Here is a 72,089-nt window from a genome sequence, read left to right on the forward strand (position 1 = left end):
TTGGTGTCAACATACTTTATATACAACCAGAGATATGAAAAAATTGTGCTGTATATGTGTAATAAGAATTGTTATGTGTTCCACTGTCATTTATTTTTTAGAAAATTAATTTAAAAATTATCAATGAAAATAAAGTTTTAAAAAAAGAATATAAACAAATAAAAACAACCTGCCATGCATATCTCATTGGCAGGTGTCTAAACTTTGTTTTAAACAATCACCAACAAGTTTCCATCATGCTACTCTTCAACCATTCCAGCTTCGTGACCTTCACTCTGATGGGCATACCTGGCTTAGAGTCACAGCATTTGTGGCTATCTCTTCCTTTCTTCTCCATGTTTTTGGCTATCCTCATTGGCAACAGTGCTGTCCTCTTCCTTGTGATCACAGAGCCCACGCTTCACACACCAATGTACCTGTTCCTGGCCCTGCTGATGGTGACTGACCTCATATCTACCCTAACTCTGATGCCCAAGGTCCTGTGTCTCTTCTGGTTCAATGATAGAGACATAGCTTCCAGTGCCTGTTTTACCCAGATGTTCTTCATCCATGGAGCATCCGTAGTACGATCAGCCCTCCTTGTTGCAATGGCTTTTGACCATTTTGTGGCTGTGTGTGAGCCATTACACTACAACACAATTCTGAGCCATTCTCTAGTTGGACGCCTGGGACTGCTGGCTCTAGCCAAGGGAGTGATTCTTATCCTGCCCATGCCTCTTCTACTTCAAAGGTTAACTTTCTGCCACAGGGTCATTCCTCACACATACTGTGACCACATGGCTGTGGTGAAAATGGCCTGTAGCCACACTAGACCCAATCGAATTTATGGACTCTTTGTGATCTTGCTTGTGGTAGGACTTGATCTGCTGCTTATTGGCTTCTCTTATGCCCTGATTCTGCAGGCTGTAGCACGACTCAACTCTCGAGATGCCACCTTCAAAGCCCTCAACACCTGTTCAGCTCACCTCTTTGTCATCCTGGTCACTTATGTGCCTGCACTCTTTTCTTCTGTCACCCACCGTATTGGTCAAAATATCCCACCTCATGCCCATATTCTCCTCTCCAATCTCTACCTTCTCCTACCCTCGGTGCTCAACCCCATCATCTATGGTATGAAGATGAAGGAAATACGGGTCAAGGTAACCAAATGCCTGTGCAGAGGATCCAAATAGGATGCAGGTCCAAAACTAATCCTGCTAGTAAATGAACAATTAGGACAACTGACATTGCTTTTGTCCAACCATCTAAGACTCCACTGTATTTCCAAATGAGTGGAAAGGATGGTCCATGGAAGTCTGCTTTCTTTCCTCCCTCCCTTTCTTCATTTTCCTTCCTGGTGAAATACATATTCCAAAAGATTTTATTGCAAGGAAAAACATCCATCCAAATGCATAATTGAAAAGATTTCTGAGACTGGAAGTACATATTTAAAAGCATGTGTAATAAGGAAGCTACCTATATCCGAAATGATATTCCTTTACTTGAAGTGATCTAGAGTGATGTGCATCATGCAGAAAATCGAAACTTGTATTGTTGTGATGATGAATGCCTAATTGATATTTTGTTGTTTTTGATGTTGTTGTTAATATAGATTTATGATTATACATGGTAGTTAGGTTTATCTTGACAAACTCATACCTGCATAGAAACTGATTTCTGCTCTTGATCTCCCTTTTTCCCTCTGGTTCTCCCTCCCTTCTCTCCTTCTCCTTCCTCTACTCTATGAGACTTCCTTTTACTTGTCCATTAATTGTTGGCATGTTTTAAATCATTGTAATGAGTGACATTTCTATTGAATTATTTAAATATATAGTTATCACCAGATCAATTGCACAATGTAAAATAGCAAATGCAAGATTAGATGGTTAAACAGAAATGATCCCTTTCTTAGAAAATGTTAAACAAAATGGAAATACAATGCATAAAAAATGTTGAGAAAATTTATAGTCACAGTTTGAACATAATTTAAAATCAAGCATGTGATTATTGAATTTAAACTTATGAAAAAAGATCCTACATAACCCAACTCCCGACAAATCTGTTATTGTTCTTGAAATTCTTAAAAAGGCGATGATATGAAGGATAAGTGTAATGTAACCACTCTATCCCTAGCCATGGCCCTTGACTAGTCCTAACTTACTATTCACTTCAGTGGACTGAACAAACTATGCATTCTGAGAATCTCTCTAATTATTGTGAAGAAAAAGGGCTTTCTGTATTGGATAGTCCTTGCTCTTGGATTTCACCTAGTCCTGCCTCATATTTGGAATTAGAAGATGTCTACAAACAGAATAAAAATAAAACCCTCCTATTACTTGTATAAAAGAAGAGAAAAAACATTTACTCCAGCCTGTTCTGTTAATTTGCTCAGGAAAGAAATACCCCAAGTCATTCTTAACTAAGAAATTGATTTTTATGAAGTATACGTTAGGAAAACTTGGTATAGTGAGAAATGTGACAGAGTCAGATCATGAAGCTATGGTGGCTTCTTCATGACTTTTTAGTTTTTCCTGTTGAAGTTGAGAGAATGCAGCGGGATTTAAGCGTGACACTGACTTTTGGCCATTAGCATAATCAGCGTGACACTGTTCAAAACAGAGAATAAGTTACTAGATATTAACTTACTAATGGAGAATTATAGTATTAAAACTTTGGATGAACAGAAGAATATACTGGGCAATAAGAAACCCTAAGAAAAGTTCAGAGTAACAACTAAGATTGGAGTATTTATTTCCTAGAATAGGAGTTAATGGAAGGGAAGGGTCCTACTTTATATACCTCATCAGAAGTATCATCTGTTGAGGCAGTCCCGCTAGTTATGCTAGGTATTTTATAAATAATAGTTTAATGAATCATTCAAATATAATTCAAGTTGTGTAATAGTATGTTTTGCATATTAAGTTATAAAGGTGAGATTTTTTTATATAACCTTCCTATAGTCACACACACACAGTGTGTAGTTACACATGATTCAAATCCTGATCTATCTGATCATAGCTTCTTCCCATTTTGCTATGTCCATGTCGCCTGGTTGGAGATAACCAGGAAAGGCATGGAGCAAGGTTAAGTAGAACACTTGGTAGGGGTGGCTTCAATCTTAAAAATGTGGCAATAATTACATGAGTACCTCCAATCTAACATCACAAGTTAATTTAAGATGTACTTTTGTATAAACAGTTACAAACTGTGTGGAGAATTGAAAATATCTTCCATTACCAGTTATATTTAATGCATTGTCCCACCCCCACCCAATCTCCACTCTTCTGAGACATATTGTATCCCTACAAGTTAGTTTGGATGGAGTGCATCACCCAGTCTCCATTGTCATCTGGTTCCTGATTAGATTTGCCAAAGAAAACTATGTCAGTCTGGGTCCTCAAAGGAGATAATAGTAAACAAAATTAAATATATATAGTGGAAAACCCTATGTAAAAGAAAATGAGTGTGGAGAGAGAGAGAGAGAGAGAGAGAGAGAGAGAGAGAGAGAGAGAGAGAGGGGATTGATTCAGTGTGATTCACTGTATGCTGGAATATCTATATTGGGAAGTCATTATTAGCCTCTGCTGTTGGGTATTTAGTGGAAATCCATGTGGTTGGATCCAAATGCAGCTTTTTTCTTTGCCACCATTGATGCTCTGCACCAGTCCTACAGTGGCTGATAATGAAGACTGGCTAACATAAATTGACTAAGTTATTTTGTCAGTACATCTTTGGATTTGGATGAATTTTGGTATTCTGGTAGAATTATTATGTGATATAAAGTCATCAAATTTTGTGTCTATTCCTATTTGCCACCTCACATGCCATTCACCTAGATTTCCTGGTACTAATCCATCATTCCCTTTGTTTCCATGAACCCAACCTGATTGCTAGGCCACTAGACATTGCCCCAGCATTTTGTATCTCACCATAGATTATTTCTCCTTTCTTTTAAAGTAGATGGCTATTGCACTGCTCACAATTCCATTTATTTAAAATATTATCTTCTTCACCTGTCTCTTTGGACTATGCCTGAATGGCTATAATGCAGCCTCCATCCACTTTCTGCTTGCACCCACTTATCAAGTTGGACAATCTATGAACTGTACTATACATTTCCCCATTCCTTAGTTATTCAGGCCAACCCATGCATAGGTGCATGTACTGAAACACCACTGGTGCAACCCTCCCCCAACCCATGCATAGGTGCATGTACCACTGGTGCAACTCTGGTGACTAACTCGGCAACCTGGACTTCTTGTTCCTGTAATTTGCTTGTACTCTGTGGTCCTGCTCAGGCTCAAGTCCCACCTACCATGACAGGCTACTGATTTTTTAAATTCGTGCTTCTAACTTCATAATGTAGCAGGTCTGGAAGAACCCAGATCATTATAGAAAGCTAATGGACAGATGGTCATACCTTATCTGTTGCTGCCAAACAAATGATCCCAACTGGGCAAGGTGGCGCTAAGTGTAGTAACTGCCCTAAAGCCATGGGGCCTGGGAGGAGGAAGGCAAATGCTACTGATGTTCTTTGGCCACACTGTTGTTTCATCTGTTCTGTGTGGCCCCTGTCAGCTTTGCCTCCATTATGATCATCTGGGACTTCTAGAGCAGTCACGATCTGGGTGCTGGAGGATGACAGCAGCCAAGACCCATGTCATAAAGTGAAAGTGAAGTTAGATGAGGAAGTGCATATGCCTCTTTCCTTGAGGCAATATTTGAAGACAAAATATTTTAAGACTCCAGCATGGCTCTGGCTCTGGGATTGAGTTCAAAGCTACAAATGGTTAAGATAAGTAAACAACTAAAAGGAATTTGCAAAGCAGCAGTGCTGAAGACTAGCTGGAAAGCCAGACTGAGGGTGACAACTCCAAAGACATTAGTAAACTATATGATTGGACCTACACAACAAATTGGAACCGTACTTGAAGAATCCCTTAAATTAAAGGTTGTACCTATGATAGAATTAGAGTTGTAAAAACTGCAAGCCAGATTAAGTTTTTTGAAGAATTTCTGTTTGAGGATAAACTTTGTAATTGTGAAGTTCAAGACTGAATATGAAAATTAGAGTCCTGCCTTCTAGCTTTTGGGGGCTGTTGCTACTTTTCTTGGGAGTTGAGGTGCTTATCAAAATAAGGGACTTTACCACATGGCCCAAAAGACCTATATGCTATAAGAATACACATCACAAGAGCAAACGTGCTAATATCATGCGTGTTTCACTTTCCCTCTTCACAGGACCTAATGAAATGTTCACAGCATTTTAAATTATATGTTCTCCATATATTAAATTGATGGTTAAATTTTTTTAAGTCAGATAAAAGAAAATTATGAGTAAATATTCCTCTCCCTTCCACTCCTGTATTCCTTTAAGGCAATGGTCAGTAAATTTTTCCTGTAACATTTCAGATATATAATACTTTTGAATTTTCAGGTAATGGTATTAAAGTCACAATAAAGCAACACTATCACTGTAGTGCAAAAGCAATCATATATGATATATAAACAAATGGGTATGGCTATTTACAAAAATAGATGGTAGACTGAATTTAGCTCATAATCCATAATTTTTCAAGTTCTGCTCCACAGCTACATCATTGCTTTCAAAAACAAATAATTGGGATTAACCAAAATATCTATAATATAGGATAAAAAAAACCATGAAACAGTTTTTAAAAAGTAAATCTATATATACTATCATGGGTTGATATCAATAATATTAGAGTAAATAATATATTATAATATGTATAAGCATGCTATTTCCCTTTGGTGATAATAACACTTAGAGAATTTTGTTTACATAATAAATATGTCTGAATGGACATGTGTTTTACTGGTTTGAGTAACATACCCTTCCCATCAACCCAGAATGTGGGCTTGTTTGGAAATAAAGTCTTTGCAGATGTAATAAAGTTGGAATAAAATTATACTGGGTTATGGTGATGTAATTTAATGACTGGTGTCCTATGAGAAGAAGGATCTATGGACACAGGAAGGAGGACACAAGAGGATGATATGGAGAAGTACACCATGATGATATGGGGAAGACACCATGAGATGACTGACAGATGTTAGTGATGTGTTTCAAGGCAAGAAATGCTAAGGATTGACAGCAACCATCAGAAACAGAAGAGAGGCAGAGAAAGATCCTCCCCAAGAGCCTTCAGAGAGAGAGAGAGAGATCCTTCTGACAAATCTACTTTGGCCTTGTACCTCCAGAACAGTAAGAGAAAGAAAAGTCTACCCAGTTTGTGGCAGTTTGTTATACCAGCTCTGAGAAAGAAATACACATGATAAGATATTACCCCTCATTATCTGGGAGCATCTTTACCTTCTGCAAGTTATGTTTTGATGTTTACATTTTATGCTATAAATTTGATAATCAGGCAAAAATTGGTATGAGTGAAAAATTAAAGTGCACATATCCTTTTATGTGGTAGCTAAGTTCATATATTTATTTTTTAGTAATACTTATTTTGTGCAAAAAAAATGAATAAACAGTCAATATAGCAAAGTTCTCATGTATTTTTTTTAAAAAAACAAAAGTCTAGAAACAAACATCTGTCTATAAACAGGCAACTACCTCAGTGAATGCTGACAAATATGCAAAGGAAGAATATAAATATTTGAGAAATAATAAAATAGTCTTACTATCTTCATACAGAACAATCACTAAAAGCATTAAATAAACAAAAGCTTTCTAATAACATATTTGCCTTTGTGTAAATTGTACACCATAATTCAATTTTTCCCACAGATAGTATTTGTTTATTTTCACTGTATATCATGTTAAACAGAATACCTGTAAATACGAATCTTATCCTACATAAAATATGTATTTTTTTCTTAAGTTCACACTTAGTAAGTAGCTAAAAGTTAATTACTCAAATACCAAATTTAAAATGACCCAAATTGTTTCATCTATCCACATATGAATGCCCCAATCTGAGTTTTTAGGATTTGGGGTTTATGTTAAGATCTGATTATCTTAATGGTGACAGACCTTGTTGTTTTTATAACCTCCAAAATATTTTTTAAAAATATTTAAAAATTTATTTTGAAAAAAATTGTATTAAAAATAAAATATACTTTGTAAGAACATATAGAAACAATATTAATTCCCATTAATACTATATTGAAGCAGGTGGCCGACAATAAATAGAATGGGGTGGGAGAAGACCTGCTACCATATGAAATCTTTTCCACTTTTCATTTGTCAACCATTGCTTAAACATCCTCTAATTAAACTGTAGGTATGTTTCAGCAACCCAAAGCAGGAATTTCCTTAAAAACAGACTACCTTTGAGATAGCTCTGCCACAGTGTAATCGATATTAACAGTTCACCCCGTTCCTGGTCAACTCCTCCAAGGTCTGATAAAGTTTGGGTTGCTTCTGATGAGGTTTTCTTATATTGCAGTCAAAAAGACTTGGTTACTCTCCATCCTCTTCTGTTATTAACAAATTGAATTGATCTGAACAAATTCAATTTCTATCCTCTGTCCTACTCACATATTTAAAAGAACGAAGCTTGTAGTTTTCCTGTAGAACTATAAAATATAACTCTGGGGAATGCTTTGCCAAATACACATATGTCCTTAACAACAGTGCAAAAAAATAGATAGCAAAATAATAGTAGTAGTAGTAACATTCTTATTTAGTTCTCTGTGAAAAGTAAGACTCATGGAGAAGTAAACATTTGGAACTACGCATACCTGCAGAAGCTCTTTTTCTACCAGGGTTCTTTTAAATGTATTTTTAAAGAATATTTTCTAAAGCTACCTGAAATAACTGTAGTTGCAAAAACTTATTTTTCTTAATAAAAATAGATATTTTGACACTAAAAGTTGGAAAATTAAGAAAAAATATCTGTGGAGTGGGCTCAAAAGGTGAACCCTTTATTGATCCCAAAGGAAGTCACATTGATTGCTAAATTAGACAATTCTTATATACCACTTCATAATAATTTCCAATTCATAGTTACATAACTGTAACCCTTAACAGAATGTTCTCAGAGTTGTGTCTTTAAAGAAGATTCTTCTCAGATGCTGGATTTAGCATAGACAAGCAGAAGAAGTGACTCTAGGAGTATGCACAACTATGAATTTAGTTAAAATGAATATCAAAATTTTCATTTTAAGAGCTTCCTATTTATCCACTTTCCTCAGATGTTTCTCTGGAAATTGTGTTTTCTGTATACATTCCCTTGGTCTACAAGGAAGTGGCAAGTCAAGTTGCCCAGATGTAATGCTTCTTCAGTAGGGGCAATAAAATAGTGATTCTAAATTCAATTTCAAACTTTCCCTGTCCCTTCTCACTCCCTTCAGACAAACTTCTCCACTTCCCACCCTCCCCTTAACACACAAATACAAACACTCACCCCACCCATGTCTACACACACCTTGGCCTTGCCTTGGCAGACAGAATACTATTCATCAGTGATGGGCAAATTATTGTCTGCTCTTATGTTCTCTCCATATGGAAACATTCCACCCCATCTTACATGTATTTTGTGTGTGTTGGTGTTCAACATGCTTTTTACATATATTATCAGGTATAACTTGCTCAAGCATTATCAGGTATGGAAAGCAGGTGTCATTATTTTATTTCATAGGGCTTAATTGCCTTGCTTTGGAGTTACTGAGACCAAGAAATTGTCTTGCCCATAGCCCTCTGTCCAAATATAAACATCCTAACAGCTAATCTACTGGCATAACATGTTTCTATCTCTAGTCAATTCCCCCTTACACTGCATTCATTTAACATTTTTTTCCATGAACCCACAACTGCTGGATTATCAAACAAGTTTCTGCCTGTGGGCAATGGTTATAGGTTCCTTCCTCCAACAACTGTATTTAGTTACTTTATCCCGAAATTCCTTGGTTTTTACTCCATAAATAATTGGGTTGAGCATTGGAGGTACAAGGAAGTAAAGATTGCCAAGAATGGTGTGGACGTGGGGTGGAATACCTCTGCCAAAGCGGTGTGTAAGAAAAGAGAAGAGCGAAGGCGTGTAAGAAATAAGCATGACACTGATATGTGTGGTGCAGGTGTTGACTGCTTTGTGATGGGCTTCCTTAGAAGAGAGGCGCAGTATAGCTTGGATGATTAGCACATAAGATGAGGCTATCGCAGAGATGTCTAATCCAGCAACCAGCAGGGCTACCACCAAACCATATATCCGGTTGACTGTGGTGTCCACACATACCATCTTTACCACAGCCATGTGCTCACAATAGGTAGTGGGGATGACACGGTTGGCATGAAAGGGCTTATGCTGGAGGAGGATGGGCATGGGGAGAATGAAGAGGATGGCTCTCACCAAACTCACTAGGCCAATGACCCCAATGCGATTGTTGGAAAGGATGGTGGCATAGTGCAGGGGCTTGCAGATGGCCACATAGCGGTCAAAAGCCATGGTCATCAGGATGGCTGACTGCATGGCAGAGATGGAGTGGATGAAGAACAATTGGACCAGGCAGCCTTCATAGCTAATCTCACTCTGGCCAAACCAGAAGATGCACAGTACCTTAGGAATGGTGGTTGTCGACATGCCCAGGTCTGTGAGGGCCAATAAGCACAGGAGTAGGAACATGGGCTTATGCAGGGAGCGCTCTGTGGAAATGGTGAAGAGGATGGTGCAGTTTCCGAGCACAGTGATGAAGTACATGGAGGAGAAGGGAATAGATATCCATTTGTGTTTGTCTTCCATCCCAGGAATGCCTTGGAGAATGAAGAAAGAAGGGTGGCCTGTGACATTGCAAGTAGTCATGGCAGCACCCTGGTGAAGTACCTGAGGGGAGCAATAAAGACACTACCTGAACTTCAGTATTACAAAAGCAAGAGCTTCAAAGTGGAATACAAGGATTAGAATGTTAAGATGCTCAAAAATGATTCTGAAATTTTGACAGTATATGTCATGTAATATAAGACTATACTGTAATATTACAGCAATAATAATGTAGTACAACAGCATCAGTATCTAAAAGATTGTTTTATGATCAATGATTTATTAAGGCTAGACTGGTTAATTATTTGTTAATAAAACTTGGTTATTAAATGTATGTGAATATATGAAGAACTTAATCTATTTCTACAAAGAAATAGAGCTTAAAATATGCAAAACAAAAATGAACAGAAACACAAAACTAAATAAATAAAATTCCCCCCCTCAGGAAGTAAAAGATGAAACTTAGCAACACATTTTTAAAATTAATATAACTTCAAAGTTATGTTGAATCCTGTATTCAAACATTTAAAAATACACATTTTTAGTAAATATAGGATCAGAGGTAGTGGGGATATTTTTGATGAAGATTTTGTAGTGGTGATGAAGAATGAGGTACTCAACACTTGAGCTCAAGGAGCAGGCAATGGGAATGTGAACTTGAAGTCTACCCTTACCTGGAACTACTTACCTGAAAGTGAGGTAGTGAGAGAGTTGGCAGCTTGTCCAAGACACCTGTTGAAAATGTGCTTGGGTGAGCATGTACATATGTGTGCATGTGTGTTTTAGCAAACATTACGTTGGTTGTGGAGAGCAAACTCATGACCCTGCATCTCCTTACTTTCCTGCCCCCAGGATGCAAGTTGTGGTCCATTAAATAACCAAAGCAAAGGCCTCCAGGGTGCCCAGAATTGATTCTCCCCTGAAACATAAAGGCACCATTACTATTATGTGTGACATTGACTCTGAAGGTTGCCCTGAGTTCCCAAGAGATAAGGCTGATTGATCTTGGGGCTTCTGGGAATGGCGAATATTTGCAAGGTCTGGAGGGGCTTAGAGAGAGAGAGAAGGTACAGTTAAAGCTGAATAGAAAGATGAACAGATAAAGAAAGTAGTGTCTGTTTATGTGTGTGTGTATTTTCAGTCTTAAAAACCCTGCTATTTTCTAAAACATGAATGGACTTGGAGGACATATGCTAAGTGAAATAATCCAGAAGCAGAAAAAAGGATACTGCATGATCTCACTTATATGTAGAATCTTTTATTAAAAAATCAAAATATAGATATTGAAAATAAAATCATGATTATTAGGATCAAGGTAGGGAGTGGAAATGTGGAGGCATAGGTCAAAAGATACAAAGTTGCAAATAGGGATGAACAAGTAGGAAAGATCTAATGTGAATTCTGAGGACTGCAGTCAATAACCTTGTGCTGTATGAAACATTTGTTGAATGAGTAGATCATAGCTTCTGTTATGGCAGTGACAATGATGGGTAGCCCTATTTCACTATAATAACCACTTAAATATAGACATTAAAATTTACTTAAAAACTCAAAATCTAAATATGGCACTAGATGGAAGCCTAGTAAATTGAATTTGCCAAAGACTCTTATTCCCAAATGTGTAGTAGTGGGAATCAGGGAGGCAAGTAATTCCTGGCTGGAGTGATCATGCCAGTAAGGCATCAGAGATACAACCCTTGTTGAGGAATATCTTAGCCAAACAGTGTAGAAACCTCAAATTTTTCTGTCCCTAGTCTCGTCCTGATTTTCCCTCTCTATCCGTTTCCCCAGGCCAGTGGCTTTGTCCTAGACATTCTCCGGGGTGTCTTCTGCTATCCATTACTCCCCTCCCATCATTACATCATTTGTGGCTCCAAGCATTTCCCCATCTTCTGGGTCCTCATGTGGCTAGATATATTTTTCCCGTTTAGTTGAAAGCAAGAAAGTTATTAAGGTTTGTTTAAAAATCAGTTTTCCAGGCTGGGGTTTTGGCTCAGTGGTAGAGCACTTGCCTAGCACGTGTGCAGCCCTGGGTTCAATCCTCAGCACCACATATAAGTAAATAAAAGAAATATATTTTAAAAAATCTTGTTTAAAAAAATCTATTTTCCATGACCACTGAAAAATACATAAGACAAAACAAAACAATTCAAAAACTGTGAAAAGCTCAAGAGAAGTAGGACTCAGAAAACCAGCTTCTAAATCCTGATATAATATATGTTCTGACTACAGATAGGTCCTATAGATGGCTTTGATGAGAGATGAGTGACATCAAGAAGAAAATCAAGGGCAGAGAAATGAGTGGCAAATTATAAATAGACAAGCCTGGGTTCACTTGGTCATGGGCATATTAGCCACAACCTATATCTTTTCTCTGCAGAAAGTGGGGCTATAACTACATGCAGAGATGCTGGCCTCTTTGACCCGAGATGGTCATGATGGATAATAATTACAGGTAGCAACCAAAGATATGAAAAATTGTGCTCTAGAGTTGCAATGCATTCCGCTGTCATATATAAGTAAAAAAAAAAGTAAAATAAAATAAAAACAGTGGTCCACCTTCTGCAGTTTTCACCAATCAGGTGTTAAACACTTTCACATTTGGTGGGGGGCAGTTTTTGACCCTATATGATCTTCCCCTGAATTATCTTGGTGACCATCCTATTCTAGAAGGTTACATCTACAGGTCAATTCTTCGTTAATGCTGTTGCTGGGTTCAATGACAACACAGAAAATTTCCTTCTATGATATACTGAGAAAGCTAAAACATGAATGGACTTGGAGGACATACACTAAGTAGACCTTGTCAGGAGTTAGGACCATTGATCTTTCCTTCTTGATGTATTTCTTAGACGACTCCCTTGTTTTTATACATTTATTCAGAGTTATCATATCTGTTCTTGTTCTACAAGTTACTTGATTACAAGTTACTTGTTCTACAAGTTACTTCATTAAAGACAATTTAAATTAACCCCTATGTTATTAGTTCACAGTCCATTGCTTATTAATAACTACTACTGAACAGTTTAATGTGAGTTGCTTACATTCAGATTGAAGTTTTCCAAGTTTCGATCTGTGATTTTTTAATAAAACAATAAACATTTTAATATTTGTTTTCATATATGTCTAACCTGACTTAATTTCATTCCATGATAGATGGATATAATATTTATTTTTGCATGAGGTAAGATAGTGAAGTTCACATTTTTTTTCCATGTGAACATCAAATTATCAATGATATTTGTTGAAAAGATTTTCTTTGTTTCATTGAATGGTCTTCACCTAAATGCAATAAATAATTGACTGAATTTATATGGGTCTATTTGAGGACATTTGTGTGACTACTTTGATCCATTTATTTTTTTTACACCAATATGGTACTTTTCATTATTGTTCCTTTATAAAGGTCTTTATTTATGGTAGTCCAAATCCTCTAATTTTATTCAACCTTTTCAAGTTCATTTGTGCTATTTTCAGTACTTTGCATTTCTGTGTGATCAACTTGTAACATTCTAAAGATGCTTACTAGAATTTTATTTTGAGTTGCACTGAATCTGCAAATAAACTTTGAGAATCCATGAAGGTAGAAGGAAAGCATTGGTTATATTACCAATAAATATATGCCAGATGTGGGGTTTTAAATTGCCATTAATCAACTTATGGGAAAACATTTGTGTTCCCAGTTTTAACGGTTTTTTGCTCATTGGCTTGCTTACTTGCTTGTTGGAATTAGCAGTGGGTGTTTTAATTTTAACTAACTTTCTGTCTTTATTGAAATGATCATATTAAACTTATCTTATTCATTTAATGTGCTAATAAACACCTGTATTCCATCATTCACACATTGTCCATTGTATCTATGATTATTAGGACATTGATATTTAATTTAATTTATGGCTAATAGCCTCTTCTTATGGATCTAGATGTTAGGAAACAAGGTCATGGTATTTAAAATGATATTTAGAAATCCTTTTAGCTGCTCTGTCATGAGGATGATTGCTTATTCTTATAAGAAGTATGTATGTATTAGTATGTAGGCAAAAGGAGGGAAATCGGTGTTATACTTGTTATTCTAGAAAGAAGCTAATGTTTCCAGGGATTACTGGTATAGTATAGTGCAGAATATGGGACAAAAGGACCAATATCAGAGGAAAATCCTTACTTGGATAAATGAAAAAATATTGTCACCAATACTTTGAAGGACAGATTAAAGGAAATAATCCTCCTTATAAAAGTGATTCAAGGTGCAATTTGAAGGGACCTTCACTTGTGCCCAAAAAGACACTAAGAATGGTTGGTTCTGGAGAAGGCAAGCAACATCCAAAATGAGGTTTGCCAAAGAGGATCTGTATATCCTATACAGCATAAGGAGAAGTGCTGAAGATGAAAACATTTATGTAGTTACGTGGCTTGGATCTCCTTAGTTATATGAGAAGGCAACTGTAAAGAATACCCTGACATTTTCATAACTTGGCCAAGATTCACTTGTCTGGGGCAAACTTTCACCTCCAATAAATTTACTAATTCCCGGCAGGTCTCCTTTCAGCGGAATTTTGCTAGAAGTTTCTCAGCAGGAAGAATCTAGGTGTATTAATCTGATCCCGTTAATGCGGAGGTATTGAAAGTGCTGCCTCCCCACCAGCTGTCATGTTGGGTCCCCTCTCTTTTTTTCTCTTTTAAGGAATGATCTCCATACAATAAACTTTCCTCTTAGAACTGCTTTCATAGTGTCCCAGAGATTTCAATATGCTGTATCTATGTTCTCATTCACCTCTGAAAACTTTTAATCTCCTCCTTGATTTCTTCTGCAACCCATCGTTCATCAGTAGCATATTAGTCTCCAGGTGTTGGAGTGGATTTTATTTCTTATTTGATCATTGATTTCTAATTTCATTCCATTATGACCTGATAGCATGCAGAGTAGTATCTCTACTTTGTTATATTTGAGAAGAGTTACTTTATGGCATAGTATATGGTCTATTTTAGATAAGGATCCAGGTGCTGCTGAGAAGAAAGTATATTCTTTTGTTGAAGGTTGGAATATTCTACATATGTCAGTTAAGTCTAAGATATTGATTGTATTATTGAGTTCTATAATTTCTTTGTTCAGCTTTTTTGGGAAGATCTACCTAGTTATAAAAGAGGTGTGTTAAAGTTACCCAAAATTATTGTGTTGTGGTCTAGGAAATTGATTTCTATATCACCCCCCAAAAAGGATTGCTGGGGCTTAGGACAGTATAAAAGCTAAACATTACAAAGATTTAAAGATAATAACATTCTCTTCTTTAAAATACTAAAGTATTTTCAATACCTCTGTGACTTTCTCCACATTTGTGGAAGGATTTTTCATTTTCATAACTCTCTTCAGTGAACAAACGTGTATTTAAAGTCTGACTTGCCATGTTTATGGTATATTTTTTATGTGTGTTTCTAAGTAATACTCAGCTGCCACAAATTATTATTCTATATTTTCTTCAAACTTTATAGTTTTATTCTTTATTTATATACTAATGATTGTTAAAGAGACATAAAAATGGAAGCCCTGGTGTGCATATACCCCCAGGCCAACTTCCCCAAACCACATAAACAAAATATAAGTCATCTAGATATACCTAAATGATGTCTCTAATCTTAGACACAAAATGGAAGCTTTAAAGTCTTGCTCAGCACATACAGTGAAATTAAACCATTCAGCTAATAACCAGTTTAAGCAGCTGATTGTCTTACTAAGCAAAATGAAATAAAAAGTGAAACATCACAGCAAATCACTAAAAAAGTTCAAGTAATTCCATTTTCATTCTTTTTGAACTGTATTGTGGTTTTTGTTTGGGGCGTTTTTATTTGCATTTTTTTTTCTACTGAAGATTGCAGAACTAAAGCTTGGTTCTTGTGTCCCAACAAAAAAAATTTAAAGCCAGACATGAAAAGTAAAGCAAGAGAATGTTATTTTGAGTGAAAATATAGTGAAAGGACAGTAAGTTTCAAGCAACAAATAATCTTAGGAGAGAGCGTGGGTCATCTTTGAGCAGAGAAGACACAATACACACATGATACTTCCAGTGTGATTGCTTTTGATTTTTGACTTTATAATGTGAGTCCACCTTCCTCAGTCTTCACCAATCAGATGTTCAACTCCTCCTTCACATAAGATAGGAAAGTTTTTTACTTGAGTAGATTTTCTCTGAACCTGTCATGGTGACCATCTTATTCAGGGAGACTTTATCTGCAAGTCAATTTTGTTCACATGGGTGCTGGGCTCAATGATCAGGCAAACAGCATCTTAGTGTGCCTGCACTATTAATGACATTTTCCTTCAGAAATATATTGAGAATTTTTTGCCATAAATATTAACTTTACAATGACACCAGTAGACCCTGCAAGAAGTTAGACCCATTCATCTTTCCTACTTGATGTATATCAATGGAGACCCTTCATTTCCATATGTTTATTCTCAGAATTAGTACACCTGTTGTTCTACAGGTTACTTGATTGTTCATTACAGGCTATTCAAATAAACTCCATGACCCTGCTATGTTATTAGTTCACATTTCACTGCTCATTTTTAACTATTACCTAACATTTCTCCCCCTCAATAATTGGAGATCCTAAATCATATAGGGGAAAAAGAGCAAACAAATTAAATCATTAACTGTTTCCTGCTGATGAGGGATGTAGGTTTATAAGGTGGGATGCCCAGTTCTTGTTATGTGTAAGTGAAATGCTTTTATTATGACAAGGCCTATCCAAAGGGTCATAAAGAATCTATGATTCAAGAGAAACAGATTGAAACCTATCTAGACAATGGATATCCTATGAGCAAAAATATTTAAGAGTAATGCAATAATAGACGCAGCAACATCTAAATTCACCAATGAGTATTAAAATGATTATAGATACCAGCAATTTTTTTTCCACCAGGAAGAAGCAGAAAGCCATGAACTGAAAAGCTGTCCCCATAACAAAGCTAGTGAAAATTAGCATTGATTTGAGAGTGCAAATCTTTGAAGACTTGAATCACATTATCAGGAATGTAAATATGACATTTAGTCTGTGATGACACAAGTAAAATTCTGTTCTGATATGAGAACATCTGAAGCCATTTGCTTTTGTAAAACAGTTTTTCTTCTGAATGCTACATCTGTGTTAAGGACAGAAATTGGTTTCACAGTGTCATTGAGAGCTCTTTGAGTATAATTGGTCAGAGCTTCTACATGCCTAATTAAAAACCTCTTGATCAATTTGTGGAATAAACAGTGAAGCTAAATGATCATACCAATGAAAAACAGACATCCCCATCTATGCTTGAAATTCTGGAGGTATGCAAGTTTTGCTATATTTTGTGTCCATCTTATTTGCATTCATGGAAACCATATAATACATCTTCCCAACCTGCCTGATAGAATACAGGGCCATAATTTGGTCCCACAGAACAACTGTGTCCCATTAGGTGTGGGCCATCTAATTCCAGGCTAAAAGGACCAATTAGTCCCAAGCCAACCATTAGTCTGTAAAATCACACTTATGTTGACATTGAGATTCTGGAGAGAAAAAAATATTCTGTAGTCCATACTTATTCTTTATCTGAATTAGTCCATTTCTCATGTATGCTTACATTGCTCCCAATAGATTGGAGCTGTATGATTTACATGTCCTGTGGTGGATGGAAGACATATGTATGTATCCCAAATTTGATAGTAAATAATTTTATGTCTTTGACATTCTGTCATTAACTATGGAAAATGAGGAGTAGATGAACTCAACTATAACCTAATTTCTATGAAAACTTAAAAGATAATTTACCTTTTTCCAATAACCAAGGTGTAATAAAGTCACAATCATAGGCCATAAGGTAACATCATCTGTGGGAAGCCACTCCTGAGCCATTTAGCATCTTCACTCAGCCTTGAGCCAAGGAGATTTTTGGTTTGGCATTGCACGCTATCTTGTGGCTCTTCCCACTTAATCGATTGAGCAATGCATGTGATCTCTTGTCTTTCCTCAGCTAGGAAAACTGATCTAATTGTTCTGGAATTGGAAACTGGACATCCCACCTCTTATTTTATTGGTTAAGGACATTCTGTAGAAAGTCTTTGATGTTTCCTACATATAAATAAAGCAAACCCGGGCTCTCACTCTCTTTCCATTGTGGAAGCTCAACTCCTAGGGTTGAAGAGCTATCCTGCCCTTGCTTTAAAATGCCATGTGGCTTTTCCTTCACCTTCTTTTTTTTAGCATTATTTTTCAGCCAGCCCACTTCACGTAGAGGGAACCCAAATTCCACCAACCACACAGCATGGGGTGAGAATCTTCAAGGGTGGTGATTTGTAATGAGTACATCTCCTCCTTTGTTCTAGTGTTAAGCATTGTAATTTTATTCTATTCAGTCATTCCCTTGCAGGGACATATCCAAAAAGATAGCATCAATCAATTGTTCTTATTGTTCAACTGTTTCTGCCAGTTTTAAAAATAAAGAACTAGGTGCCTTGAGTAGAGAATTTAGAAAAATTCCTGTCTTTGTTAAGATATCATGACCCAATAATGGAGTTGGACATTCATCCATCACCCCCAAAATGAATGAGTGAACATTATATCTTTCTAACTACACATAGGTGAAGAGAAAACTACCTTAGTTTGGGTATTCTGCTCACTCCCATAATGAACAGGAATTAACAGAAAACAATCCAGGAAATGGTGGCGAAACACTACATTTGGCACCCATAAGGAATTTAATAGCTCTATTCCCTACTTCCAGAATTACCCTCCATTCAGCCCCACCAATGGTGACTGTTTGGGATTCCAGCTGATTCTGAAGTCCTCCTAATTCTTGAGCCACCATTTAGAGAACATCTGATCTAAGGCTCCCATGGCCTTTGGGGCAGTGATTTCTCCAATGGCCACTCTGCCACATTAAATAAAAAAGAATATTTGTGGTCCTTCCCTTATTTGAGCAATCATTCTTCCAATGCCCTGGTTGTTTGCACAATAAAAAATGTCTTTAGGGGATCCAGGATTCTGAAGAGAAAAGGAGTAAACCCTGAGAGACACAGCCAATAATTGCTCCTGTGTCTTATCCCTCTTTATCTCCTTTCACTGATACCTGAAATTTTCTCCAGGTCTCAGTTATAAAAACCTGGAAGACTACCTGGAGTAGATCATTTCAAGAAGTCCCAGTGCCTGTTGCCAATTTTTAAATGTCATCTAATAGTTGGTTTCCCATTTATAAAACAAATTAAATCAGAATTGAGCCCCTAAGGGCTCCCCCAGTAATACTTATGAATAAGAATAATGAATGTATGAAGGCATCCCTCCCATTTATTCCATTTTAAACCCAGAACTAGGAGGTATCCCTACATAGTTCCTGAGAACTCATTCTATCATAATAATCCAAGTTCCACAACTCAAGACTTATTTGTTGAAAGCTTTATTATTCAAGTTTATTATTTACACTAAGAAACATCTTCAATATCTTTATAACAGAAAATTGATATAACCTGAGAAAGGGACCCTCAATTATTTTGTACAGAATTTTAGGAGTAGGATAAACCTGATGTTGAAATGTGAAGATTTGGGGTCACTATGTTGGAAACATAGCAAGTCTGAAAATAACAATGGAATAAATGCCATAAGAAAGAACAAGGGTTGTGATGCCATTTAGCTTTTTCTTTAAATGAGAGACATGAGGGAACATAGTGGCCATGCAGGGTTGCTATACAGTTACAACAAAAACTAAACTTTTGGGGAAGGGAAGAATACAAAACTAAGAAAAGATTTATCAGCTTTGAGATATCTTAAACTCTCTAGTGCCCAGTGAGTTGATTTATGAGTAGAAAATGTTAGTGATTTGATTACCCTCCCAATTCTTGATTCTCTTAAAGGATATGTTCTAATGCCCTTCCTGATGTGAGTCAGGTATATGCCATAACAGAAAATTGATATAACCTGAGAAAGGGACCCTCAAACAACAGGCACAATCATAGAGACATTGTCATTGCCACTGCAGTGACCTTAGTAACCTTTCTGAAAAAGATGCCACAAACACACAAACACATGCACACCCACAAGAAGAGAGCATAAGTGTGCCAACCAGAAAATCCATGGTGCTTATGTAGTTATTTACTGCAAGAAAAGTGGAACAAGTTCAACCAGCTGACACAAGGCAGACAGAATATGGGTGAGAGATGGAGAAAATTTGTACAAAGGAAATATTACATATAGAAGTCCAAAGCAGAAGATATTGGAAGCTAAATTAGATACCATCTCCACTAAAGCTGGGAGATGAAGAAGGTGAAATTCAAAAGCCTGTCCTGTAGATGGCGGTATTGATCCAAGCCATGGCACTACATTTGCTGTTACAGGAGAGTGGGGAATTGAAGTTCCAAAGCTCAGTTCTTGTGTTCTGACAAAATGACAATAAGAATTAATGTTAAGAATAAAAAATAATAATAAAGTCAGAAATTAAAATCCAAAAAGAAAATTTGGTTATGAGTAAAAGTGTAGTGAAAAGAAAATACAGCTCAAGCTAAGAAAGTGGGTTGTCTCTGAGCAAAGATTGATAAAGAAAACTAAGCTACTTTCAAATTTATTGCTGTTTGATATTTACCTTGAGAACTGAGTCCACCTTGTGCAGTTTTGGCCAATCAGACTGTTTAACTCCTTCATGTTGGGTAGGGATGTTTTTGAGCCTCCTTGGACATCTCCAGAACTGTCATAGTGATTATCTTATTCAGGAAGGCTTCGTCTACAAGGCAATTCTATGTTAATGTAGGTGCTTGAATAAAAAACTCATCTTAGTACACTTGTGCTACTAAAGAATATTTCCTTCTAGTATACACTGAGAAACAATAGCTATAAATCCTTACTTTATAAGGATACCAGTAGACCTTGTTAGGAGTTTATCCCATTTATCTTTCCTTCTTGATGTATTTCTTCATTGATTCCCTTTGTTTTTCATGTTTATTTTCAAGGTTAGCACACCTGTTCTTGATCAACAAATTCCTTGATTGCTCATGAAGAGTAACAAATAAACCCTGTGATCCTGCTATACTCTTAGTTCACATTCCATTGCTCATTACCCGTACCTAAAGAACTTAATGTGAGTTTCTTATCTTTCAGGTTAAAGTGTTCTGAGTTGTAATCTGTGGGGGGTTTTATGACAATAAACTTTTCAATATTTATTTTCATATTTTTATAACTTGGTTTCATTTTATTCTTTCATAAATGCATAATAAATTCATTTTTATATGGTGTAAGTGAAGTTCATTTATTTCCATATGAATCTCAATTTATCAGTGATAGCTATTGAAAAGATTTCTTTTGTTCTTTGAATCCCCCTCACCTAAATACAATAAACAATTGATTATATTTATGTGGGTCTATTTGGGGACTTCTGTTACATTGATCTATTTGTCTTTTTTACACCAATATAACACTTTTGATTATTGTAACTTCATCAAAGTCTTTATGTTAGTCTAAATCCTCCAATTTCATTCAACTTTTTAAGTTCATTTGTGCTATTTTTGGTACTTTGTATCTCTGTATGAATTATGCAATCAACTTGTAACATTCTAAGGCTGCTTCCTAGAATTTTGATTTGAATTGCATTGAATCTACAGATAAGCAATGATCAGATAGATATCTGAAGAATGTTGAAAGTTTAAAGATGAAATTTCTCACTACTAAAGTTGCCATAGTTTATCTTAGCAGTATTTTAAAATTTCACTATATAAATTTTATTAATTTATTACAAAATATCTTATGATGCTATTAAGAACATTTAATGTATCCAATCATTTGCTCATTGACTACAAATGCAATTGATTGTTAACTGTAGACCTTCTATACTGTTAACTTGTTAAGATCATTTATTGATTCTAACAGTTTCTGAGTATTTTCTACAATATTATATGCAAATAAATATATTTTAGTTTTATGCCTTTCATTTATCTTTTACACTGTGTAGATTCTTCAGTACAACATCAAACAGAAAGTGGTACAAAGGGCTTCCTTACCTGCTTGTTACTATAGAAGAAAAGCATTGGTTGTATTACCAAGAAGTGAATATTAGATGTGTGGTTTTTAATTGCCATTTATTGGGTTGTGGAAGAATGATTCTGTTGCCACTTCTAGGAGGTTTTTGCTTGTCTGCTTGTTTTCTTGCTTTAGTTAGCAGTGGTGTTTTAATTTTTATTAACTTATCTTTCTGCCTTTTTTGAAATGATCATATTAAGCTCTTATTATTCCATTAATGTGGTTAATTGGTTTACTTTCTAATTGTAATCAGCTTTATGTTCTTGGAACAAAAATGAAAAGGTCATTTTATGAATTGCTATATGTGACTTATAAAATATTTTATTGAGAATAATTTCTTCCATATTTATGAAACAATGATTTAGTTCATCTTAGTTCAGTGTAATTGGTCTCATGAAATGTGATAAAAAGTATCTTCTATTTTCTGAGAGTTTGGTGAGATTTGTAGTAATAATTTCTTAACTTGAAAGAGTGATCAATGAAATCATTAAAAACCTTTTTGATTATGCCTTCTATTTCTATTTAATTTAAATATTTATTTTCTCTTTTTTGCATTAGTTATTATAGTTCATGCTTGTCAATGAATTTCCCCACTTAATCTAATTTGAAGTATTTGTTGACAAAGCTTAAGATATTCCATGTTAAACATTTTGATATGTGTAAGATTCATTGTGATGTCTCTTCTTTCATCTCAGAATCTGGCATTTGGGAGGTTTTTCTTTCAGTATTTTTTTTCCTATTTTTAAAATAATTTTCCACCACTGATCTGTATTTTTATCTACCACCCCAAGTTTGCTGAAATATTTTTAGAGATGGCATTTAATCTACAAATATATTTGTGAGAAAATGGCATATTAAAAATTTTGGTTCCTATGAAGAGGAAGCCTAGAAAATCTTTCTCCTAGAAAGGAGAAAATCTTTGCCACCTGTACCTCAGATACAGCATTAATCTCCAGGATATACAAAGAACTCAAAAATCTTAACACCAAATAACCCAATTAATAAACAGACAAAGGAACTGAACAGACACTTTACAAAAGAAATATGTTTGGTCAACAAATATATAAAAAATGTTCAATATCACTAACAGAGCAATGTAAATCAAAACTACACAGATTTTATCTCACTCCAGTCAGAATGGCAATTATCAAGAATACAATAACAATAAATATTGGTGAGGATGAGGGGGTAAAAGTACACTCATACATTGCTTGTGGGACTGCAAATTGGTGCAAATACTATGGAAAGCGGTTTGTAGATTCCTCAGAAAACTTGAGATGGAACCATCATTAGATCTGGTTATCCCCTTCCTAGGTTTATATCCATAGGACTTAAAATCAGCCACCTCAATGAATATAGCAGCTCAATTCACTATAACTAAACTTTAGAACAAATCTATGTGTCCTTCAACAGATAAATGAATAAAGAAACTGTGCTACATATACACAAGAAAATATTACTCAGCCTTAAATAAGAATGAAATTATGGATTTGCAGGTAAATGAATGAAACTGGAGAATATCATGCTAAGAAAAATAAACTAATCCCCAAAACCAAAGATCAAATGTTCACTCTGATATGCCAATGCTGACTCACAACAGGCAGTGGGGAGAGAGTGGAGGTTCACAAGATTGGACAGGGGATGTAGGGGGATAGGAGGGAAAATGGGATGAGAAAGACAGTAGAATAAATTGGACATGACTTTTCTATATTCATAGATAAATACAAAACTAGTGTAATTTCATATCATATAAAACCACAAAAATGGGAAGTTCTACTCCATGTATGTATGATATGTCAAATACATTTTTTGTTATGTATAATAACTAAAAAGAACAGATAAAAAATTTAAATGGAAATTATATCCCTAGCACTGAAAAAGAAAAAAAAAACTAATTTGATTATATAACAACAACCATAGGACCTGTATATTTTAACTATATCCACCCCCACACACACATTTTTAATTCTTAATGTCACAGTTACATCCTTTTATATTGTACATTTCTTAATGGAGGATTATATATAATATTATTATTATTAATGCTTTTGTATTTTCCCCTTCATATTAAATATATAATTGATTTTAAAAAATATTGGTTCTTCCAATGCACAAACATGTCATATCTCTGTATTAGTTATGTTCTATTCTATTACCTTGGGTCTCTTTTATAATGTTGAATGATGGGGCATCAGTTGACTGCTTTTTTTTAATCATTATTCTCAAGGAGAAATATTTTACTATTTATATTTTTAATTACAAAATTAGTTATAGATTTTTTTAAATGCATAGCCTTTATCAGGTTAATAATGCTCCCTTCTGATTCAATAATCAGTAATTATCATCCTATACTCTAAATAACATACTATAGTATTATCTCTCAGTTATTGTTTATATGGATAAATATTTATTTTATCTTCCTTTTTAAATGATGTTTTATTTGGATATATAATGCCAACTGACAGAATTTTTCCTCAACATTTCAAAAATTGAGTTTAATTTTCTTGCTCCATACTTTGTGTTAAAAATTGTTGACCACCACTTAAAAGCTATTCCACTATCAATAATATTCATAGATTGTGACCCTGCAAGCCCACTCCTGTATATATTATAAATAAAATGTCTCCAACTTCACAATAGAATGTGTGTGTGCCTGCACAAGCGCATCTGTGGGCAAGATGTTCATCATCTTATCATTAATGGTGATAGACTGACAAAACATAGTTTTTTTATAATCTGTGAGTGGTTAAAAAATTATTCCTGCTGACATATTATGAGAATCTCTGAAATAACCAAATGCAAGAAGTAAAGTACAGATAATAACTTAAATGCATTAAGAAAACAATTGAGTTGAAAGTGAGCCACATATCATTGTACAAACAATGGATATTAGCTATAAAACAAGTATTTAGAAAGACAGTCCATAGTCATGCATCTTAAAACATGAATATGGACTGACTGAGTTTTCTAATAGTATCCGAAGAGGAATATGGCCTTATGTTGTGGCACTTGCCTGTAATCCCAGTGAGCCTGCAGGCTGAGGCAAAAAACTTGTGAATTCAAAGTCATACTCAGCAATTTAGAAGGCCCTAAGCAACTCAGCAAGAACCTGTCTCTAAGGAAAATATTAAAAGAGGTTGGACATGTGGATCAGTGGTTAAGCAGCCTTGAGTTCAATCCCCAATACCAAAACAAACAAACAAACAAAACAAAACAAAAAAGAAAAGAAACATGGATTCTTGCAAGTTGGACAAAAAAATTAGCTCTTTAATTCTCTATGGTATGTTGACATTGTTATGGGATGACTATTACTTTTGGTCTCTCACCTACATGATAATTTATTAGGACCTTGAATAGTATACAGAAAATATTCAAGTAATTCACTTAATTTCATTTTTAGCTCAAATGTATAAAAGTAACCATCACTTCTCATGCTCATAAGCCTTAACCTATCAAAATATATGTATTAAAATTATTCATAAATTTGTAATAATTTTACTTATTCCTTCAGAATGTGCATTTTGTTAAAGCTTTCTGAAAGAAAGTTGACAAACTGTTAGTTCAGAAGGACAAAAAACTGTGCACATGGCTCAGGCTGGGAGTGACCTAATCAGATACCAGTCACCATATTTTGTCATAAGAGGTTCAGTCACCTCCACTTCATTATAGGACTGATTTTGGAGTACAATTTCTGGTTCCATCTTTAAGAAGTTGTTGGGAAAACTGAAGATTTGGGGAGTAATGAGAAAATACTGTGCATGTTTTCGATAGTTAAATCACAGTTATTAAACCAGAAACTCCATTTCCTATTTGAAAATAGCAGTTTGGATCATCTGGCCCAAGATCATTAATTTCATAAGATTCAATTTTGCAGATGATTGCTCCAGCATCCAATTTGTTCTTTTCATTTTTCTTTCCTTCCTTTCATTCTTCCTTTCTTCTCTTTCTTCCCTCCTGCCACAATGGGCAAAAGGTGCGACTTATGCAGTCCACGGGGAGAAATAAAGAATGTCCACTTGCTTCTGCCCCTTTCAATGCTTTATTTACTCAAATTACTCTGTACAATTTTACTCTATAGGTTCTTAATCTAGAAAATTACAGTCCTTAATGCTAGGCTCTGCAATAGACATAATCCATTCATAGCAAACAATTCTAGATTAATTAATTCATAGCAAACAATTCTAGATTAATTAATTCTAAGTACTGCAAACACACTTAATCATGACAGACAAATGACAGACATTCCCCCTGAATGCTGAGTTGTGTCAGATCAAAAGTCTCAAGCCTTAGGCTTTAAGTCCAGCAGATGCACACTCACTCAAACCATGGTGATCAGGTCAAGAACCAAGGCAGGCTTCTCCTGGGGTGGAGCAGAGGGCTGTTTGAGGAGTGGGTCGTAGGGAGAAGTTGTGGCTTTCACCAGGGTTAAGATGTGGCTGTAGAGTTTGAAAGCAGTGAGGACCATGCAGAGGATCAGGCAAATGATGACAAATGATGGGATGTCAGTCCAGGTCCTCATCAGGCTCTCCAGCTTGTGTACATCAGTATTAGCTGGCTGAATTATCTGTTCATTCGCTCTATGATTTATACTAAATTTGGGAGCTTTTGACTCCACTTCACTTCAATCTTATCATTAACCACTGGATTTCTCATTGACATCATTTACCCTGGGGTTAAAACGTCTGGTCTGATGGTTCCCACCCTGATCTTTTCACCTTTCCCTCTTATCCAGTGAGGACAGCCTGCCAGAGGCTGCACTGTGAGTTTGTCAAGGGTGGAAAGAAGTGACACATTTGTGCCTGAGGGCCATACCAGAGGGCTCCCTGAGGCATGCCTGGTGAGACTGCTGGTTTCAAACTGGAGTTTTTAAAATGGAGTTGCTTAGGCTCAGGCCTAAGGCCATCCTCACACCTCCTTCCCTCCATTCCTCCTTTTCTCTTTCTTTCATGGAAAATAATGTAGATGAAACTTGAATATAAAAAGTATATTTTTAATAAAATTCCTATTGAGGATGATTGGCATGCCAATGATTTCTGTATTAATGGCTCATGCATCATATTCACTTGACACAAGCAGGTAACTATTTCTGGAATTGTTTCTGCCTAACCCATACAAGTATATATATATATTTTTTTTTTAGAGAGAGAGAGAGAGAGAGAAAGAGAGAATTTTTTTTTAATATTTATTTTTCAGTTCTCGGAGGACACAACATCTTTTTTGGTATGTGGTGCCGAGGATCGAACCCGGGTCGCACGCATGCCACCGCCTGAGCCACATCCCCAGCCCACAAGTATATTTTTTTATCCCACCCCATATAAATATTTTCCCCATATGTCATGAAATTTGATTTCCTTGAGACCTGAAAGAGTTCTTACAACACAATCTCATATACTCTTGATTTTCACCCCACAGGCAAAATGTTCATTGTGAGGGTCAAAAGCAGAGAAACATTGGGTACAATAATGTGGCAAGATGGATGAATCTTGGGGCTCTCAAAATGATGGATAAAAAAAAGAGAAGAACACTGGGATGTGGAAAGGAACAATAGCACAGATATGGGCAGTGCGGTTGCTGAAGGCCTTCTGTTGAGCATGTCCTGAAAAGAGGCTGATTGCTGCAGGGAGGATCATGGTGTCGGAGACTGAGATGAACAAGATGTCAAAGGCTCAAAACAAGAGGATCAATATGAGACTGTAGATAGTATTGAATTTGGTATTGCCACAGGATAACCTGATTATTGACATATGTTTGCACTAAGTATGAAAAATAATACTGCTTCTGCAGTAGGGCAAGTTTTTGATGAAAAAAGTGAATGAAATTATAAGCAATAACCTCTGAGAAAGGTGAAGACCATGGCCTTTGCAATAATTAGACTGGTGAGCATGATTGAGTATAACACAGAAGGTAGTAGAAGGCCATTCAGCAGTCCAGGGCCATAAGCATAACCAGAATCCATCCCTGTGAAGGTGGGGACAAGGGACATCTGGACCATTTATCCAAGCTTACTTCTTTGAGATGGAACCAGAATACAATGAGGGCTTTAGAAATTGTACTAGAGAATATGACAAGGTCTGTTAGAGAGATCATAGCCCAGGGTAGTACATGGACCTGTGCAGGGAGTCCTCAAAGTGTATGATGTAGAGGAGTCGACAATTCCCAATCATAGCCACAACATACGTGAAGCAGAAAGGGAAGGAAATCCACATGTGCCTGTCCTCTGGTTCTGGCATCTCATGAAGAATGAATGAGGCAGGCCAGTGCAGTGGTCCACACCTGCAATCCCAGAGACTTAAGAGGCTGAGGCAAGAGGAGCACAAGTTCGAGGCCAGTCTCAGCAACATAGCAAGGCCCTAAGCAACTTAGAAAGACCCTGTCTCAAAATAAAAAATGAAAAGGGCTGGGGATGTGGCTCAGTGGTAAAGCACCTCTGGGTTCAAACCCCTAGTACCAAAGAGGATGGGAGAAAATGAATGAGACAAGCTTTCGAGAGAGAAGATAGCAGATTAGAGAAAGGACACACTTCCCAGAAGTTTCTTAGCACCAGATTTTTAGAAAACGGGAAGACTGCTCCTCTGTGGGATGGGTGACTAAGGAAACTCACTGAAAATTAGTGCTGGACAACAAAAGAAACCATATAAACACAGCTAGTCAGAAAATTCAAACAGAGCATAAGAAATAATATGTTAGCGATATGCCAGTCACGACTGCTGAGAAGAAGGGGTAATGCAGGCAGAGAGAAAGGAAGGCACAGTGGACAAAAAAAAAAAAGAAAGAAAAAAATTAAAAATTAAAAACAATTGGCCTTGGGAAACTAATAGAATAGAGAAGGAGGCTCATCTTAATAGATCCAGAGTTGGTAGGAGAAGTGGCTGCATGGAAACGAACCAAAGCACACAAGTCCAGCAGTAAATAGTTTGACCAGGACCAGGGTCACCATCTCAGGAACAATTCATAAATGCTGTGTAGCAGTGAGTAGAGACAGGAGGTCAGGAATTCATAAAAGAATTTTCCAGTGAAACCAGGAGTTGCCTACTGTGACCTTCAAAATGTGCCCAAACCAGAGAAAACTGTACCAGAAACTGCATACTGTCTCTGAATACCAAGGAGAAAGAACTCCCTTTCCTGCTGGTACCCCATAAGAGATATTGGGAAGATTCCAATGATAGCCACATGGGAATATCCGCACTCCAGGGATGATACCTGGTAATGATACCTGTACTGGTATTTGTAATAGTGAATGTGAAACCTTGATGGTTTAGTCCTTCCTTGTACTCTAAAAGTAGATTTTACTGGAGACCCCTGAGACTCAGATGTCTGGCTGAGATCAACACTTCCCAACAACAGGGGTCATAGATCAAATCTCAAATACACAGCAACAGAGTTCCAAAGGTCAGTCAAGACTAAACCCAACTACTAGAACTTCCATTTAGGACTATGCACCATCCCTGCCACATGAATACACAATTTGTCAGCACTCCTGTAGTTCTTCCTACCCACACTGGGAAACAGGAGGCTGAGAACTACTACAACCAGCTTTGGCTCCTAGTCACTATAACTGGAAGCAGTTTAGAAACATAAAGATGTTAGACTTCTCACCCACCAGCCCTTTAACCAAGAGCTGCAGAGTCTAAAAATAAATATGAAGTATCAAAATTCATCCTTGCCAGCCATTTTGACTAGCTCAATTAAAATGAATCGTTATTTCTAATTAAGATTTTTTTTCTCTTCCGTGGGTTCAATCTCTAACAGCACACACAATCTCTTTTTCTTTTCTATTTTGCATTTTCTCCACATTCGCTCCCATTTTGAATTTTTTACATATTTAAATCTTTTTATTTTTTAAATATAATTTTATTATATTTTATAATTTTCTATTCTGCAAGATTTTGTGATTGAATGTGTATGGGTGTGTGTCTTCTTATTGCACAGACTGGTTCAAAAATATATTTATTCATATATGTATCTTTCATCTTAATTGCTTTCTTCTGTATTTATTTATTATTTAGCCCTGGTTTGAGTTAGATGGGGTATAATTATATGTAGATTAACTTGTTTTGATCTTGCATTTTTGTTGTTGTTGTTCATACCTTGGTTTTTGTCCCTTTTTTGGTGCTTCTTCATGCCTTTCCCTAACTATAGCCAAGTTTTCCTGTTTCTTCTTCTTTTCCTTCATTTTGTGTTACTTTCAGTTAATTTTTTATTCCTCCTTCTTTACTGTCAACATCTGCTATCTCCTGCCTCTTTTCTATTCACTTTTTAAAATATTTAAAACTGTCTCTTACTTTCCTCCCAATTTTCTCTTCACTTTAGAAATGGTAATCCCACCATTTCATAGAATTACAATCACAATTTTGCCAAGTAACAGCACATTTCAACTCATGCACAATCAAGTCCCAGCTGAGCCACAACAATACTTCAAAAAATAAAATTGGGGAGAAGAAAAAATGCACACCATCAACAGGTCACAAGAAGAAACAAGCATCCTTACATCCCTCCTGGAAATCTACTCATACATCAAAAACAGACAAGTCCGAGAACAAAAAATACAACTACACACAAAAGAAGATGCTCATAAAAGAGGAAAGGGAATCCATCTCAATTGATGCACAGTCCAAGGCCTCTGAAACCATGAGGAAATAGGCGAACCATTTTCTGAACTCACAATCCCCCAACAAAGGATCCCACAGATATGGAGGTGAATGACATTTCAGAGAAAGATGACAAAATGATTTCTAAATTTTCAATGAACTAAAGGAAAATCTATGGAATGAATTAAAAGAACAAAAACAGAAGATGAAAAACCATTTCAATCAAGAAATAGAGATATTTAGAAGAAACAAATCAGAACTCCTGGAAATGAAAGACACAATGAATCAAATTAAAAATTTATTTGAGAGGATCACTAACAGATTAAGTTGCATACAAAGTAGAACTTCAGGTCTTGAAGACAAGGTATATGAAATTGAATATTTAATATGAAAAAAATACAAAACCAAAAACAAAAGATAATGATCAAAATATACAAGAACTCTGGGACAGCATCAAGAGAACAATCTTAAGAGAGATTGTGATAGGACAGATGAATTTACAGACAAAATGCATTAAGAAAATTTTCAGAGTAGTAACTTCTGTTACTACCCCATATCACTAATGAGATAGACATCCAAATACAGGAGACATAGAGAAACCCACATAGACAAGATCATAACAGAATCTCTCCAAGACACATCATAATCAAAATTCCTAACAGAGAAAATAAGGAAGAAATATTAAAAGATACAATATAAAATGACAGGTCATACTTAAAGAAAACCACTAAAGCTCATTTTTGACTCAACTCAGACCCTAAAATTGAGGAAGGCCTGAAATGACATATTCCAAGCTCTAAAAGAAAACAATTGCCAGTAAAGATTGCTGTATCCAGGGAAGCTCTCTTTCAAAATTGATGGGAAAACAAAAACTTTTCATGTGAAGGATAAATTAACAGAATTCAGGACCAACAAGCCAGCACTACAAAGAATACTTGAAGATAAACTACACATAGAGGAACCCCAAAATATACCCCCAAACTCCCAAAAAGACAAAGATCACTGGAAGAGTCACCAACTAAAAGAAAGAGAAGATCGAAGTTAAAAAAAATTAGAGATAAAAAGGTGATATAACCACAGACACTTCTGAAATGCAGAGGATATTTGGAATTATTTTGAAAATTTATTCTCTGATGAACTGGAAAATCTAGGAGACATTGACAAATTTCTAGACACAAATTACCTGCCCATATTGAACCAGGAAGATATAGAAAACCTAAACAGACCTTAGCAAGTAATGATTGAAACAGAAATTAAGAGCTTTTCAACAAAGATTCTACCAATACTTTGAAGAAGAAATAACACCAGTCTTCCTCAAATTGATCTGTGAAAGTAAATGATGTTCTAGAAGCATGTCAAAGAAATTTACTAGAACAGTGCTAAGAAGAGTGTGTTTTTGTTGTGTGTATGAAGGTAAGTGTGTGTGCATGTGTGCGATATCAGATTATGATTTGATGCAATAGAGGAAAAGGACTTTTTGAACTCCCAAACTGCAGTCTGTATCTCAGAGTTGTGAGTCTTTCATCTTCTACATTATTGAAATTACTCTCTCACGAATGTCGAACTTTCTTGCTGTTTTTTAGACCAAAAATTCCCTAAAAACATTAAACAAATAGTAACTCTTATTTTCTTCTACCCAGATATGTCAAAATATATCAAACCATTTACATTTGCAAATATTGTCTTATGTTGGATGACTAGTTCCATTCTTCTTACCATAGATCTTGGTATGTGAGCCATGGAAGAGAATGTGCTCTCATCTATCCAATCTCTCCCCACTGTTGCTCATCCTTTCTCTCTAGTAATTAATATCAGTCTCTATGTGTGCATCATTTTCTTCAATTATAAAACAAATCATGCTCTTGAAATTTAATTTTACTTTTTAAATGTACACTTTCATTTTTAACTGTTGAATTTGATCATATGTGTTGATTTCAGAATGTGATATTTTCATATATCTGCATATTGTAGAATGATTATATCAAGTAATTAATATATCCATCACCTTACATACAATATTTTATATTTTAACAATGAGATCATTTAAAACCTATTCTGTCAGTAATTTTCAAATAATTTCAAAAATATACAAAATACGCTTATTGACCATGATCACATTGTTGTATAACAGACCTGGAAAACTTATTTCTACTGTCTAACTGACACTTGGAACCCTATTGTCAACACCTGTACAATTTTCACACCACTCTTACCCCCAGTCTGTGGGAACTTTTCTACTTTTCACTTCAAACAGCTTTAAACCCTAAGAAATTTTGCAGCTTGGGTTTTATATTGTTTTGCTTGGGTAAATTTCCCCAAAATTTCACGTGCACCAATTTTTCTATTTTATAACTTTTGACCTACACTTTAAGTCATCCTACTATGAATTTGGTTTATGTACTAAAAAATTCAATTATTCTTTCCAAAAAAATTAGCCATAACCTCCAAGAAATGTAATCGATAATTTTTTTTCCAATCTTATTTGATTTGTGAGCAGAGTAACATTATGAATCCATTTCCTTCCTGTGTTTTCTTTCTGAATCAGTCACATCTGGGTTTCCTTTTCTCTCTCAACATCTAGGTAGATTTTAAATGTAGGAGATCACTGGCACTAGGTGCTCTTTCCCCTTCTTCTCACCATCCTCACTTGCTAGGAAATCTATGCCAATAATATTATCTCCAATGATTTCAAAATAAGATACCAATCACTTCATTTTTTGTCAGTTTGCTCTGGGCTCTCTAGAGCTACCTTTCCACTTGTCCCCATTGTTCACTTGGATGTTTCAACACAAGAAAATGAAGAAGCACAGACTGAGATAAGTGCTTTAATCAAAAGTGACTCTAATATGAAACATATAATGAAGGGAATTATATAACTTAGTCTACACTTACTCCCTTCTACAACCCATCCTTCTCCAACCACACCTAAGTATATGAATAACATCTCATTCCATCTCACTGCATATTCCAGGACCTTAGGATGATGATGATGATGATGATGATGATGATGATGATGATTATTATTATTTATCCATTCTACTCTTTTTTTCTTTTTTATTGATTTATTTTTTAAATACACAACAGCAGAATGCATTACAATTCTTATTGCACATATAGAGCAGAATTTTTCATATCTTTGTATATCTTAGGATTGTTTTTAGGTCAAAAGTTTTATTGATGTCACCCATATATGTCTTCTAAATCCATCTACCTTTACTTTTCAATTTTCACTGTCCTGCTTCATTCCAGATGTAGCCCTCATTCCCTTGGATTAATTACTCTGGCCGCTGCCTATCCAACTTATCCTAAGTCTTGTCACATTAAGAGTGGTTTCCACATTGTTTCTATGTCTGAGCTCCCTGTGAAATCTTCCAGTGGCAACATATTATTTGACATAAATTTGTCTGAAATTCTCAGACTCCTGTTTCCTCAAGCTCATCATCTCATGATCATTTCCCTCCTTATCTTGGGAGTTCCAGCCACAATTATCTTTTATTTCGTTGGCTGTGCTATGCCACCTCTGATTTTAGCATTTTTAAGTTCCTAGAATACTTTCATGCCTCACCCCTCAAACATAACAACACTGAAATTCTACTCAAGCCTTGCTCTTCAATAAAGTTGGTATTACTTCAGGAAATCCTGACAATTAGATTAATTCCCTTCATTATATGTTTCATATTAGAGTCACTTATGATTAAAGCACTTATCTTAGTCTATGATTCTTCATTGCTTTTTTATTTGGTATTCTATTCTTTCTCCCATACTAGACCATAATTTCCGGGAGAACAGTGACAATAATTTTATCGATTACTTAAAAAAAAAAAAAAAACTCCTCCATGTTCTCCAACAGTAGACCTCTCCCTCTAACTTTTTAAAAATGTTTTTTAGTTTTCAATGGGCCTTTATTCATTCATTTTTATGTGGTGCTGAGAATCAAATCCAGTGCCTTACACATGCTAAGCTAGTGTTCTACCACTGAGCCATAACCCCAGCGCTCCCTCCATTTTTGAATGAATAAAAACTTTCTTCTTTAGAAAGATTTAAACAATCATCCTTATCACAGAATTGTAATACTCTGAATTTTTATCATAAGAACAATTCAAATTTCCCACCTATCATAGGAACACATTGGTTTCATGAGTGGAACATTTTTTATTCATATAGGCTCTCATATTGCATTAATGAAAACATCTGTAAGCTAATCTCCCTGTTGCACTTTTGGGACTTAATGTCTTAGGAATTCTCTTTCTCTATGGGACTTTCTCTCCTCATGCCTCTAAAGGAGGCCTATTAACCTAAAATCACATAAGTGCTTACTACTTTCAATAAATTCATGATATTCATAATTTGTGTGTCATCTCTTTTGAGAATACATCTTGGTCTCATAATAAAGCTTTTCTCAAAATGCTCTGTTTGTCCAGTAAGGAACTGCTTCCATTGTGAAGACATCACACTGTATTTCTTCTCTTAACCACAGTAAGTTCTAAACCATATCAAGGACACATTGGCTAAATCTCAGATCATTTGATGCCTCACTTTCAACAGAACACTATTTTGATAATGTTCTTCAAACAAATTGACCTTGTTCTCTGCCCTAGCAGGATACAGAGGCTAGTAAAGCCTCTGCAAAATGGGCTAAGAGTAGAGTAAAAAAATTTTGAGGATCATGAGGCATGAGAGGAGTTACTTATCTGTAAAAGAATTTCCATATTTTTTTCAGTTTTAATAGTGTATCAACTGTTTTGATGAAGAATCACATTTTATGTCATGTTAGAATCTAATTGTTAAAAAAAGGCAAGCAATTATTTTTCTGTGAGCTCAGATTCACTCCTTCTGTTATTTGGACCACACAAATATCTACTAGGATGAAACATTTAGAATTAAGTTGGGAAAGCCAAATATAAAATTGATTTGTGATCTAGCAGTCCCACTTCTGGTTATGTACACAAAAGATTTTAAATCAGTATGTCAGAGAGAGTTCTGAACACTCATGTTCATTGCCATATTATTCACAATTTCCAAGTTATGGAATCAACCTAAGTGCCCATCAAGGAGTAAATAAAATAAAGGAGAGGTGATATATCTATACAAATATTATTCAGCCTAAATTAGGAAATTCTGCCTTTTGAGACATCAATGGAATTAAGCAAAATAAGCCAAACATAGAAAGACAAATATTGCATGTTCTCCCATATAGAATCTAAAACAATTGAACTCCTAGAAGCAAAGAATGGAGAGATGGTTACTGGAGTCTCCAGGGTGTAGAAATGGGCAGTTGATGGTCAAAGAGGATAAAGTTTCAGTTAGATGGGAGGAGTAATTCAGATTCTTAGGTTAATCTCTCAGAGTCCTGAATATAGCTTACGATTGAATACATTTCAATATCACTGAGAATAAATGTATAATATTCTAACGAAAATATTAAATACTTGAGGTTATGGGCACATTAATTCATTTAAGAATTCCATATTGTATTAAATATCATAACACACTTTGTGCCCCATAAATATGTACAACTATAATTTGTCAATATGTAGTAAAAGAAGTAAACAAAAGTACCTCAAAAGAAAGAAAATGAAAATAAATTAAAGGTAAAATGTTATGCAATATTAGGCTGTAAGGTACAAATGAAGATTTCACAAAAGTACCAGGTCTTGCACAAATGATTCCATGCCAGTGCTCTTTTGGAACTTTGATCTGAGAGATCAATATTTAGCTTTATTTCTAACCGGTTTTTGCCTCTTGCTCATTAAGTTATTCTATGGATATGTTTCAATTATTTCATTTCTTATCAAATTGCATTCATATAAAATAAAAGATGGCTTATTCCATCATTAAGGGATAACTGTTTTTCCAAACACAGAAGCTGTGTGTAATATCTGAAAGGAATTTCATCTAGTTGTGAGTGATGTTCTCTTGTAGGTGACAATTCTGCATGTAAAGTTAATTGTGTCAAAAATAAATCCATGAATCATAAAATCAAAGAGTTAACATTTTTCTTTCAAGATGGCATTTTGAAACATTGTTACATAATACTCCAGGTTTTTTCTTTGCAACCAACATGTAATAGCAATCAACATGACAAAAATATTGGGAATGAAGTGCTCTGTAAAATCAATAGCTTTGTAAAGATCAAATATTCAGGATACATTCAGATATTATGTGCCTCTGAAGTCAGCATACAAGGAAGTGAAAACCAAGATATAATACTCACTAGGTTAGAATCACACCTGAAAGTGCCCAATGAAAGTGCTTGGGTTATATTTTAATGAAAGAGTATAGGTATAAATTATTTTAAGCAGGGAAATATCAGTTTAACAAAAAGCAGATTGCAGGGAGAACTGTGAAGAAATGAGAAGCAATTGTGATGAGGCAGGTTCCAGAAGCAATTGACCTGTAGAGGAAGGTGCAAATGAGTCACATGAAGGAAGAAACTGAGGTGAGAGGCAGTTGAATGGGGAAAGTGCAACTGGTTTGCAGGATTCAGACTTGACTGGTTTCCTGACCATACAGGATAAAACAAAAAGGAAAAACAAGAGATTCTGAGGGAAGATAATGAGTCTAATTTGGAACATGATTCTGAGCATCCAGTGACCCTTTCCTCAATATGCTGGAGAAGTGATTCTTGCTTGCTCGATAGGATAAAGTTTCAATACAGTGATCATGAAGTTTCCATTATATGGAATGAGTTCTAGAGACATTCTGTAGAATTTTGTTCCTACTATTCACAACACTGTTCCATGTGCTTAAAATATTAGTAGGATAAATATCCTATTCAGTTTTCTTAACACAACAGTTTAGAAAAAAATGTAATTCTAATGTCAAATACTAACTTTTATACCTGTTTAGGACTCAACTAGGGGAAAAAAGTGCTAAGGTAGGGGTCCATCAGATGATTCTTAAGATGAAATATTTAGCTACCATGACTTCATTTCCTGTCAAGCTATTCTTTTGCAACCTCCTTAGAAATACAAAGAAGTACAAAATAGTATAAAAGGAAATATTTCTATCCCCACCCTGCAACACATTTTATTTCTGCAAATCCTTTGAAGTTTATTATAACAAATTTTGGTAGGCTATAATAAAACATCAGTGGATATCTATATCAACTTGGAATGAATAGAGTGGCTAAAAACTTCAATCACTCATAATTCCATATTAACAAGTCTAGTTATTGTTAGTTAGTAATCATTTCAGTCATGAACATTGGGAAAATATGAAAGAACAAGCACATCCACTTGCTTCCAAAATTTTTTGAAAAAAAGGAAAGAAGTTTGAGAAAAGCTAGAAAGTTGTTTATGTGGTGGTTCCAGCTTGGGGTAATTGAGTATAATACAAATGAAGATTTGAGATTCATGTTGAATTTTCCCTATATAGTTTAAGATTATAATTGTCTTTGGGGGGGGGCAGTAATGTGAACAGAACCCAGGGTCTCCTGCATGCTAGGGAAGAGCTTTGAAATTTACCTGCCTCTCAGTTAAAACAATTGTGACTTTTAAGCTTTCCTTTTTTGGATAAAATCCTGGAAATTTCTTGTGATTCATCTTAAATTACAATAAGATGAACTACAAAATTAATTTTGTTATGGACCCAGCCTGTATGACGAAAGTTCAAAAACAATGTTTAGTACTAACTATGTCCAGAGATAGCAACACTATTTTTTTTTCTCCTAGGAAAATATGTCTGCATCTTTCAAGGGCTCCAATAGCTCCAAATTCCAGGTCTCCGAGTTCATTCTGATGGGATTCCCAGGCATTCACAGCTGGCAGAACTGGCTCTCCTTGCCTTTGGTACTGCTCTATCTCTCCACAATTGGTGCAAACATCCTCATCCTCACCACCATCTACCAAGACTCTTCTCTGAAGCAGCCTATGTACCTCTTCCTGGGCATCCTCTCTGTGGTGGACATGGGCCTGGCCACCACCATCGTGCCTAAGATCCTGGCCATCTTCTGGTTTGATGCCAAGGCCATTAGCCTCCCAGAGTGCTTTGCTCAGATTTATGCCATTCACAGTTTTCTAGGCATGGAGTCTGGTGTCTTTCTCTGCATGGCTTTTGATAGATATGTAGCTATTTGTCATCCTCTTCGCTACCCATTGATTGTCACCAATTCCTTCATCACCAAAGCTACCCTGTTCATGGTGCTTAGAAATGGCTTGTTGGTCATTCCAGTGCCTGTACTTGCAGCCCAGCGTCATTATTGTTCCAGGAATGAAATTGAACACTGTCTGTGCTCTAATCTTGGAGTCACAAGCCTGGCTTGTGATGATAGGAGGCCCAATAGTATTTGTCAATTGGTTGTGGCATGGCTTATAATGGGTGGTGATCTAATTCTTATTATACTGTCCTATGCCCTGATTCTGCGCTCCATCTTTAGGCTGAACTCTGCTGAAGCTGTCTCCAAGGCTCTGAGCACTTGCAGCTCCCATCTCATCCTCATCTTCTTCTTCTACACAGCTGTTGTAGTGGTTTCAGTAACTCACCTGGCAGAGACTAAGAATGCTTTGATTCCAGTTCTACTCAACGTGCTGCACAACATTGTCCCTCCTTCCCTCAACCCTGTTGTTTATGCACTTAGAAACAGAGAACTCAGAGAAGGCTTCCAGAAGGTGTTTTGCTTATGTTTAATAAAGAAGTAAGACCCTAGAAATCTTCTCCTTGGTGTACATGAACTTTAGCTTCTTCTATACTGTATATTTGACTTCCAAAGAGAAAGGTGGAGTGAATGAATGTCTTTCAGATCCCTTTTTCATCTGTTTACCTAAATAATTGTGAACACAATTGTTTACCAAAGGGTAAGGAAAACTGTTATAATCGTTCTAAAATTGACAAAAGCTAATTGTATGTAAGAATATGGAAGAGCCGTCTGCTAAACCAATCAAATGCATTTAATAAAATCCCTAAGTGGTTATTCATATTCATTCCACAAATAAAAATAAATACAATCACAAATATATATTCACACACTCAACCTAGGAAATAAGTGACTAGGATATAAACTACTGTGGTATGATTCACATCATATTTTCAGAATATTATCAGTACCTCTTTTACATAATCTTCAAACAAGAGAAGAAATAAAGAACAATATAATTTGTCTTTCATTTCAATCTGGTCCATGATGCTTTGCCTTATACTTTAATCTTAGCTGCTTTCTTCTAGATTCAGTCTCAGAGTATGTCATAACATAGCTGGGATATTTTATAGGATATGTCTTGAAATATGAATAATAATTTGGTGTTCAGGTCTACCAATGCCAGAAACTCTATCACACCTTTTGTACTGTCAATCTCCTTTTGGTTAGATTAAAACGATGGTTCTATTGAGGTCTCAGATATAAAGAAAATAATTTAAACTGCCTTTTTTGTTAATCTGAATTGATGTTTTTGTTAGACTTGCATAGTTTTTATGCAAAGACTGATAGAGGAAACAATGTTTGATTGATTTAGGAATCCATTTATTTAATGACAATATATTTTATGATATTATGGTAATTGAATAAAATATGTGTTTAGTATTTTCATATAAGCAGGGACTTCAATGAAATAGAACAGAGATGACAGGAGTTTTCCCTTTCTTTCTGTATTGGAACATTATACTCATATATAGTAGTTGGGGTTCATTTTGACAAAACCATTATAAAAGGAAATTGATTTCAACCCCAGTTCCCCCAGAACTACCTTCCTCCTCTTATTTTCCTTCCTCTCTTCTACTGATCATTCTTTCACCCATTTACTTATTTTTGATTTGTACACTCTCCATATATATAATGGTGAAATCCCTTTGACACAATTATATGTGTATATAAGGTGATTTTGTTTAATTCATCCATATTTCTTCCCATTTCCAATCCTTCATTCTTCTCTCCCATTCTACACCTTCTCTTTCACTGGTTTTCCCTCTATTCTACTGATCTTCCTTCTATTTATTTATAGCTTTTGAAAATTAGTGATTTATAGATGCACATCAATGTGAAATTCATCATAATATTTTTAGATGTTTACAAAACGTAATTTGATCAATTTCACTCCAAAGTTCCTCTCTTTTCCTTGTCCCTTCTCCCTTGCCTTCAATTTCTTTACTCTGTTCCATTTATCCCTTTTATTTTCATGAGACCCTACCTTTATTTCCTTATTTTTCTCTAGCTTCTGCATGTGAGAAAAATGTTCAACCCTTCCCTTGTTTTTCCTGACTCTGACTTATCTCATTTAATGTGAAGTTCTCCATTTACAACCACTTACTGGCAAAAGTCATTATTTCATTCTCATTCATGGCTGAGTAAAACTCCATTGTGTATTCATGCCATATTTTCTTGATCCATTCATCTATTGACAGGCATCCGGGTTTATTTTATTATTTGGTTATTGTGCACTATTCTGCTACAAATAGTGAAGTGGCTGTCTAAGTATAGTATGCTAATTTTAGTTATTTTTAATAGTACCAATAAGAGGTATAACTGGGTCATATATGGTATTTCCATTCCTAGTTTTTTGATGAATTCCATACTGCTTCCCAGAGTAGTTGCACTAAATTTCAGTCTCATCATCAATTTTCCCCCATAGTCTTCTCCACATTAATTATTATTCAAGTTCTTGATAATTGCCACACGGACAAAAGTGAGCTGAAATCTTAGTAAAGTCTTCATTTGCATTATCCTGATGGCTAGAAATGTTGAACATTTTTCCATGTATTTATTGACCATTTGTGTTTCTTCCTTTGAGAAATGTGTGCTTATTTTGCCTATTGATTGATTGGGTTGTTTGGGTTACACTGACATTGAGTTTTGTTGTGATCTTTATATGTTCTGGATATTAATCCTGTCAGAGGAGCAACTGGCAAAGATCTTCTTTTATTCTGTAGGCTCTCTCTTCATGCTCTTAATCATTTCCTTTGCTCTGAACAAGCTTTTTTCTCTGATGGCAGCACACTTATTGATTCTTGTTTTTATTTTTGTGAACATTTATTTTGGGTATTGTTGAGGAAGTCATTGCCTCAACTATATGATGGAGTGTTGACCCTATGCTTTCTGCTAGCAGTTGCAATGTTTTCTGGCTTAATTTCTAAGTCTTTGACCCTATTTTGACTTGACTTTTGTGCAGTATGAAAGACTGGTATCTAATTTCATTCTTCTACCTATGAATATACAGTTTTCCCAGCTCTATTTGTTAAAAAAGTGTCTTTTATCCAACATATATTTTTGCACCTTTGTCAAATATCAGATATCTGTAAGTATATGGATTTATTTCTTTTTCTTCTATTCTATTTCATTGGTCTTAAGGACAATTTTGACCCTAATACCATGCCGTTTTGCTATAGTAGATCTGCAGTATAATTTGAGGTCAGGTGTTGTGATATCTCCTGTTTCAATTTTCTTCTTCTGAATTGTTATGACTCTTTGGGGTTTTTACTATTCCAAATAAATTTTAGGGCTGCTTTTTTTCTAGTTCTGGAAAGAATTTCACTAGTATTTTTATTGGGATTGCACTGAATCTGTGAGTTTCTTTTTGAAGTATGGCCATTTTGACAATATTAATTCTGCCTATTCAAGAGCATGGAAGGTCTTTCCATGTTCTGAGGTCTTCTTCCATTTCTTTCTTTAGTGTTATATAGTTTTCATTGTAAAGATGCATTATCTTCTTTCTTAGATTGATTCCCAGTTTTGTTGTTTTTTAATTTATTGGAAATGGATGTTTTCCTGATTTCTTTCAGCAGAATAATTGTTAGACTATAGAAAACTATTGATTTATGATGCTAATCTTGTATCCTACTGCTGCTGAATTCATTTATCAGTCTAGAAATCTTCTGGTGGAGTTTTTGGGTCTTCTATATATAAGATCTTATCAGCAAACAGAGATAGTTTTACTTCTTCTTTTCCAATTTGTTTCCCTTTAATTTTCTTCCTTGCCTAATTGCTTTGGCTAGAGTTTTAGTGTGTATATTGAATAGAAATGGTGATAATGGAAATTTTTTTTCTTGTTTCTGATTTGAGGGAAAAAATGATCTTTCAATTTTTCTCTACTGAGTATAATGTTGGCTTTAGTTTTGTCTTATACAGTCTTTATAATGTTGAAATAAATTCATTCTATCCCCAGTTTCTCCAGCCTTTTTTTTTAATATTAATGGGTAATGGATGTTATCAAAGCCCCTTTCTGCATCTATTGAGATGATCATCTGATTCTCATTCTTAATTCTATTTAAAGTGGTGAATTACATTTATTGATTTGCAAATGTTGAAACCACTGGGCTGGGGATGTGGCTCAAGCGGTAGCGCGCTCGCCTAGCATGCGTGCGGCCCGGGTTCGATCCTCAGCACCTCATACCAACAAAGTTGTTGTGTCCACCGAGAGCTAAAAAATAAATAAATGTTAAAATTCTCTCTCTCTCTCTCTGTCCCTCTCTCTCTCTCATCTCTCTTTAAAAAAAAAAAAAAAGAAACCACCTTGCTTCCCTGAGATGAAGCCCACTTGACCATGGTTTATTATCTTCTTAATATGTTTTTAAATGTAGTTTGATAATATTTTTAAGGATTTTTCCATCTATGTTCATTAGGAATATGTTTTGTAGTTATCTTTCCTAGATGGGTTTTTGTCTGTTTTTACTTTACCACTATAAATAAAGACCTTTATAAAGTTACAACAATCAAAAGTACCCTATTGGTGTAAAAAAGAGAACTCGATCTATGTAGCCACACAGATGTCGCCAAATAGATCCAAATAAACAAAGTCAATTTTTTATTGCATTTAGGTGAAGGCCATTCAATGAAATAAAGAATTTTCTTTCAACAAATACCCCTAATAATTTGAAGTTCACATGGAAAAATGCAAACTTCACTAACTTACACCATAAAAAATTAATATGATATGCATCTATTACAGAAAAAATAAAGTTGTTAGACATGTTTGAAAACAAGTATTTAAAAGTTGTCGCGACCCCTTGCCCGCAAGGAGGACGCAACTCAGGAATCTTCTTTCAGCAGTTTACTCAGGTCCTTGATACTTTTTCTTCTTTCAGCTGTTTATTCAGGCCTTTGTATTGACATGTCTTTTAGCTGCTACTGCTACTCCTACTACTACTTCGACTGCTACTCCTACTGCCACTACTACTACTGCTACTACTACTGCCACTACTACTACTCCCGTGTGCCCCAGCCTTAATAAAGCAGATAAAGCCCCAATGCACAACTGCCACGTGGACTTTTCTCATAGGGTGCCAAGTCACAGCGTGCCAACTCATTCTGATAAGGAGTTGTTTGTCACAGACTACAGGGGAAACCAGCGCCATCTTGTAATGGCGGCCACAGTTCACAGAAACGACTCACCACAGTTCCCCCTTTTTTGTTTTATTACGACAATACAGGCGAGAGTAGAGGTCCTATCCCACTGTGCAGAAGTGGCTGCATAGTATGGCCCAGCCTTAAGGAGGGCCCTTCCCCAAACCTGAGGCCATATCAGCCGACGCCTTTTTTCGTGGGGCGGGGCGTGGACGTCAAACCCGCATGCAATAGGACATGCTCCCCTTGAGGTCCACTCAAGTGGATCACTCAAGTGCAGTGCCTTGCCTCGCATCCTGTATCGTGACGATGGTAGACAAAGGGGGACAGCTGAGGCTGTCTTTGTAGTGCAGACAAAATTAAGTTGGCAACACCCTAAGAGAAAGGCACGGACAATAGAGAGGGGGAGAAATTTGGTTGTGACATCTGCCATTGTTAGATAAAGGTCAAGACATTCCCGTGGAGCACATATGTGAACTGGCCACTTTGACATGCAGAACAAGGAATTGGGGGCTGGGCCCCGGGGGCCAGGGAAGGCCTGCTATCAGCAAGTTCCCCTCTTTTGTTTATTGCATGTCAAAGGGAATCAAGTAGCCCCTGTCTTAGGTCGTCCACCGCCCCTGCACTGCTTACCCGTCTCTGGGGAGGCCCCACTCCCCTGTCTTAGGTTGCAGTGCAAGCGTGGAAGTTGCCCGTCACTGGGTACTACAAGATCAGCTCAGCGTGTTGTGGCCAACAGGACATTGTTATGGTAATCGCCTCCATAAACAGGACCCATGACCATCACCATGAAATGGCAGGTGTAGTTGGACTGTAAAATTAGCTAGCAAAGATCCTAGTGCAGAAAGGCAGGGAGGAGAGGTATGCACAAAGGAAAGATATGGTAGAAGTTCCAACACTAGAAGAATGACAAAAGAAAGACATGTCGATCCCAGTGCAATGTTATAATAACTTGGGGTGCAACGACCATGTCAAAGGTTTACTGTTTAAGATGCACAAGCCAGACTTGTGGCGAGTTGCCATTTTCTAAAGCAGCAAGAGCTTGTATGATCATAGCTTTATCGTGAGCACTGCGGGCCTTGAGGCGACAGAGAAACCACAAGCAGAGAAACATACCAAAGCAACACATTGCACCAAAAATGCCTATTCCCACCCATTCCTTAAAAAAGGAAAAGGCAGAAGAAATCCAAAGGGTGAATTGTCCCAAAGTCACCGGTATGACACGGGTGTCGTTCAAAACAGCTATCTGAGTCAGTTGAGACTGGATCAAATTTTCTGCCACCATGGACCAATTTCCGGCCAAGTACTCTCCGATGATGCGGGAAGCATTCCTGGAATTATTAAATCTGACAGAGGTTATGCATAAATGTTCCCGTTGGTCAATGCAACCCAAAAGCACCAAGTCAGCCAATTCTTCTACCTGAGCCTGAAGTAAATCTATTCTTTGGTTGGCAGCTAAAATCCCTGACAAAATATGTTGATTAACTTTATTTTGAGAATCGAGTATGGTGGAAGTTTGTTGAATAACCTGATTAATAGTGGCAGCAGTTTGGACCTGATTAAGAGCCTGTTTGCATTCAGCAAGCTGCTCCTTAATCTTCACTTTATCAGTTAAAAGAGCATCCTTTACCAATCTCCATAGAGAGAAAGTAGCAATCGGGACTCTATCTGGACCCTGGTCCCTCAACAACTTTTGGAGATCCTGCTTTACCAAATCCCAATCACTGTTATTAAGAAAGCCTTCTGTCAGAAACCAAGGACAAGCCTGGGCTATAGCTTCAACGAATTTGGTTGCTGTCTTGGTTTTTATTCCTGTTCCTTGTTTGTTTAACAGTTCTTTAACTTCGTTGGCCAGACGAAGTTTCACTGTTGAGTTACCCATGGTACGTACCCTGTCTCTTTAAATTATCTTTGATCCAATCTTCCCCCTTCTCCCTTAGAAGGTGAGCCTTGTCCGCTTACCTCTGCTTTCCGAATCTCGGTAAGGACCTCCAGATGCCAAGTCCGGCTAACGGAAACCGAGTCCGGCGAGAGACGTCGAGGGTAAAAAATAATAAAAAAATCACAGGACACCAACGTTCTTCATCCAGGAGGAGGCATGTGTTTTTTTTTTTTTTTTTTTTATTTTGGAACAATTTTTGAAAACCTTAGAATCTATAAACAAATTATTATATTTTGAGAAGAAATATCAATGAAAATAAAGTTAAAACCTTTAGATATTTTGGAGAAATAATTATAATAATTTATCATTTTATGAGTTTGAACAATAACCTTGAGAATTAGAAATTACTTGATTGTATTTTTACTTAAAAGCAAATTTATAGTAAACACATTTATCTCAAATATCTGTAACTGAAAAGGCAGAGTATCTGATAAATGTAAATATAAAACATAAATTATGGGTTTTCTGTTGAAGAAAACAATTAGGCAAATATATATTAACTAATCAATTAGGCATGTGCTAATTAATTTATAAATTAACAAATATAGGTTATCTAAATATCTAAAATATATATATATATATATATATATATATTAAGAATAAGAACATAACTTATAATTGTATTAACTTTATGTAACCACGTGGTCTTAAAATATTTGGATCCATTTAAATTTATTTTGAACTAGGAGTGCACTCTTCTATGTGACGTCACTTGATGTAACTGAAATAAGATCCTTGAGTATACATTTGTATTTTTATAGTTAGCAATGAAAATAAGGATTTTTTGGTCATCACAGGAACTGTGCCGGCTTGTTCCTGTGGCGAGCAAATGCATCCTCATAACCTTTAAAATTAAAAGTAAAATATAAAGAAGCATATTTGATATCTCCCATCAATAGAACATTATTTAGTAACACAACTATAGAGAAAAAGTCGGGTTATTTAACTTAGAATTAGCTTAAATTTAGGACTGTAACATAGAAACCTGTGGAATTAAATTTTGTCTGAAAAAGATATCTTTTGTTAGCATTTACAGGTAGGCATTTTTTATAAATACAGGCTCTGAGCAGCTCCGGTAGAAATCTGAAACACAGCAGTACAGGTTAGTGGCTGGAAAGCAGGACCAGAAGTCCTGTCTGAATGACTGTGGAAGAACCAATCAGAAGCCCGAAAAGGTGTGGGAGGTGGGACCAGGAAGCTACTCTTCCAGCCAGGCACCCCATGGTTACCATGGTGATGCAAACAACATGGAGTCCGCCGCCCATTTTCGGGGCAAAAGTTCCCCAAGTTTTCCTAGCTGATTGCATTTTGTTTGATTTTGTCTGCATTTTCCCCCGCCTGGCTAAGATCTTACTGCGGTAGCAGCTTGTTCTGCAGGATGTACACGAGCTGCGGTTGCAGCTCGTGTGCATCCTGCACTTCCTGGCGTTCCCCTGGGGAGTCTACAGGTAGAAAGGGGTTGGTCCGTGGGAGGTGACAAAGTCACCTACTCCCAGGGGTACCATTCTGTCCCTGGATTGCCCCATACACCTAGGCTTCCGGGGCCCGAGCTGGGCCCCTGTTTCCGTTTTGAGGGCAGCGGCCAGAACCTGTCCTGTAATATGAGCTCCATCAATATCCTTACAAGCTCGAATCATGTCATCAACATTTAGATTTAATGGCATTTTGGCAATAGGAATTTGCATATTTAAGAGCCAATTGCTTAATGACCGGCATGGCTTGTTCCAAGTTAGGGAATATTTTTTCTGCTACCTGTATCAATCAGGCAAGGAAGTCAGAATAAGGCTCAGAGGGTCCTTGAGCAATTTTTGAAATTTTTGTTTTAGCATTTGAAATAGGTAGAGCCTTCCAAGCCTAAATGGCTGCTGTAGCTATCTGAGCATAGACCCCAGGATTATAATTAATTTGTTGATTTATGATAGCATATTGTCCCAAGCCTGTTAACATTTCAAGGTTTTGCCGTGGGAAGCCTGCGTCCTGATTGACTCCGGCTAGCTCGCGACACCTCTCTTGATTTTCACTTTTCCACAACAAAAAAAATCCCCTCCGGACAACACAGCCATGCAAAGCTGTTGTCAGTCACTAGGTGTCTTGTCAGCTGATTGGCAGAGAAAGACTCAAAGAGAGTCAATGTAAAGGGGGCATGGGGTCTGTAATTAGTAACTGCCTCCTTTAGTTGTTTAATATCCTTAAAGGCTAGAGGAACATGCACTCTGGCCAGCTGTCCATTGGCATCCAGGTTTTTAATTACTGGGAAGTTTGGGCCATCTTAGGCTGCCACCGAACACCCCCCAGCCTTCTGGGGTTGTCCTTGTCCCAAACGGGGTTATAAGGAGAGAGCGTGACAGCGATCGGGGCTGTAGGTGCTTTAAATCTTGACTTTTTCAATCGACCCTCCAGTTCCTCTATCTCCCTTTCCAATTCTTCCTCCTGCCAGCCGTTACCATGGAGCCCAGTTAGTAACTCCCTTATCTTAGAAATGTAGTCAGCACTGTGAAGCCCAGCTCAAGGCCAGAGGCCTTGTTACATATTTTTGTGAAAAACTAGTAAGGGAATGTCCAGTGCCTGGAATGCTGATTTTTTCAGACAGTAGCCAAATAAAACAGGGCAACATGAAAATAGGAAGTTTATCTACATTAAACCTTTTTTGTAGAGATTCTTTTGCTGAAAGTCCTAAAATAAGCCATGGTGAATATTCTGGAGAAGGTCAATTAAGACTTTTCTGTGGGCCTGATAGGGAGGGGGAAGATGAGAAGGCGGGGTTGAGAGCGGCTAGGGTGGATCTAATTCCTCAGAACTGTCCGAGCTACTTGTGTCCTTGGGAGTTTTTAACTCAGTCAAGTCCGGATAGAGCCTTCTCCTCTGTTTAACTTCAGACTCCCTTATCTGTTCACCACTCTTACTCCTAAGACTTTCTGCTACCTCGCTATGTGACCCCTCCGATTTTTCTTCATGCAATTGCTCAAGAACAGCCTGACCCTCGCTCACAGCTTTCTGGCATTTACCATCCATTATACACCCCCTCACTAATTTCCAAAGCGGAATGGTACTGCCCCTTAAAGTTCCTTGTTTGTAAGCGAAATCCAGATCTTTCCCTAATTTGTCCCAACTGGGAATCGTGAGACTCCCTGAAAAAGCAAACCAAGGAGCTACAGAGTCAGTCTCTTCTAAAAACCTCTGTAATGTGCTCCGCTTCACTTTAAGTCCCTTAGAACGCAGTAACCCGTCCAAGGCCAGCAAAATTGGGCTTCAGGGAGTAGCACCCATACTGTTCCAAGCAGTATAAAGAAAGTGAAAATACAAAACTCCGCTCTCTCCTTATTTACAGAGGAGCGTCTTATTTATTTATTTATTTTTTCCCCGCTCTCTCTTTATCTACAGAGGACACAACAACAAAAGAAACACAAAAAACAAAAGCGAAATGACACAACAAAAGAAACACAGAAAACAAAAGTGAAAGTACACAGTGCAGCTGCAATAAATGTGAGGCTCTCTCTTTCTTTGTAGAGGAGCTGACCCCGCTTTGGACGTGGATCCCACTTACTGGGACTATCCCTGCTTTGATCGCAGATCCCACTTACCTGGGACTAACCGGTGCACCACCCCTGACTGACTGAAAGTTCTGGTTCCCGGGTTTCGGCACCACTTGTCGAGACCCCTTGCCCGCAAGGAGGACGCAACTCAGGAATCTTCTTTCAGCAGTTTACTCAGGTCCTTGATACTTTTTCTTCTTTCAGCTGTTTATTCAGGCCTTTGTATTGACATGTCTTTTAGCTGCTACTGCTACTCCTACTACTACTTCGACTGCTACTCCTACTGCCACTACTACTACTGCTACTACTACTGCCACTACTACTACTCCCGTGTGCCCCAGCCTTAATAAAGCAGATAAAGCCCCAATGCACAACTGCCACGTGGACTTTTCTCATAGGGTGCCAAGTCACAGCGTGCCAACTCATTCTGATAAGGAGTTGTTTGGCACAGACTACAGGGGAAACCAGCGCCATCTTGTAATGGCGGCCACAGTTCACAAAAACGGCTCACCACAAAAAGTTTCTTGTCATAAATCATCAGAATATTATTCTGCCTATCACCTAAACCATAGAGTGGGCTGGCTTTGTTATGCAACTATAATATAACAAAATATATCTAAAACCAAAGCGTTTTCTGTTTATTTTAGTTTTGGTGTAGATAGAGATGGAGATATTTTTCACACACACGAATATCTCTTAATGGATTTATGGCAGTTTCTTTTTTTTTTTTATATATATTTGAATACTGGAATTTATTTTTTTTTATTGGTCGTTCATAACATTACATAGTTCTTAATACATCATATTACATGGTTTGATTCAAGTGGATTATGAACTCCCGCTATTACCCCGTATACAAATTGCTGTATCACATCAGTTACCCTTCCATTGATTGACATATTGCCTTTCTAGTGTCTGAAGTATTCTGCTGTCTGTCCTATTCTCTACTATCCCCCCTCCCCTCCCCTCCCCTCCCCTCCTCTCCCCTTATCTCTCTCTACCCCTTCTACTGTAAATCATTTCTTCCATTTGTATTATCTTGTCTTACCCCTCCTTTCCTCTTATATGACATTTTGTATAACCCTGAGGATCGCCTTCCATTTCCATGCAATTTCCCTTCTCACTCCCTTTCCCTCCCACCTCTCATCCCTGTTTAATGTAAATATTCTTCTCAAGCTCTTCGTCCCTACCCTGTCCTTGTTTACACCCCTTATATCAAAGGAGTCATTTGGTATTTGTTTTTTAAAGATTGACTAGCTTCACTTAGCATAATCTGCTCTAATGCCATCCATTTCCCTCCAAATTCTATGATTTTGTCATTTTTTAATGCAGAGTAATACTCCATAGTATATAAATGCCACATTTTTTTTATCCATTCATCTATTGAAGGGCATCTAGGCTGGTTCCACAGTCTTGCTATCGTGAATTGAGCTGCTATGAACATCGATGTAGCAGTGTCCCTGTAGCATGCTCTTGTTAGGGCTTTAGGGAATAGACCGAGAAGGGGAATAGCTGGGTCAAATGGTGGTTCCATTCCCAGCTTTCTGAGAAATCTCCATACTGCTTTCCAAATTGGCTGCACCAATTTGCAGTCCCACCAGCAATGAACAAGAGTGCCCTTTTCCCCGCATCCTCTCCAGCACTTATTGTTGTTTGACTTCCTAATGGCTGCCAGTCTTACTGGAGTGAGATGGTATCTTAGGGTAGTTTTGATTTGCATTTCTCTGACTGCTAGCGATGGTGAGCATTTTTTCATGTACTTGTTGATTGATTGTATGTCCTCCTCTGAGAAGTGTCTGTTCAGGTCCTTGGCCCATTTATTGATTGGGTTATTTGTTGTCTTATTGTCTAATTTTTTGAGTTCTTTGTATATTCTGGTTATTAGGGCTCTATCTGAAGTGTGTGGAGTAAAGATTTGTTCCCAGGATGTAGGCTCCCTGTTTATCTCTCTTATTGTTTCTTTTGCTGAGAAAAAACTTTTTTGTTTGAGTAAGTCCCATTTGTTGATTCTATTTGTTAACTCTAGCTCTATGGGTGTCGTATTGAGGAATTTGGAGCCCGATCCCACAGCGTGTAGATCATAACCAACTTTTTCTTCTATCAGATGCCGTGTCTCTGATTTAATATCAAGCTCCTTGATCCATTTTGAGTTAACTTTTGTGCACGGCGAGAGATAGGGATTCAGATTCATTTTGGTGCAAATGGATTTCCAGTTTTCCCAGCACCATTTGTTGAAGATGCTATGTTTCCTCCATTGCATGCTTTTAGCCTCTTTATCAAATATAAGATAGTTGTAGTTTTGTGGATTGGTTACTGTGTCCTCTATTCTGTACCATTGGTCCACCCGCCTGTTTTGATACCAGTACCATGCTGTTTTTGTTACTATTGCTCTGTAGTATAGTTTGAAGTCTGGTATCGCTATACCGCCTGATTCACACTTCCTGCTTAGTATTGTTTTTGCTATTCTGGGTCTTTTATTATTCCATATGAATTTCATGATTCTTTTATCTATTTCTACAAGATATGCTGTTGGGATTTTGATTGGCATTGCATTGAACTTATAGAGAACTTTTGGTAATATCGCCATTTTGATGATGTTAGTTCTGCCTATCCATGAGCAGGGTATATTTTTCCATCTTCTAAGGTCTTCTTCTATGTCATTCTTTAGGGTTCTGTAATTTTCATTGTATAAATCTTTCACCTCTTTTGTTAGGTTGATTCCCAAGTATTTTATTTTTTGGGGGGATATTGTGAATGGAGTAGTTGTCCTCATTTCGGTTTCAGAGCATTTGTCGCTGATATACAGGAATGCCTTTGATTTATGCGTGTTGATCTTATATCCTGCCACTTTGCTGAATTCATTTATTAGCTCTAAAAGCTTCTTTGTAGACCCTTTTGGGTCTGCTAGGTATAGAATCATATCATCTGCAAATAGTGATAATTTAAGTTCTTCTTTTCCTATTTTTATGCCTTTAATTTCTTTTGTCTGTCTAATTGCTCTGGCCAGTGTTTCGAGGACTATGTTGAACAGAAGTGGTGAGAGAGGGCATCCCTGTCTTGTACCAGATCTTAGAGGGAATGCCTTCAATTTTTCTCCATTCAGAATGATGCTGGCCTGTGGCTTATCATAGATTGCTTTCACAATGTTGAGGTATGATCCTGTTATCCCTAATTTTTCTAGCGTTTTGAACATAAAGGGATGCTGTACTTTGTCGAATGCTTTCTCTGCATCTATTGAGATGATCATATGGTTCTTATTTTTAAGTCTATTGATGTGGTGAATAACATTTATTGATTTCCGTACATTAAACCAGCCTTGCATCCCAGGGATGAATCCTACTTGATCATGATGTATAATTTTTTTGATATGTATTTGAATCCGATTCTCCAGAATTTTATTGAGGATTTTTGCGTCAAGGTTCATTAGAGATATTGGTCTGTAGTTTTCTTTCTTTGAAGTGTCTTTGTCTGGTTTCGGAATCAGGGTGATGTTGGCCTCGTAGAATGAATTTGGAAGTTCTCCCTCTTTTTCTATTTCCTGAAATAGCTTGAAAAGTATTGGTGTTAGTTCCTCTTTAAAGGTTTTGTAAAACTCTGCTGTATACCCATCCGGTCCTGGGCTTTTCTTAGTTGGTAGTCTTTTGATGGTTTCTTCTATTTCCTCTATTGTTATTGGTCTGTTTAGGTTGTCTATATCCTCCTGGCTCAATCTGGGCAGATCATAGGACTCAAGGAATTTATCTATGCCTTCACTATCTTCTATTTTATTGGAGTATAAGGATTCAAAGTAATTTCTGATTATCTTCTGTATTTCTGAAGTGTCTGTTGTGATATTGCCTTTTTCATCCAGTATGCTAGTAATTTGGGTTCTCTCTCTTCTTCTCTTCATTAGCATGGCTAAGGGTCTGTCAATTTTATTTATTTTTTCAAAGAACCAGCTTTTAGTTTTGTCAATTTTTTCAATTGTTTCTTTTGTTTCAATTTCATTAATTTCAGCTCTGATTTTAATTATTTCTTGCCTTCTACTTCTTTTGCTGTTGTTTTGCTCTTCTTTTTCTAGGATTTTGAGATGAAGTATGAGATCATTTATTTGTTGGTTTTTTCTTTTTTTGAGGAATGAACTCCAAGCAATGAATTTTCCTCTTAGAACTGCTTTCAATGTGTCCCATAGATTCCGATATGTTGTGTCTGTGTTTTCATTTAACTCTAGGAATTTTTTAATTTCCTCCTTGATGTCTTCTAAAACCCATTGATCACTCAGCAACCTATTGTTCATTCTCCAGGTGATGCTTGCTTTTTCCTTTCTTCTTTTATCATTGATTTTCAGTTTCATTCCATTATGATCAGATAAGATGCATGGTATTATCTCTACCCCTTTGTATTGTCTAAGAGTTGCCCTGTGACATAGTATATGGTCTATTTTTGAGAAGGTTCCATGTGCTGCTGAGAAAAAAGTGTAGCTACTTGATGTTGGGTGGTATAGTCTATACATGTCAATTAAGTCTAGGTTGTTAATTGTGTTATTGAGTTCTATAGTTTCCTTATTTAACTTTTGTTTGGAAGATCTGTCCAGTGGTGAGAGAGGTGTGTTGAAGTCTCCCATGATTATTGTATGGTGGTCTATTAGACTCTTGAACTTGAGAAGAGTTTGCTTGATGAACACAGCTGCACCATTATTTGGGGCATATATATTTATGATTGTTATGTCTTGTTGGTGTATGGTTCCCTTGAGCAGTATGAAGTGTCCTTCTTTGTCCCTTTTGATTAGCTTTGGCTTGAAATCTATTTTATTAGATATGAGTATGGCCACTCCTGCTTGTTTCCGCAGTCCATATGAGTGATATGATTTTTCCCAACCTTTCACCTTCAGTCTATGTATATCTTTTCCTATCAAATGCGTCTCCTGTAGACAGCATATTGTTGGGTCTTGTTTTTTGATCAATTCTACTAGCCTGTGTCTCTTAATTGGTGAGTTTAAGCCATTAACATTTAGTGTTATTATTGAGATATGGTTTGTTCATCTATCCATATTTGTTTATTGATGTTACTAAACCTGATTTGTTATCCTCTTTGACTACTTTCCCCCCTTTACTGTCCTACCTCCCATTGTTGGTTTTCAATGTTGTTTTCCATTTCCTCTTCCTGTAATGTTTTGCCTAGGATTTTTTGAAGAGATGGTTTTCTAGCTGCGAATTCTTTTAACTTTTGTTTATCATGGAAGGTTTTAAATTCATCTTCTATCCTGAAGCTTAATTTCGCCGGATACACGATTTTTTATGTGGTGCTGAGGATTGAACCCAGTATCTCAGAAGTACAAGGCTAGCACTCTACAGCTAAGCTATAATCCCACCCCCATAATTCCCATTTAAAATTTTTTTATTTGTTCTAATTAGTTACAGATGACAGGAGAATGCATTTTGATTCATTGTGCACAAATGGAGCACAACTTTTCACTTCCCTGGTTGTACACATTGTGCACAAATGGAGCACAACTTTTCACTTCCCTGGTTGTACACAAACCATTTGTGCAATCATACATGTACCTAGGTACTGATGTCCATCTCATTCCACCATCTTTCCTACCTCATGCCTCCTCCTCTCCCCACATTCCCCTCTGCCTAATCTAATGTTCTTCCATTCTCCCTATGATCTGCCCCCACCCATTAGGGATCAGTATCCACATATCAGAGAAAACATTTGGACTTTGATGTTTGGGGATTGGCTTATTTCACTTAAAAAGATATTCTCCAATTTCATCCATTTACCCACAAATGCCATAATTTCACTTTCTTTTAATGTTGAGTTTTTTTTTTTTATTGGTCGTTCATAACATTACATAGTTCTTAATACATCATATTACACGGTTTGATTCAAGTGGATTATGAACTCCCGCTTTTACCCCGTATACAAATTGCTGTATCACATCAGTTACCCTTCCATTGATTGACATATTGCCTTTCTAGTGTCTGATGTATTCTGCTGTCTGTCCTATTGTCTACTATCCCCCCTCCCCTCCCCTCCCCTCCCCTTTTCTCTCTCTACCCCTTCTACTGTAAATCATGTCTTCCATTTGTATTCTCTTGTCTTACCCCTCCTTACCTCTTATATGACATTTTGTATAACCCTGAGGATCGCCTTCCATTTCCATGCAATTTCCCTTCTCACTCCCTTTCCCTCCCACCTCTCATCCCTGTTTACTGTAAATATTCTTCTCAAGCTCTTCGTCCCTACCCTGTCCTTGTTTACACCCCTTATATCAAAGGAGTCATTTGGTATTTGTTTTTTAAAGATTGACTAGCTTCACTTAGCATAATCTGCTCTAATGCCATCCATTTCCCTCCAAATTCTATGATTTTGTCATTTTTTAATGCAGAGTAATACTCCATAGTATATAAATGCCACATTTTTTTTATCCATTCATCTATTGAAGGGCATCTAGGCTGGTTCCACAGTCTTGCTATCGTGAATTGAGCTGCTATGAACATCGATGTAGCAGTGTCCCTGTAGCATGCTCTTGTTAGGGCTTTAGGGAATAGACCGAGAAGGGGAATAGCTGGGTCAAATGGTGGTTCCATTCCCAGCTTTCCGAGAAATCTCCATACTGCTTTCCAAATTGGCTGCACCAATTTGCAGTCCCACCAGCAATGAACAAGAGTGCCCTTTTCCCCGCATCCTCTCCAGCACTTATTGTTGTTTGACTTCCTAATGGCTGCCAGTCTTACTGGAGTGAGATGGTATCTTAGGGTAGTTTTGATTTGCATTTCTCTGACTGCTAGCGATGGTGAGCATTTTTTCATGTACTTGTTGATTGATTGTATGTCCTCCTCTGAGAAGTGTCTGTTCAGGTCCTTGGCCCATTTATTGATTGGGTTATTTGTTGTCTTATTGTCTAATTTTTTGAGTTCTTTGTATATTCTGGTTATTAGGGCTCTATCAGAAGTGTGTGGAGTAAAGATTTGTTCCCAGGATGTAGGCTCCCTGTTTATCTCTCTTATTGTTTCTTTTGCTGAGAAAAAACTTTTTTGTTTGAGTAAGTCCCATTTGTTGATTCTATTTGTTAACTCTAGCTCTATGGGTGTCGTATTGAGGAATTTGGAGCCCGATCCCACAGCGTGTAGATCATAACCAACTTTTTCTTCTATCAGATGCCGTGTCTCTGATTTAATATCAAGCTCCTTGATCCATTTTGAGTTAACTTTTGTGCACGGCGAGAGATAGGGATTCAGATTCATTTTGGTGCAAATGGATTTCCAGTTTTCCCAGCACCATTTGTTGAAGATGCTATGTTTCCTCCATTGCATGCTTTTAGCCTCTTTATCAAATATAAGATAGTTGTAGTTTTGTGGATTGGTTACTGTGTCCTCTATTCTGTACCATTGGTCCACCCGCCTGTTTTGATACCAGTACCATGCTGTTTTTGTTACTATTGCTCTGTAGTATAGTTTGAAGTCTGGTATCGCTATACCGCCTGATTCACACTTCCTGCTTAGTATTGTTTTTGCTATTCTGGGTCTTTTATTATTCCATATGAATTTCATGATTCTTTTATCTATTTCTACAAGATATGCTGTTGGGATTTTGATTGGCATTGCATTGAACTTATAGAGAACTTTTGGTAATATCGCCATTTTGATGATGTTAGTTCTGCCTATCCATGAGCAGGGTATATTTTTCCATCTTCTAAGGTCTTCTTCTATGTCATTCTTTAGGGTTCTGTAATTTTCATTGTATAAATCTTTCACCTCTTTTGTTAGGTTGATTCCCAAGTATTTTATTTTTTGGGGGGATATTGTGAATGGAGTAGTTGTCCTCATTTCGGTTTCAGAGCATTTGTCGCTGATATACAGGAATGCCTTTGATTTATGCGTGTTGATCTTATATCCTGCCACTTTGCTGAATTCATTTATTAGCTCTAAAAGCTTCTTTGTAGACCCTTTTGGGTCTGCTAGGTATAGAATCATATCATCTGCAAATAGTGATAATTTAAGTTCTTCTTTTCCTATTTTTATGCCTTTAATTTCTTTTGTCTGTCTAATTGCTCTGGCCAGTGTTTCGAGGACTATGTTGAACAGAAGTGGTGAGAGAGGGCATCCCTGTCTTGTACCAGATCTTAGAGGGAATGCCTTCAATTTTTCTCCATTCAGAATGATGCTGGCCTGTGGCTTATCATAGATTGCTTTCACAATGTTGAGGTATGATCCTGTTATCCCTAATTTTTCTAGCGTTTTGAACATAAAGGGATGCTGTACTTTGTCGAATGCTTTCTCTGCATCTATTGAGATGATCATATGGTTCTTATTTTTAAGTCTATTGATGTGGTGAATAACATTTATTGATTTCCGTACATTAAACCAGCCTTGCATCCCAGGGATGAATCCTACTTGATCATGATGTATAATTTTTTTGATATGTATTTGAATCCAATTCTCCAGAATTTTATTGAGGATTTTTGCGTCAAGGTTCATTAGAGATATTGGTCTGTAGTTTTCTTTCTTTGAAGTGTCTTTGTCTGGTTTCGGAATCAGGGTGATGTTGGCCTCGTAGAATGAATTTGGAAGTTCTCCCTCTTTTTCTATTTCCTGAAATAGCTTGAAAAGTATTGGTGTTAGTTCCTCTTTAAAGGTTTTGTAAAACTCTGCTGTATACCCATCCGGTCCTGGGCTTTTCTTAGTTGGTAGTCTTTTGATGGTTTCTTCTATTTCCTCTATTGTTATTGGTCTGTTTAGGTTGTCTATATCCTCCTGGCTCAATCTGGGCAGATCATAGGACTCAAGGAATTTATCTATGCCTTCACTATCTTCTATTTTATTGGAGTATAAGGATTCAAAGTAATTTCTGATTATCTTCTGTATTTCTGAAGTGTCTGTTGTGATATTGCCTTTTTCATCCAGTATGCTAGTAATTTGGGTTCTCTCTCTTCTTCTCTTCATTAGCATGGCTAAGGGTCTGTCAATTTTATTTATTTTTTCAAAGAACCAGCTTTTAGTTTTGTCAATTTTTTCAATTGTTTCTTTTGTTTCAATTTCATTAATTTCAGCTCTGATTTTAATTATTTCTTGCCTTCTACTTCTTTTGCTGTTGTTTTGCTCTTCTTTTTCTAGGATTTTGAGATGAAGTATGAGATCATTTATTTGTTGGTTTTTTCTTTTTTTGAGGAATGAACTCCAAGCAATGAATTTTCCTCTTAGAACTGCTTTCAATGTGTCCCATAGATTCCGATATGTTGTGTCTGTGTTTTCATTTAACTCTAGGAATTTTTTAATTTCCTCCTTGATGTCTTCTAAAACCCATTGATCACTCAGCAACCTATTGTTCATTCTCCAGGTGATGCTTGCTTTTTCCTTTCTTCTTTTATCATTGATTTTCAGTTTCATTCCATTATGATCAGATAAGATGCATGGTATTATCTCTACCCCTTTGTATTGTCTAAGAGTTGCCCTGTGACATAGTATATGGTCTATTTTTGAGAAGGTTCCATGTGCTGCTGAGAAAAAAGTGTAGCTACTTGATGTTGGGTGGTATAGTCTATACATGTCAATTAAGTCTAGGTTGTTAATTGTGTTATTGAGTTCTATAATTTCCTTATTTAACTTTTGTTTGGAAGATCTGTCCAGTGGTGAGAGAGGTGTGTTGAAGTCTCCCATGATTATTGTATGGTGGTCTATTAGACTCTTGAACTTGAGAAGAGTTTGCTTGATGAACACAGCTGCACCATTATTTGGGGCATATATATTTATGATTGTTATGTCTTGTTGGTGTATGGTTCCCTTGAGCAGTATGAAGTGTCCTTCTTTGTCCCTTTTGATTAGCTTTGGCTTGAAATCTATTTTATTAGATATGAGTATGGCCACTCCTGCTTGTTTCCGCAGTCCATATGAGTGATATGATTTTTCCCAACCTTTCACCTTCAGTCTATGTATATCTTTTCCTATCAAATGCGTCTCCTGTAGACAGCATATTGTTGGGTCTTGTTTTTTGATCAATTCTACTAGCCTGTGTCTCTTAATTGGTGAGTTTAAGCCATTAACATTTAGTGTTATTATTGAGATATGGTTTGTTCATCTATCCATATTTGTTTATTGATGTTACTAAACCTGATTTGTTATCCTCTTTGACTACTTTCCCCCCTTTACTGTCCTACCTCCCATTGTTGGTTTTCAATGTTGTTTTCCATTTCCTCTTCCTGTAATGTTTTGCCTAGGATTTTTTGAAGAGATGGTTTTCTAGCTGCGAATTCTTTTAACTTTTGTTTATCATGGAAGGTTTTAAATTCATCTTCTATCCTGAAGCTTAATTTCGCCGGATACACGATTTTTTATGTGGTGCTGAGGATTGAACCCAGTATCTCAGAAGTACAAGGCTAGCACTCTACAGCTAAGCTATAATCCCACCCCCATAATTCCCATTTAAAATTTTTTTATTTGTTCTAATTAGTTACAGATGACAGGAGAATGCATTTTGATTCATTGTGCACAAATGGAGCACAACTTTTCACTTCCCTGGTTGTACACATTGTGCACAAATGGAGCACAACTTTTCACTTCCCTGGTTGTACACAAACCATTTGTGCAATCATACATGTACCTAGGTACTGATGTCCATCTCATTCCACCATCTTTCCTACCTCATGCCTCCTCCTCTCCCCACATTCCCCTCTGCCTAATCTAATGTTCTTCCATTCTCCCTATGATCTGCCCCCACCCATTAGGGATCAGTATCCACATATCAGAGAAAACATTTGGACTTTGATGTTTGGGGATTGGCTTATTTCACTTAAAAAGATATTCTCCAATTTCATCCATTTACCCACAAATGCCATAATTTCACTTTCTTTTAATGTTGAGTTTTTTTTTTTTATTGGTCGTTCATAACATTACATAGTTCTTAATACATCATATTACACGGTTTGATTCAAGTGGATTATGAACTCCCGCTTTTACCCCGTATACAAATTGCTGTATCACATCAGTTACCCTTCCATTGATTGACATATTGCCTTTCTAGTGTCTGATGTATTCTGCTGTCTGTCCTATTGTCTACTATCCCCCCTCCCCTCCCCTCCCCTCCCCTTTTCTCTCTCTACCCCTTCTACTGTAAATCATGTCTTCCATTTGTATTCTCTTGTCTTACCCCTCCTTACCTCTTATATGACATTTTGTATAACCCTGAGGATCGCCTTCCATTTCCATGCAATTTCCCTTCTCACTCCCTTTCCCTCCCACCTCTCATCCCTGTTTACTGTAAATATTCTTCTCAAGCTCTTCGTCCCTACCCTGTCCTTGTTTACACCCCTTATATCAAAGGAGTCATTTGGTATTTGTTTTTTAAAGATTGACTAGCTTCACTTAGCATAATCTGCTCTAATGCCATCCATTTCCCTCCAAATTCTATGATTTTGTCATTTTTTAATGCAGAGTAATACTCCATAGTATATAAATGCCACATTTTTTTTATCCATTCATCTATTGAAGGGCATCTAGGCTGGTTCCACAGTCTTGCTATCGTGAATTGAGCTGCTATGAACATCGATGTAGCAGTGTCCCTGTAGCATGCTCTTGTTAGGGCTTTAGGGAATAGACCGAGAAGGGGAATAGCTGGGTCAAATGGTGGTTCCATTCCCAGCTTTCCGAGAAATCTCCATACTGCTTTCCAAATTGGCTGCACCAATTTGCAGTCCCACCAGCAATGAACAAGAGTGCCCTTTTCCCCGCATCCTCTCCAGCACTTATTGTTGTTTGACTTCCTAATGGCTGCCAGTCTTACTGGAGTGAGATGGTATCTTAGGGTAGTTTTGATTTGCATTTCTCTGACTGCTAGCGATGGTGAGCATTTTTTCATGTACTTGTTGATTGATTGTATGTCCTCCTCTGAGAAGTGTCTGTTCAGGTCCTTGGCCCATTTATTGATTGGGTTATTTGTTGTCTTATTGTCTAATTTTTTGAGTTCTTTGTATATTCTGGTTATTAGGGCTCTATCAGAAGTGTGTGGAGTAAAGATTTGTTCCCAGGATGTAGGCTCCCTGTTTATCTCTCTTATTGTTTCTTTTGCTGAGAAAAAACTTTTTTGTTTGAGTAAGTCCCATTTGTTGATTCTATTTGTTAACTCTAGCTCTATGGGTGTCGTATTGAGGAATTTGGAGCCCGATCCCACAGCGTGTAGATCATAACCAACTTTTTCTTCTATCAGATGCCGTGTCTCTGATTTAATATCAAGCTCCTTGATCCATTTTGAGTTAACTTTTGTGCACGGCGAGAGATAGGGATTCAGATTCATTTTGGTGCAAATGGATTTCCAGTTTTCCCAGCACCATTTGTTGAAGATGCTATGTTTCCTCCATTGCATGCTTTTAGCCTCTTTATCAAATATAAGATAGTTGTAGTTTTGTGGATTGGTTACTGTGTCCTCTATTCTGTACCATTGGTCCACCCGCCTGTTTTGATACCAGTACCATGCTGTTTTTGTTACTATTGCTCTGTAGTATAGTTTGAAGTCTGGTATCGCTATACCGCCTGATTCACACTTCCTGCTTAGTATTGTTTTTGCTATTCTGGGTCTTTTATTATTCCATATGAATTTCATGATTCTTTTATCTATTTCTACAAGATATGCTGTTGGGATTTTGATTGGCATTGCATTGAACTTATAGAGAACTTTTGGTAATATCGCCATTTTGATGATGTTAGTTCTGCCTATCCATGAGCAGGGTATATTTTTCCATCTTCTAAGGTCTTCTTCTATGTCATTCTTTAGGGTTCTGTAATTTTCATTGTATAAATCTTTCACCTCTTTTGTTAGGTTGATTCCCAAGTATTTTATTTTTTGGGGGGATATTGTGAATGGAGTAGTTGTCCTCATTTCCGTTTCAGAGCATTTGTCGCTGATATACAGGAATGCCTTTGATTTATGCGTGTTGATCTTATATCCTGCCACTTTGCTGAATTCATTTATTAGCTCTAAAAGCTTCTTTGTAGACCCTTTTGGGTCTGCTAGGTATAGAATCATATCATCTGCAAATAGTGATAATTTAAGTTCTTCTTTTCCTATTTTTATGCCTTTAATTTCTTTTGTCTGTCTAATTGCTCTGGCCAGTGTTTCGAGGACTATGTTGAACAGAAGTGGTGAGAGAGGGCATCCCTGTCTTGTACCAGATCTTAGAGGGAATGCCTTCAATTTTTCTCCATTCAGAATGATGCTGGCCTGTGGCTTATCATAGATTGCTTTCACAATGTTGAGGTATGATCCTGTTATCCCTAATTTTTCTAGCGTTTTGAACATAAAGGGATGCTGTACTTTGTCGAATGCTTTCTCTGCATCTATTGAGATGATCATATGGTTCTTATTTTTAAGTCTATTGATGTGGTGAATAACATTTATTGATTTCCGTACATTAAACCAGCCTTGCATCCCAGGGATGAATCCTACTTGATCATGATGTATAATTTTTTTGATATGTATTTGAATCCGATTCTCCAGAATTTTATTGAGGATTTTTGCGTCAAGGTTCATTAGAGATATTGGTCTGTAGTTTTCTTTCTTTGAAGTGTCTTTGTCTGGTTTCGGAATCAGGGTGATGTTGGCCTCGTAGAATGAATTTGGAAGTTCTCCCTCTTTTTCTATTTCCTGAAATAGCTTGAAAAGTATTGGTGTTAGTTCCTCTTTAAAGGTTTTGTAAAACTCTGCTGTATACCCATCCGGTCCTGGGCTTTTCTTAGTTGGTAGTCTTTTGATGGTTTCTTCTATTTCCTCTATTGTTATTGGTCTGTTTAGGTTGTCTATATCCTCCTGGCTCAATCTGGGCAGATCATAGGACTCAAGGAATTTATCTATGCCTTCACTATCTTCTATTTTATTGGAGTATAAGGATTCAAAGTAATTTCTGATTATCTTCTGTATTTCTGAAGTGTCTGTTGTGATATTGCCTTTTTCATCCAGTATGCTAGTAATTTGGGTTCTCTCTCTTCTTCTCTTCATTAGCATGGCTAAGGGTCTGTCAATTTTATTTATTTTTTCAAAGAACCAGCTTTTAGTTTTGTCAATTTTTTCAATTGTTTCTTTTGTTTCAATTTCATTAATTTCAGCTCTGATTTTAATTATTTCTTGCCTTCTACTTCTTTTGCTGTTGTTTTGCTCTTCTTTTTCTAGGATTTTGAGATGAAGTATGAGATCATTTATTTGTTGGTTTTTTCTTTTTTTGAGGAATGAACTCCAAGCAATGAATTTTCCTCTTAGAACTGCTTTCAATGTGTCCCATAGATTCCGATATGTTGTGTCTGTGTTTTCATTTAACTCTAGGAATTTTTTAATTTCCTCCTTGATGTCTTCTAAAACCCATTGATCACTCAGCAACCTATTGTTCATTCTCCAGGTGATGCTTGCTTTTTCCTTTCTTCTTTTATCATTGATTTTCAGTTTCATTCCATTATGATCAGATAAGATGCATGGTATTATCTCTACCCCTTTGTATTGTCTAAGAGTTGCCCTGTGACATAGTATATGGTCTATTTTTGAGAAGGTTCCATGTGCTGCTGAGAAAAAAGTGTAGCTACTTGATGTTGGGTGGTATAGTCTATACATGTCAATTAAGTCTAGGTTGTTAATTGTGTTATTGAGTTCTATAGTTTCCTTATTTAACTTTTGTTTGGAAGATCTGTCCAGTGGTGAGAGAGGTGTGTTGAAGTCTCCCATGATTATTGTATGGTGGTCTATTAGACTCTTGAACTTGAGAAGAGTTTGCTTGATGAACACAGCTGCACCATTATTTGGGGCATATATATTTATGATTGTTATGTCTTGTTGGTGTATGGTTCCCTTGAGCAGTATGAAGTGTCCTTCTTTGTCCCTTTTGATTAGCTTTGGCTTGAAATCTATTTTATTAGATATGAGTATGGACACTCCTGCTTGTTTCCGCAGTCCATATGAGTGATATGATTTTTCCCAACCTTTCACCTTCAGTCTATGTATATCTTTTCCTATCAAATGCGTCTCCTGTAGACAGCATATTGTTGGGTCTTGTTTTTTGATCAATTCTACTAGCCTGTGTCTCTTAATTGGTGAGTTTAAGCCATTAACATTTAGTGTTATTATTGAGATATGGTTTGTTCATCTATCCATATTTGTTTATTGATGTTACTAAACCTGATTTGTTATCCTCTTTGACTACTTTCCCCCCTTTACTGTCCTACCTCCCATTGTTGGTTTTCAATGTTGTTTTCCATTTCCTCTTCCTGTAATGTTTTGCCTAGGATTTTTTGAAGAGATGGTTTTCTAGCTGCGAATTCTTTTAACTTTTGTTTATCATGGAAGGTTTTAAATTCATCTTCTATCCTGAAGCTTAATTTCGCCGGATACACGATTTTTTATGTGGTGCTGAGGATTGAACCCAGTATCTCAGAAGTACAAGGCTAGCACTCTACAGCTAAGCTATAATCCCACCCCCATAATTCCCATTTAAAATTTTTTTATTTGTTCTAATTAGTTACAGATGACAGGAGAATGCATTTTGATTCATTGTGCACAAATGGAGCACAACTTTTCACTTCCCTGGTTGTACACATTGTGCACAAATGGAGCACAACTTTTCACTTCCCTGGTTGTACACAAACCATTTGTGCAATCATACATGTACCTAGGTACTGATGTCCATCTCATTCCACCATCTTTCCTACCTCATGCCTCCTCCTCTCCCCACATTCCCCTCTGCCTAATCTAATGTTCTTCCATTCTCCCTATGATCTGCCCCCACCCATTAGGGATCAGTATCCACATATCAGAGAAAACATTTGGACTTTGATGTTTGGGGATTGGCTTATTTCACTTAAAAAGATATTCTCCAATTTCATCCATTTACCCACAAATGCCATAATTTCACTTTCTTTTAATGTTGAGTTTTTTTTTTTTATTGGTCGTTCATAACATTACATAGTTCTTAATACATCATATTACACGGTTTGATTCAAGTGGATTATGAACTCCCGCTTTTACCCCGTATACAAATTGCTGTATCACATCAGTTACCCTTCCATTGATTGACATATTGCCTTTCTAGTGTCTGATGTATTCTGCTGTCTGTCCTATTGTCTACTATCCCCCCTCCCCTCCCCTCCCCTCCCCTTTTCTCTCTCTACCCCTTCTACTGTAAATCATGTCTTCCATTTGTATTCTCTTGTCTTACCCCTCCTTACCTCTTATATGACATTTTGTATAACCCTGAGGATCGCCTTCCATTTCCATGCAATTTCCCTTCTCACTCCCTTTCCCTCCCACCTCTCATCCCTGTTTACTGTAAATATTCTTCTCAAGCTCTTCGTCCCTACCCTGTCCTTGTTTACACCCCTTATATCAAAGGAGTCATTTGGTATTTGTTTTTTAAAGATTGACTAGCTTCACTTAGCATAATCTGCTCTAATGCCATCCATTTCCCTCCAAATTCTATGATTTTGTCATTTTTTAATGCAGAGTAATACTCCATAGTATATAAATGCCACATTTTTTTTATCCATTCATCTATTGAAGGGCATCTAGGCTGGTTCCACAGTCTTGCTATCGTGAATTGAGCTGCTATGAACATCGATGTAGCAGTGTCCCTGTAGCATGCTCTTGTTAGGGCTTTAGGGAATAGACCGAGAAGGGGAATAGCTGGGTCAAATGGTGGTTCCATTCCCAGCTTTCCGAGAAATCTCCATACTGCTTTCCAAATTGGCTGCACCAATTTGCAGTCCCACCAGCAATGAACAAGAGTGCCCTTTTCCCCGCATCCTCTCCAGCACTTATTGTTGTTTGACTTCCTAATGGCTGCCAGTCTTACTGGAGTGAGATGGTATCTTAGGGTAGTTTTGATTTGCATTTCTCTGACTGCTAGCGATGGTGAGCATTTTTTCATGTACTTGTTGATTGATTGTATGTCCTCCTCTGAGAAGTGTCTGTTCAGGTCCTTGGCCCATTTATTGATTGGGTTATTTGTTGTCTTATTGTCTAATTTTTTGAGTTCTTTGTATATTCTGGTTATTAGGGCTCTATCAGAAGTGTGTGGAGTAAAGATTTGTTCCCAGGATGTAGGCTCCCTGTTTATCTCTCTTATTGTTTCTTTTGCTGAGAAAAAACTTTTTTGTTTGAGTAAGTCCCATTTGTTGATTCTATTTGTTAACTCTAGCTCTATGGGTGTCGTATTGAGGAATTTGGAGCCCGATCCCACAGCGTGTAGATCATAACCAACTTTTTCTTCTATCAGATGCCGTGTCTCTGATTTAATATCAAGCTCCTTGATCCATTTTGAGTTAACTTTTGTGCACGGCGAGAGATAGGGATTCAGATTCATTTTGGTGCAAATGGATTTCCAGTTTTCCCAGCACCATTTGTTGAAGATGCTATGTTTCCTCCATTGCATGCTTTTAGCCTCTTTATCAAATATAAGATAGTTGTAGTTTTGTGGATTGGTTACTGTGTCCTCTATTCTGTACCATTGGTCCACCCGCCTGTTTTGATACCAGTACCATGCTGTTTTTGTTACTATTGCTCTGTAGTATAGTTTGAAGTCTGGTATCGCTATACCGCCTGATTCACACTTCCTGCTTAGTATTGTTTTTGCTATTCTGGGTCTTTTATTATTCCATATGAATTTCATGATTCTTTTATCTATTTCTACAAGATATGCTGTTGGGATTTTGATTGGCATTGCATTGAACTTATAGAGAACTTTTGGTAATATCGCCATTTTGATGATGTTAGTTCTGCCTATCCATGAGCAGGGTATATTTTTCCATCTTCTAAGGTCTTCTTCTATGTCATTCTTTAGGGTTCTGTAATTTTCATTGTATAAATCTTTCACCTCTTTTGTTAGGTTGATTCCCAAGTATTTTATTTTTTGGGGGGATATTGTGAATGGAGTAGTTGTCCTCATTTCCGTTTCAGAGCATTTGTCGCTGATATACAGGAATGCCTTTGATTTATGCGTGTTGATCTTATATCCTGCCACTTTGCTGAATTCATTTATTAGCTCTAAAAGCTTCTTTGTAGACCCTTTTGGGTCTGCTAGGTATAGAATCATATCATCTGCAAATAGTGATAATTTAAGTTCTTCTTTTCCTATTTTTATGCCTTTAATTTCTTTTGTCTGTCTAATTGCTCTGGCCAGTGTTTCGAGGACTATGTTGAACAGAAGTGGTGAGAGAGGGCATCCCTGTCTTGTACCAGATCTTAGAGGGAATGCCTTCAATTTTTCTCCATTCAGAATGATGCTGGCCTGTGGCTTATCATAGATTGCTTTCACAATGTTGAGGTATGATCCTGTTATCCCTAATTTTTCTAGCGTTTTGAACATAAAGGGATGCTGTACTTTGTCGAATGCTTTCTCTGCATCTATTGAGATGATCATATGGTTCTTATTTTTAAGTCTATTGATGTGGTGAATAACATTTATTGATTTCCGTACATTAAACCAGCCTTGCATCCCAGGGATGAATCCTACTTGATCATGATGTATAATTTTTTTGATATGTATTTGAATCCGATTCTCCAGAATTTTATTGAGGATTTTTGCGTCAAGGTTCATTAGAGATATTGGTCTGTAGTTTTCTTTCTTTGAAGTGTCTTTGTCTGGTTTCGGAATCAGGGTGATGTTGGCCTCGTAGAATGAATTTGGAAGTTCTCCCTCTTTTTCTATTTCCTGAAATAGCTTGAAAAGTATTGGTGTTAGTTCCTCTTTAAAGGTTTTGTAAAACTCTGCTGTATACCCATCCGGTCCTGGGCTTTTCTTAGTTGGTAGTCTTTTGATGGTTTCTTCTATTTCCTCTATTGTTATTGGTCTGTTTAGGTTGTCTATATCCTCCTGGCTCAATCTGGGCAGATCATAGGACTCAAGGAATTTATCTATGCCTTCACTATCTTCTATTTTATTGGAGTATAAGGATTCAAAGTAATTTCTGATTATCTTCTGTATTTCTGAAGTGTCTGTTGTGATATTGCCTTTTTCATCCAGTATGCTAGTAATTTGGGTTCTCTCTCTTCTTCTCTTCATTAGCATGGCTAAGGGTCTGTCAATTTTATTTATTTTTTCAAAGAACCAGCTTTTAGTTTTGTCAATTTTTTCAATTGTTTCTTTTGTTTCAATTTCATTAATTTCAGCTCTGATTTTAATTATTTCTTGCCTTCTACTTCTTTTGCTGTTGTTTTGCTCTTCTTTTTCTAGGATTTTGAGATGAAGTATGAGATCATTTATTTGTTGGTTTTTTCTTTTTTTGAGGAATGAACTCCAAGCAATGAATTTTCCTCTTAGAACTGCTTTCAATGTGTCCCATAGATTCCGATATGTTGTGTCTGTGTTTTCATTTAACTCTAGGAATTTTTTAATTTCCTCCTTGATGTCTTCTAAAACCCATTGATCACTCAGCAACCTATTGTTCATTCTCCAGGTGATGCTTGCTTTTTCCTTTCTTCTTTTATCATTGATTTTCAGTTTCATTCCATTATGATCAGATAAGATGCATGGTATTATCTCTACCCCTTTGTATTGTCTAAGAGTTGCCCTGTGACATAGTATATGGTCTATTTTTGAGAAGGTTCCATGTGCTGCTGAGAAAAAAGTGTAGCTACTTGATGTTGGGTGGTATAGTCTATACATGTCAATTAAGTCTAGGTTGTTAATTGTGTTATTGAGTTCTATAGTTTCCTTATTTAACTTTTGTTTGGAAGATCTGTCCAGTGGTGAGAGAGGTGTGTTGAAGTCTCCCATGATTATTGTATGGTGGTCTATTAGACTCTTGAACTTGAGAAGAGTTTGCTTGATGAACACAGCTGCACCATTATTTGGGGCATATATATTTATGATTGTTATGTCTTGTTGGTGTATGGTTCCCTTGAGCAGTATGAAGTGTCCTTCTTTGTCCCTTTTGATTAGCTTTGGCTTGAAATCTATTTTATTAGATATGAGTATGGACACTCCTGCTTGTTTCCGCAGTCCATATGAGTGATATGATTTTTCCCAACCTTTCACCTTCAGTCTATGTATATCTTTTCCTATCAAATGCGTCTCCTGTAGACAGCATATTGTTGGGTCTTGTTTTTTGATCAATTCTACTAGCCTGTGTCTCTTAATTGGTGAGTTTAAGCCATTAACATTTAGTGTTATTATTGAGATATGGTTTGTTCATCTATCCATATTTGTTTATTGATGTTACTAAACCTGATTTGTTATCCTCTTTGACTACTTTCCCCCCTTTACTGTCCTACCTCCCATTGTTGGTTTTCAATGTTGTTTTCCATTTCCTCTTCCTGTAATGTTTTGCCTAGGATTTTTTGAAGAGATGGTTTTCTAGCTGCGAATTCTTTTAACTTTTGTTTATCATGGAAGGTTTTAAATTCATCTTCTATCCTGAAGCTTAATTTCGCCGGATACACGATTTTTTATGTGGTGCTGAGGATTGAACCCAGTATCTCAGAAGTACAAGGCTAGCACTCTACAGCTAAGCTATAATCCCACCCCCATAATTCCCATTTAAAATTTTTTTATTTGTTCTAATTAGTTACAGATGACAGGAGAATGCATTTTGATTCATTGTGCACAAATGGAGCACAACTTTTCACTTCCCTGGTTGTACACATTGTGCACAAATGGAGCACAACTTTTCACTTCCCTGGTTGTACACAAACCATTTGTGCAATCATACATGTACCTAGGTACTGATGTCCATCTCATTCCACCATCTTTCCTACCTCATGCCTCCTCCTCTCCCCACATTCCCCTCTGCCTAATCTAATGTTCTTCCATTCTCCCTATGATCTGCCCCCACCCATTAGGGATCAGTATCCACATATCAGAGAAAACATTTGGACTTTGATGTTTGGGGATTGGCTTATTTCACTTAAAAAGATATTCTCCAATTTCATCCATTTACCCACAAATGCCATAATTTCACTTTCTTTTAATGTTGAGTTTTTTTTTTTTATTGGTCGTTCATAACATTACATAGTTCTTAATACATCATATTACACGGTTTGATTCAAGTGGATTATGAACTCCCGCTTTTACCCCGTATACAAATTGCTGTATCACATCAGTTACCCTTCCATTGATTGACATATTGCCTTTCTAGTGTCTGATGTATTCTGCTGTCTGTCCTATTGTCTACTATCCCCCCTCCCCTCCCCTCCCCTCCCCTTTTCTCTCTCTACCCCTTCTACTGTAAATCATGTCTTCCATTTGTATTCTCTTGTCTTACCCCTCCTTACCTCTTATATGACATTTTGTATAACCCTGAGGATCGCCTTCCATTTCCATGCAATTTCCCTTCTCACTCCCTTTCCCTCCCACGTCTCATCCCTGTTTACTGTAAATATTCTTCTCAAGCTCTTCGTCCCTACCCTGTCCTTGTTTACACCCCTTATATCAAAGGAGTCATTTGGTATTTGTTTTTTAAAGATTGACTAGCTTCACTTAGCATAATCTGCTCTAATGCCATCCATTTCCCTCCAAATTCTATGATTTTGTCATTTTTTAATGCAGAGTAATACTCCATAGTATATAAATGCCACATTTTTTTTATCCATTCATCTATTGAAGGGCATCTAGGCTGGTTCCACAGTCTTGCTATCGTGAATTGAGCTGCTATGAACATCGATGTAGCAGTGTCCCTGTAGCATGCTCTTGTTAGGGCTTTAGGGAATAGACCGAGAAGGGGAATAGCTGGGTCAAATGGTGGTTCCATTCCCAGCTTTCCGAGAAATCTCCATACTGCTTTCCAAATTGGCTGCACCAATTTGCAGTCCCACCAGCAATGAACAAGAGTGCCCTTTTCCCCGCATCCTCTCCAGCACTTATTGTTGTTTGACTTCCTAATGGCTGCCAGTCTTACTGGAGTGAGATGGTATCTTAGGGTAGTTTTGATTTGCATTTCTCTGACTGCTAGCGATGGTGAGCATTTTTTCATGTACTTGTTGATTGATTGTATGTCCTCCTCTGAGAAGTGTCTGTTCAGGTCCTTGGCCCATTTATTGATTGGGTTATTTGTTGTCTTATTGTCTAATTTTTTGAGTTCTTTGTATATTCTGGTTATTAGGGCTCTATCAGAAGTGTGTGGAGTAAAGATTTGTTCCCAGGATGTAGGCTCCCTGTTTATCTCTCTTATTGTTTCTTTTGCTGAGAAAAAACTTTTTTGTTTGAGTAAGTCCCATTTGTTGATTCTATTTGTTAACTCTAGCTCTATGGGTGTCGTATTGAGGAATTTGGAGCCCGATCCCACAGCGTGTAGATCATAACCAACTTTTTCTTCTATCAGATGCCGTGTCTCTGATTTAATATCAAGCTCCTTGATCCATTTTGAGTTAACTTTTGTGCACGGCGAGAGATAGGGATTCAGATTCATTTTGGTGCAAATGGATTTCCAGTTTTCCCAGCACCATTTGTTGAAGATGCTATGTTTCCTCCATTGCATGCTTTTAGCCTCTTTATCAAATATAAGATAGTTGTAGTTTTGTGGATTGGTTACTGTGTCCTCTATTCTGTACCATTGGTCCACCCGCCTGTTTTGATACCAGTACCATGCTGTTTTTGTTACTATTGCTCTGTAGTATAGTTTGAAGTCTGGTATCGCTATACCGCCTGATTCACACTTCCTGCTTAGTATTGTTTTTGCTATTCTGGGTCTTTTATTATTCCATATGAATTTCATGATTCTTTTATCTATTTCTACAAGATATGCTGTTGGGATTTTGATTGGCATTGCATTGAACTTATAGAGAACTTTTGGTAATATCGCCATTTTGATGATGTTAGTTCTGCCTATCCATGAGCAGGGTATATTTTTCCATCTTCTAAGGTCTTCTTCTATGTCATTCTTTAGGGTTCTGTAATTTTCATTGTATAAATCTTTCACCTCTTTTGTTAGGTTGATTCCCAAGTATTTTATTTTTTGGGGGGATATTGTGAATGGAGTAGTTGTCCTCATTTCCGTTTCAGAGCATTTGTCGCTGATATACAGGAATGCCTTTGATTTATGCGTGTTGATCTTATATCCTGCCACTTTGCTG

General features: G+C 36.7%; 2 protein-coding genes and 2 pseudogenes across 2 annotated transcripts; 2 read left to right on the forward strand and 2 right to left on the reverse strand.

Annotated features, from left to right (window-relative positions):
* The first annotated feature begins 236 nt into the window (after positions 1–236).
* On the forward strand, positions 237–1,172 carry LOC144254277 (olfactory receptor 52P1-like). The gene has a single exon (XM_077797287.1). It carries the CDS (start codon positions 237–239, stop codon positions 1,170–1,172), a length of 936 nt encoding a protein of 311 aa, XP_077653413.1.
* Positions 1,173–8,777: 7,605 nt separating this feature from the next.
* Positions 8,778–10,469, reverse strand: LOC113177649 (olfactory receptor 52K1-like; annotated as a pseudogene).
* Positions 10,470–27,138: 16,669 nt separating this feature from the next.
* On the reverse strand, positions 27,139–31,516 carry LOC144254278 (olfactory receptor 52N4-like; annotated as a pseudogene).
* A 6,488-nt stretch (positions 31,517–38,004) lies between these two features.
* LOC113177654 (olfactory receptor 56B1-like) lies at positions 38,005–38,964 on the forward strand. Its single transcript, XM_026382208.1, has one exon. It carries the CDS (start codon positions 38,005–38,007, stop codon positions 38,962–38,964), a length of 960 nt encoding a protein of 319 aa, XP_026237993.1.
* The last annotated feature ends 33,125 nt before the right edge of the window (positions 38,965–72,089 follow it).

The sequence above is a fragment of the Urocitellus parryii genome, chromosome 4 (genome assembly GCF_045843805.1).
Source record: "Urocitellus parryii isolate mUroPar1 chromosome 4, mUroPar1.hap1, whole genome shotgun sequence".
NCBI lineage: Eukaryota > Metazoa > Chordata > Mammalia > Rodentia > Sciuridae > Urocitellus > Urocitellus parryii.

Excerpts from the sequence above, each read along its gene's own strand:
- LOC144254277 (XM_077797287.1), top strand. The coding sequence starts at position 237 with ATGCTACTCTTCAACCATTCCAGCTTCGTGACCTTCACTCTGATGGGC.
- LOC113177654 (XM_026382208.1), top strand. The coding sequence starts at position 38,005 with ATGTCTGCATCTTTCAAGGGCTCCAATAGCTCCAAATTCCAGGTCTCC.